Here is a 72,089-nt window from a genome sequence, read left to right on the forward strand (position 1 = left end):
GATAATTTTCTCTACCAAAACTTTTAAACACAAAATTTACACCCATGTTACCATCACCATGATGCCATATATGGGTGAGTTTTAGCCCGCTCCGCAGTTATTATTATTCGGCCTATATTTGAGACTTTCTAATTGAGTCCATATACACCCATCACAAAGTTACATATGAGCCAAATTAACCTAAATTGTAAAAATTAAAAAATACCAATAAAAAACCCATCACAAAGTTACATATGAGCCAAATTAACCTAAATTGTAAAAATTAAAAAATGCCAATAAAAACTCAAAAATGGATGTTTGGGTTTATTTTAATATGCATAATAAAATAAGAATAAATTACTATTTTGACCCCCGTGGTTTAGCGAGCTTAACCCTTTCAGTAGGGGTGTGCAAAAAACCGAATTAACCGACTCAAGTGCAAAGAATCCTCCACCCGGAGGAAACCTCAAAAGAATTAGCCGCTTATATCGGTGAATCGGTCTTCAGAAGCTTGATACACGGTTGATTGCATCTTCAAGGTCTTTGATTTGGTGAAAATGCTGATGAACAAGGTGGGAAATTGCCCAAAATATCACCCAAGTTCGTCCCAAAGCTTCCTCCTTGATTAGGGTTTCAAAAACAACCTTTTATACCCCAGAAAAGTCAATTACGAAATACCAGCCGCTCCCCGCCGTAACCTATGGTGCCCAGCCGTAAGTTACGGCAGACATATTATGCTCCTTTTGTGTTTGCATGGTCGTAAGCTACGGCACTCCCATAGTAGCTTACGGCGGGTCTCTTGCACTCCTTTCTTCACTTTTTTACTTTCACAAAATGAGCAAGAGGACCCCAAACTTCGTTCTTCAACATTTCCCGTGTTTCCAAACTATCTTTAAGCTATAATCATCTCGAAAATGTCTTTTTCCTTGCTTGTCCCAGCCGTAAGTTACGGCAGACATATTCTGCTCCTTTTGTGTTTGCATGGTCGTAAGCTACGGCACTCCCATAGTAGCTTACGGCGGGTCTCTTGCACTCCTTTCTTCACTATTTTACTTTCACAAAATGAGCAAGAGGACCCCAAACTTCGTTCTTCCACATTTCCCGTGTTTCCAAACTATCTTTAAGCTATAATCATCTCGAAAATGTCTTTTTCCTTGCTTGTCATCTTCGGGTGTTCCACTTCATCTCCGAGCAATTTAATTCCACAGATTTAAGCGATTAACCTGCAAAACTACAATTTCTCGTAACTATCATATTCAAACAAGATAATCACATAAAACACAATAAAAACCCATAATATAAACACATTAATGCTTAGGTTTTACCCTCTCAATCACCAACCTCTCTCCCTAGTCTAATGTAGTTCTTCCCCATTCTACCATTATCATTCTCATCCCACCTAAATTCCCATATCCAATCCACTATTCATTTAGAGTGTGATGACCACTCATCCTTCCCAACCTATACTACAAATTCACTTAATTACTGTCTTCCATCTCCACTACCTCAAAACTGCACCCCAACCAACACCTTATAACCACACGCTTTAAGACTGTCTGTTTAGACTAAAAATTCCCTCTTCGTCCATGTTTCCATCAACTATAGTGTCCTAACCACATATAAACAAGCTCTCAAAGATCTATTATGGTAGAACGTTATTTATGATGAATTTAATGTGCTTATTAGAAATAACACCATGTCTCTCATGCCTATCCCCCACGAGGTCAATATTTTTACAGGAAAATGCATGTGTAAGTAAAAGTTCTTGCACGATGGCAGTCTAGAGCGAAATAATGCTCGTTGGGCCATAAGGGGATGTTCTAAAAAATATGGCCAATACTATGAGGAAACATTCAACCCTGTTCTCAAACCTACAACTATTCACACAATCCTTAGCCTAATAAATTGTAATCCGGTCCCTATGTAGCGAATCCCACATGCTCGATCTTGGTTCTCTTCACTAATATTGGAATCTCTATTGACCGTTACTCCAAACTCACATATTTTTTCCCCTCACAACAAAAATAGGCCTAAGAAATCTTGGAAAAAAGATGTATGACCTCATTCACCCTTTGTGTGTACACATGTGGACACAAAATTCCAAATTAGTTGTAGCGTTTGGTCTATATGTTCCGAACCCAACCCTATATTGGGCTTTTGATGGGGCACTTCAGTATCTCACCTTTACCATGCCCAATATAAGCTACACTGTCCAACAAATTCTCATGTACATGCGTGACCCTGAATACAATGTACATCTCTAAGCTCTATATTGCATCCTCATGTATATCAAGTGGGTTGTATCTTATGTCCTTCAACTCTACAAGAACTCTACCTCTAGTCTCACAGTCTATACCGATGTTGACAGGGTGATTTAACCCTCCACCAAAAGCTCCACATCGGGTTTTTGCATCAACTTAGACAACAATATCGTTTCATGATCTTTAAGCATCAATCTACTGTTTCTTGTTCGAGTTTGAAAGCCAAATATAAGGCATTTACTAATGGTGTCTTTGAAGTATGTTGATTGTACTACATGCTTTCATAACTTTATTATCCTCTTCGTCAGGCCCTCATAGTGTATTGTTAACCCAATCCAACATCAACGCACTAAGCATGTAGAAATCGACATGCATTTTGCTAAGGAAAATGTCTCCCTTGTTCGCACTTATAGGTCCTTCTTGTTCCTTTGTCACAACAGTATGTGAACATCATCACCACAGAATTACAAAGACCACTTTTTCTTGGCTACAGATCCATCCATAGCGTGTGTGATACTAACGTTGTGATACCAGGGCATGTTTGAGTATATGCATTCGTAATACATTAACTTTAATATTCCACTATCTAAATAATATACTTAGCATGTACCCTTTCATCATACATGAGCATGATTTACTCTTGATAGATTCCCCATCCATGTATTTTATTAATCTATATAAATCCCAAGAGACCATGAATTCAACCCATCAATCAAGAACAAAATAACAATCAAACAAAGAACAAGAAGAGAGGGATAAACCCTAATATGCAATTGTATTGAAACTGAATAATTGAATCTGATTGATAGAAGATACAATATACAAATTGAAAAACCTAACTATTTATAGACTTCAATCGATGTGAGTGTAGAGACGTGTCCTTTCACGAATAGTCGCGTCTTTAGGATCTTGTGGTTGTAATTGAATATGAAGAGGTATGTTGATTCTTATCCACAAGTTCAAATCGATGTGTCTCTTCCTTTTTCCCTTGAAGCCGACGATCCAACAGGTGCGACCCAAGGGGTTTCGCAACCCTTGGGGTGGTGGTTATCATTTTCTGGTTTGCCACCTTTAGTCCCTGTATTTTGTAACCGCCATCTAAACTAACTTTAAACTATTTACACTTTCGACTCGTATCTTCTAATCAAACTTTGATCAAACAATTAAGGCCAACAATCACCCCCATATTTGTTGATCCAAGTTTGAGTCTTGAACATTGAATGCTTCTTCCTGGGCAAACTATAATCCTGGTGTCTTCAACCTTCGTCATACACTACACCAAAAACTTTGCGGCCTCATCCATGTCTACATATGACTGTGCAAACCATTATGTTCCCGTTATGATTCCATCAACAATCTTCAACCCTGCAAGTCCTTAGGCGATTCCGACGCGAACGCCGTCTCTTGTGATTGACCTTTGTGATGTTATCCTCCATTCCATCTCTGTATCTTTTTCTCCTTCTTGGGCAATCTCTGAACCCAGTGTCTTTAACTGTAGGAGAATCCGGGATCAACTTCTTGGGAGACTTGTTAACCGGTGATTTCCATGAACGAAGGATGGTTTCCCCTGCGCGTACTGTTTACCTTTTCTGTCGCCCGGCTGCTCTTTCCTCCATTCAGACCCGCACCAATATGATCGGTACGCCCGATGATTTCCTCCTTCCCTTAGATGATTCTTCCAAACCGCGAAACCCTTGCCTTGATTGAAGAATTGAACCCATGATCCTTTTTGTTTGAGCCTTGGCTCTAATACCAATATATATCCCATGAGACCATCAATTCAACCCATCAATCAAGAACAAAGTAACAATCGAACAAAGAACAAGAAGAGAGGGATAAACCCTAATATGCAATTGTATTGAAACTGAACAATTGAATCTGATTGATAGAAGATACAATATACAAATTGAAAAACCTAATTATTTATAAACTTCAATCGGTGTGAGTGTAGAGACGTGTCCTTTCACGAATAGTCGCGTCTATAGGATCTTGTGGTTGTAATTGAATATGAAGAGGTATGTTGATTCTTATCCACAAGTTCAAACCGATGTGTCTCTTCCTTTTTCCCTTGAAGCCGATGATCCAACAGGTGTGACCCAAGGGGTTTCGCAACCCTTGGGGTGGTGGTTATCATTTTCTGGTTTTCCACCTTTAGTCCCTGTCTTTTGTAACCGCCATCTAAACTAACTTTAAACTATTTACACTTTCGACCCGTATCTTCTAATCAAACTTTGATCAAACAATTAAGGCCAACAATCTATATTTGTACTCTTTATCAATATTAATATTAAGAAAAATCGTTACCAATTAACTTTAATATAAAGGATAATTTCACAACTTAAATTCAGATAGTAAAGCTGTTGGTGCACTTGTGTCTGTACTTTGTCTGTATTCGGTCACGATGTAAACGATGTCCTTGTCAGTCTTGTAAGTTGACCAAGTCAACCATCCTCCGGTTTGACTTGGACAACAGTTGGTAAATGTTGAAAGATGATGCTCTGTGTCGAAGGATAGCCAATCGAAGGATATTGTAGATCCTTCGATGGCATCGAAAGATAGGCTTCGATTGATAGACCTCGAAAGGTGATCTTTCGAGGTCCATGCTGATCCTTCGATTACGTTGTCATCGATAGATGATCCTTCGGACCATCTATCGGATCCTTCGGACCATCTATCGGATCCTTCGGACCAGACATCATGAGCTGGGTATAAATACCCATGCAGTGTATGTGTTAGTTCAGTTCTGATTGTGCACACCCGAGAGATAGAGAGATAAGTTGAGAGCTTTCTGTCTGGAACCACACACACACACTTTGAGAGTTTGCAAGTTAGATTTGTAAACATTGTGCTTGTAACCGAAACCTTCATTTGCATTAATACAAGTTGTGTTAATCGGTGAACCTTTGTGTGTTTGTGTTGATACTTGCTTCATCCCGGTTTGCTTGCTAGCTTGGATTCCGCACTCGCTAGTGGGTTAGTATAACAAGGTTTAGGTTTGTTCTCGATCCTCCGAGAGGGACCTACAAGTGGTATCAGAGCCATGGTGCCCGATTTAGTAAAACTAACCGTTTACTAAGTCACATGTGCTCTAGATCTGTGATTTTTGTGGGTTTTTGTTCAAGATGTAAAAATGGTGAAAATGAGAAAAACTCAGATCTGGACCCGAATATTCAGATCTGTTATAAAACGAGTGTTGGGTTTTATGTTTTTCTCCTAAAAGTTCAAGTTTTCTTCATCAAAATTCGTGTACAAGTGTTTTCATCGAATCTGCAGATTACCCAGGTTGCTATGTTCTTGATGTTCTTCACATCTTCATGTTTTGAAAGATGTGAAGAACTTCGAAAGATCAGGTTTCTGTTTCGAAAGGCCAGCCATTCAATTCGAAAGGTCAACTTCCACCCACAACAACTTCGAAAGGTCAAAACACCTTCTCGAAGGGTCATTTTTCATTTTCGAAGGGTCAGATCAAAAACTTCGAAAGGTCAAAGTAGCTTCTCGAAGGGTCAACCCAACTATTTTCGAAAGATCATCTTGATATTCGTGAAAGATTACCCCTGTTCATTGCTTTGGCTTCGAAGGGTTATCAAGAAAGATCTCGAAAGATCATCTCTATTCCTTAACAATCTCGAAGGGTCAAAACAATTTCGAAAGATCAAACGGTGGTTTAGAACGATCATCTATTCTTCGAAGGATCAATATGAGGCTTTATCTCGAAAGATCATCTGATATTCGAAGGATACACATGAAGTCAGACATGAAGATGATTTTTACCAGCTGTTTATGTATCGAAAGACCCATATGCTTCGAAGATATCACCTGCTGTGAATGGCGGCTGTGATGCTTTTAATGCTTAGGGTTGTTGACTTTTGAGGAGAGAGATTGTAAAATGGAATGTTGGATGTTGTTGTGTATCGAGGAAAGTGAAGAGTGGATAAGACAAAGTGGGATTGTCGGCTGCATCTTGGAGTTAGGGTTGTTGACTAGTGGGCCTTTTGTATAAAGAATTCAATTGGGCCTTGAATCGAAACAGTAGCACAAACAACAAACAACTTGGTCACATGGTGGTGCACATCAACAAACCATCAAATGTTATTGGCTTATTGGGGCGGTGCATTGGGCCATGAAAACAATATTTATTAGTCATTTGGGCGGCTTATTGAAGGTGCACTGTGCCGTGAAAACGATAAACAATAATTGAAGCACATGGGCCGACACTACTTATTGGGGCGATTTACAAGTGGGGTCGGGTGTTCGTGAAGTTGATTTGAACCGCGCTTCTAAATGTCAACGTCAAAATTCGTATGAATTTGGGAGCGCGCGGGGTGATGCAGCATGATGAAAACAAGAGATGATGAAAACTTGATGTGTGAAAATTGTGGGGTAGTCACGGTTACCGATGCAATGACAAAAATGGTAACGCGACTATTATGGGCCAAAAACAACACGGTATGTTCGCTTCCGCTCGTCATTCAATGAAGATTGACGACAGTTCCGCTCAGTGGAGGGAATTGGTGAACATTTGACGACAGTTTCTTTGAAGTGGAAAGAATCTGTTAAGGTTTAGGAATTTTACCAAAGAAATGGGGGGATAAAAATTTTTCATATGTTGAATTTCTTCGGTAAATTTCTAAACGCAATCATAGGTATGCTTAAAGATCAAGACTTGATGCAGTTGTTATAGAATGGAACCCTTATCAAATGCCGGTTGGAGTATTGGAAGATCAGCGGAAGATCGGTCAATTGAGCCTTTTGAGGAAATTGCACAACACTCGACTTGGATACGCGTACTTTGAGGGGGAAGTTTTATACAATGAACATCAAGATACTACTTACCTGGATCATTGGTCAAGGGGGAATTTGTTTTCACAGAGAAGATGATTACTTGACTGAAGATCGATGATTGCAGTTGCATTTTCAGCATTCGACAGCAACGGACAAGGGGGAATTTGTTGATGCAGATTTTGTGTCCGATGCTTGTCGAATAGATTAGTTATTATTTTACGCTGAATTTGTAATAGTTAGTGAAACGGTCTATCGAACGTGTATAGACCCGCTCGTTTGAAGTGGTCAAACGAGAGGGTTATTCGGTTGACCGTGTGTGTTTGCTAGACAAATTATGGTTGTATATGTTGGTGTCGAAGGATAAGGCATCGAAGGATTGTATATCCTTCGATGAGCTCGAAAGATATCCATCGAAGGTTGAAGATGGACCTCGAAGGATATGGCATCCTTCGAGGTATGTGTGTATCTTTCGAAAGCTGGATGGTCGACAGATGATCTATCGACCAGTCAGTTTAATCCTTCGACCGTGCAACCTGTGTTTGGTATAAATACCAACACCTTGTCATTTGCAACACAAGAGAGAGAGCACAAGTGTGTGCAAGAGAGTGATAGGAGGTTTGAGACCTCACCGGGAGAAATCACCACTTGGTTTCTCCCCGGATGTATACTTCTTTGGTATTAGTTCGGTTGTCATGTAACCGGGCCGACTTGTAATGTTTACTACCGGATTAATACAAAGTTTGTTTGTTTATCATCTCTCTTATCTCTTCCATCTTTGAACATAAACATAAAATCACGGTTTCGGTCCCGAAACCCGGACCTACAATCTTTTTTTTTAAATTCAAAAAATTCCCCGACCACTTTCAACAAATTCCCCCTTTTTTTTTTTTAAATTTATCTTAGTTTATTGATTTTAGGGGAAGTAAATTCAAAAAAATATGAAAATCCAAAAACATCGAAAAATTTCAAAAACACAAAAACAATAGAAAAGCAAAAATGAGTTTCCTGGCGAGCAAAAGAGAAAATGATAGTACATCAGTGGTCTATCCAAACCTCTTTAAACCTTAAATGAAAAACGATAAGCAGCTCTATATAAGATGTATCGGTAGGCTCACAATCATTTTAAAGTGTGCAGGGTGATATAAATCTTAATCGACTGAAGACCAGGTGGGAACCATTCATTGGCATATGGTCTTAGTACCGAAATTTCGTTTGATAGATTGCCGAGGTTCTGAGATATTCGGTCTTTATGCTGCTTATCATCTGGGTATCATGGTTGTATCTTTTACCGAAAAATAACGGGGACGCAAGTCTAGATCTTCCATGATACTATACATACGTGTACATATTACATACTGCATTCGACCTCAATAAGTGATAAACAATCACATGTCCATATCAAATAAGTGATAAAATATCACAACTATCCGGGTGTCAAGTTCGTCTCTCTGCTGTACGGAAGTACTGACCTGTTCACGGACTTGCACCTGTGCCCTCATGCATATGAAAATCAAGTTCCTCATCAATAAGTGATTATATCACATAGGGCTTGTTTTCAAATCAAAATAAGTGAGTATCTCACATCTTATACGGTCAAACAGATGATAATCGGTATACTCACCGGTAAGATGAATTCTCGTGCATACCTTGATACGGGAATGTGTCGTGATGTGGATGAACACCGATCGGTAAGTATAAATCATACCTTAACGTATCCCCTCGCCATGATTACATCTGATAAGTTGAGCTTAAGTGGACAACAATACCGATAATTGTTATAGGATGCTTATCTTAATGTTAACTAACTAAACAACAAGAGTGTTTTGGCATGACCGTACACTGATATGATTCTCTTACCCTCGAAACTCGCAAAAAGAATGTCTGTATATATTTATTTACTGCTTAACTTTTATTGTTTTTCTTTTAAACAGTTTCGTCGTTTGGTGCATATCAGTACGACATTAGCGGTGATGTCGTTTGATAACACTCAAAGGATTTTAAATTGTTGTCTTTTAATTTCAAAAATACCAAAAAGATTTTAGGTGTGTGTTTTAATATAAACTTTATAAAAGCCAAAAAGATTTTATTTCTGCTTTATTTTCGATCGTACGATGTTGGAGCTCTAGTCTTCGTTACCTGAAACCTGACTGAAAACCGAACTGACTAAATCTTCATAAACGGTCAAAAATTTGCATGTTTGAAAGTTAAAGACTAAAATTGGCAAATTTATTAAACTTTCAAACTGTCGGACGGTGTTTGATTGTGACATGGTCATACGTGTGTCATTTGTTTATGCTAACAATTCCAAGCAGTTGTTCTCATTATGCGTTTAGATTTCTTGCATGTGCAGATTCTAAAGGCTAGGAGAACATGGTCGATGACAAGCTTTGGAATGAAGACACGACGAGAAGGCGCTCAAAAGATGAAGATGATCGAGTTGCCGCTGGCCACCATCAACACCACAAGGATCTCACTTCATAAAGATCAAGTCATTCACGAGCATAGCTCAAGGGGGAGCTTATGTTAAGGGGGAGTTTGTCAACACACTTCCTACACGATACGGGTAGTTTGTTGATACACTCTCTGCTTTCAAGACGTGAAGACTTTGAAGATCCTCTGACTTTGAAGACTTGAAAGGACATCAGAGTTTTGAGAACTCGAAGACCAAAGACCATCGAAGTTCGAGACGAGTCTACAACTATAGAAGATAAAGACAAAGCTACAGCCAAGGGGGAGTTTGTTGGTGCACTTGTGTCTGTACTTTGTCTGTATTCGGTCACGATGTAAACGATGTCCTTGTCAGTCTTGTAAGTTGACCAAGTCAACCATCCTCCGGTTTGACTTGGACAACAGTTGGTAAATGTTGAAAGATGATGCTCTGTGTCGAAGGATAGCCAATCGAAGGATATTGTAGATCCTTCGATGGCATCGAAAGATAGGCTTCGATTGATAGACCTCGAAAGGTGATCTTTCGAGGTCCATGCTGATCCTTCGATTACGTTGTCATCGATAGATGATCCTTCGGACCATCTATCGGATCCTTCGGACCAGACATCATGAGCTGGGTATAAATACCCATGCAGTGTATGTGTTAGTTCAGTTCTGATTGTGCACACCCGAGAGATAGAGAGATAAGTTGAGAGCTTTCTGTCTGGAACCACACACACACACTTTGAGAGTTTGCAAGTTAGATTTGTAAACATTGTGCTTGTAACCGAAACCTTCATTTGCATTAATACAAGTTGTGTTAATCGGTGAACCTTTGTGTGTTTGTGTTGATACTTGCTTCATCCCGGTTTGCTTGCTAGCTTGGATTCCGCACTCGCTAGTGGGTTAGTATAACAAGGTTTAGGTTTGTTCTCGATCCTCCGAGAGGGACCTACAAAAGCTTATGTTCTGAGTTTCCTAAACCAGCTTAACTATGTGTTAAACCAGCTTAACTATGTGTAAAATGTACACTTAAAAATGTGTAACGTTTATAGATAAGTGCAAAATCTATAGTTAAAGATGTAACGTTTACACATGAAAATTTTCCAAGCCATCGTGATACGCCACCTTTTAGTGTTTTCTGGCATATACAGTGATTTTAAAAAGTGTGACGTTTACACTTAAATGTAACGTTTACTATTTACAAGTAAGTGTAACATCTACACTAAAACGTGTAACGTTTATACTTAAAGTTCGCCTAACCACCATGATACGCCACCGTTTAGTATTGGTATTGCACATATAATGATTTGCGCAAATATCACACAATCACAGAGATTAGAAAACCCTAGTTCCCGATGCCTCTTCAAGCACAAAAATCTCCAAGAGTATACTAGCTACAACATTCAAGTCTTGTGGATGGAGCGAACTAAACACCTACACAATTTCACTTTCTCTACAGGCTTGACGTGGGGGAAACAACATCTACTGAGGTGCATGAAAGTTGATGCAGTTCGCCCAATGCATGTGGTTGAAGATGAATCTTCAGATGCTGGTGAGGCTAACCAGAACCCTTCTGCAGGACAACCCTAGATCCACGGATGATCTGCAAAAGAAGTTAGATTTTGAGATGAATTCATCATCGTCTCCGATCAAGGCTTCTTCATCCCCAAATGAAGGTGAAGAGAACTCCCAACCTTTAAAATGCAAATTTTTGAAGAAGTTGACACCCAAAGCCTCATTGTTATCACCACCGCCAGTGATTCGCTCAAAAGATGGGGTTGACGGAGGAATCAATGCAGAAGCTGAGAGATCGAAGAAAATGAGGCCCAGAAGGAACCTTGATAAGAAGGAAGAAAGACCCAAATTTTCAATCCAGCTATCGCGTAAGGAAATTGAGGAGGATTTCATTGCGATGACATGAAAGAAACCACCAAGAAAACCTAATAAGCCGCTTAGAAGTCTTCAGTTGAAACTAAATGTATACAATCGCTTATCCGAATTCGAGAATTTTCAGTCCATACAAGATTCAATGTTTAACCTATTTTTGTTTGACTGATTTCACAGGCTCTATCTCCTGGTTTACACCTGTCTAAAGTTAATCAGGATCGATACAAAGTGAAAGAAAATGGAAAGATTTGAAGCTAGCTGCTGTGTGATCCATGTAATAACCCAATTTTCAAAATCCTAGAATATATGTTATTAAATGTTATTTAATTGACACATTTAAAACCTTTACAAAAAAAAAATCATTATGAACGAAATTAATTTTTTATTTTTATAAAAGTAAACTCACTTTGGTAATACCATCTAAAAGGAAAAAAAAAGGAGGGGGGGATTTTGTAAATTTTAAGTTAGGGATGAGTTTTGTAATTTCGTTTTTCAAAGTCCAGGGGCAAATTGGAACATTTTATAAAAACTCCTTTGACTGCCCATATCCCTCCCCTCTACGTTCACTTACTTTTCCGACGTAAAATCCGTCATCCGCTAATCACTGAATCAATTACGGATGACTTGCCAAACAAACTCCATCTCGAACCAAGAAAAATCGAGATTCGGTCACGCGTTTTCAAGCTGTCTTAGTTTCCTATTTTGAGTTCAATCATCGGCCTAAATTAGACGAGATTCCTAATCGATAAACTGCGTCTGGAGACCTATAAGTAGAGGTGGTGCTTACTCGTTACGAACACGCCTCTCACCTTTCTGTTCCTCACCCCAAATCGGCCCCTTTTGTCAAGTTCCGCCGCCGCCGCAAGTACTCCGACGAAACCAGTAACCATCGAACTGACTGATTGAGGTATGGATGCTATCCATCTATTCGTCATGTTTCCGAAACGAAAGTCATAATTACCGTCTGATTAAATCAAATATGTTTCTTTTTGAATGCACATCTTTTTTTTTTTTTTTTTGTATTAGAAGGGGTGTTCTGTATGGTCTTGTTGGAGAAGACAACAGTCCCTAAATTCACTTTGTCCATGTTTCTTTTTAGCTTCTGTTTGGCCTTGACTTTAAATCCATCATTCTTTTATTTAATATTTAGTAAAACTCATTTTTATTATATAAACCATTATTTGTTTTATTTATTTAAGCACTAAGTTATGAATAAATTTTCAAGATAGGCACTCTATTTTCTAAATACAAATACTAATTTTCAATGTATAAAGATAAAACAATTAGCTTATAGATTCTCGTTTGTATATTGAGTAAAATAAAAAGGAACTTATCCAAAATTTCAAAAACTAAAATGAATAATAAGTTGTAAACTGTTGTTCTTCAAAGGCCAAACATCACGTAATTTATTTATTAGAAATTAAGTTGTGAAAATAATTGTAGGATTTGCAACATTTATTCCTCTCGTGCGGGTTACTTACGGCCTTCCTATCGCAATTAAGGTACGGACTCTAAGCAACTTATGTGTACGAATTTAGATTTTCGCAACCTCGTTGTCGGAAACTTAAAGTCGTTTTTATATGCCTTTGGGATCTTTAAGATTATGTGATATGATATATGTATATGGATATAGTTATAATGTTTGTTATCGAATAGAAATACGAAGCACCGAAATACTGAATATGACTCACCGAATTACCGAATGTGATGCACCGAATATGATTATATGACTCACCGAATGCCATTATATGACGCACCGAATGTGACTATGTGACGCACCGAATGTGAACTAACTACGCACCGAACTACCGAATTGTGACTCACCGAATGTGGCTAACTGTATGTGCTATGTATATTGGTTGTTACATAGATATTGTTAAGAATTCATACGCTTTATAGTTGTTGTTCCACTGAGTAATTTTACTCAGGCGTGCATATGTCTTTTATGTACGTTAGGTTACAAGAAAATCAAGGAAGACTTAGAAAAGGGCTAGGGAGAATAAAAGACTCACAGGAATTTTCATAAAAATTTACCATGACTTGTGTTTTTTTATTGAAATAAAGTAATGCTTTTATTTTAATGAAATGATGCATTGAATTCTGTATACTGTATCAGTGACACGTTAGCCCTAGTCGGGACGGGGTGTTACAATTATGGTATCAGAGCCCAGGCTCTTTCCTGTCGATAAATCGTTTTCTAAAAAATTATAAATAAATAAAAACCTGTGAGGCAATGGGTAGGACCGGGTTTGGAATATGTCCTCTTAAATTTGTCATCACCATCGTACACTATTCTTGTAGATGCCTCCGATTAGAAGAACTAGTCGACGTAGTTCGAGCACATCGTCTAGGCGTCGCGACCTTAACAGCGCAGTCCAACGTGCTGTCGAAGGACTACTCCCTAATTTGACGCAAACCATCACCCAAAACATGTATGCCGAGTTACTTCCTAACCTCATGCAACAAATGCGTGAAGAAATAAACGGCAAGGCGCCTCCGACTCCTCCTCGTTCGCCAACACCTCCCCGTTCGCCAACACCACCTCGTTCGCCAACCCCACCCCGTTCGCCACCCAAAGCCAAGAAAGAGAAAGAGACTGTTTCACCGCCTATTGTTGACATTCACAAATGGCTCTCAAGATTTCTAAAGCAACATCCCCGATCCTTTAGCTCTAGTGCTACACCGATAGAAGCACAAAATTGGATTGATCACATGGAGAAAATTTTTGAAGCCTTGGGAGTGAGTGATGAGTTCAAGGCAAGATTGGCTGCTTACAAGCTGGAAGACAACTCCCAAACGTGGTGGCGAACTATTAAACGCTCAAGAGGTGGTGATACATTTGCTGCTACACTCACATGGGAGGGTTTCAAGACATTGTTCTACCAGCAATATTTTCCGGTTGCATTCAGGGAGGAATACATTCGGGAGTTTGCATCGATTAAGCAAAGAGAAGATGAACCAATGTCAGAATTCATGGAAAGGTTCACAAGGCTTGCTAGTTTCGCTGGATCTGAGGCTGGGACTGCACAGGCCCAAAAACTTAAATGGGCTCTATGTGAAAGGGTAAAATGGTTAATTGTGAATCAAGAATTTAAAGATGTCACTGAAGTAGCAAATGCAGTACAAAACCTTGAAATTGCAAATAAGTCAATGAAACTGCAATACGGTGGGAACCTCATGAATAATCCCACCCTGATCACTGGACAATCCTCTTCCCAAACCCCAACCACTGAACACCAAAAGTCAAATTCCAATCGGAACAATGGGACCCAACATGGGGGTTCTCAAAACAGTAAAACTACTCCTCCGCAAAACCAGCAGCAATCTCGCCCCTTATGCAACAAATGTGGGCGACCGCATGATGGCGTATGCCTCAAACTCACAGGAGGTTGTTTTAGATGTAAACAACCCGGACATTTATCCAGGGACTGCCCACATCCACCTAAGTACACTGGGAAGAATACTGATACACCTGCTACTGGGGCAAACACAGTACCACGCACTACCGGCGGAAGAGTGTTTGCTTTAACCGCTGATAATAAACCAACAGAGCTTGCTAAGAAACACCACGGATATGATGTGTTTGGTCGAGAACCTTAAAGGAAACCTTTCTTAATTTGAGTTCTTGTCTTTGCTTTTAGAGACTGTTTTTTTTTCTTATTTTGAATTTCTTTGATCGTGGAATAAAACATCGTTTGATTTCAATAAATAATTTCTTTTGATTATCGTTTTCTGATTATTGATTGATTTATGTCATTGTGAAATTTCGAGGACGAAATTATTTTTAAGGAGATAGTAATTGTAATAACCCAATTTTCAAAATCCTAGAATATATGTTATTAAATGTTATTTAATTGACACATTTAAAACCTTTACAAAAAAAATCATTATGAACGAAATTAATTTTTTTATTTTTATAAAAGTAAACTCACTTTGGTAATACCATCTAAAAGGAAAAAAAAGGAGGGGGGGGGATTTTGTAAATTTTAAGTTAGGGATGAGTTTTGTAATTTCGTTTTTCAAAGTCCAGGGGCAAATTGGAACATTTTATAGAAACTCCTTTGACTGCCCATATCCCTCCCCTCTACGTTCACTTACTTTTCCGACGTAAAATCCATCATCCGCTAATCACTGAATCAATTACGGATGACTTGCCAAACAAACTCCATCTCGAACCAAGAAAAATCGAGATTCGGTCACGCGTTTTCAAGCTGTCTTAGTTTCCTATTTTGAGTTCAATCATCGGCCTAAATTAGACGAGATTCCTAAGCGATAAACTGCGTCTGGAGACCTATAAGTAGAGGTGGTGCTTACTCGTTACGAACACGCCTCTCACCTTTCTGTTCCTCACCCCAAATCGGCCCCTTTTGTCAAGTTCCGCCGCCGCCGCAAGTACTCCGACGAAACCAGTAACCATCGAACTGATTGAGGTATGGATGCTATCCATCTATTCGTCATGTTTCCGAAACGAAAGTCATAATTACCGTCTGATTAAATCAAATATGTTTCTTTTTGAATGCACATCTTTTTTTTTTTTTTTTGTATTAGAAGGGGTGTTCTGTATGGTCTTGTTGGAGAAGACAACAGTCCCTAAATTCACTTTGTCCATGTTTCTTTTTAGCTTCTGTTTGGCCTTGACTTTAAATCCATCATTCTTTTATTTAATATTTAGTAAAACTCATTTTTATTATATAAACCATTATTTGTTTTATTTATTTAAGCACTAAGTTATGAATAAATTTTCAAGATAGGCACTCTATTTTCTAAATACAAATACTAATTTTCAATGTATAAAGATAAAACAATTAGCTTATAGATTCTCGTTTGTATATTGAGTAAAATAAAAAGGAACTTATCCAAAATTTCAAAAACTAAAATGAATAATAAGTTGTAAACTGTTGTTCTTCAAAGGCCAAACATCACGTAATTTATTTATTAGAAATTAAGTTGTGAAAATAATTGTAGGATTTGCAACATTTATTCCTCTCGTGCGGGTTACTTACGGCCTTCCTATCGCAATTAAGGTACGGACTCTAAGCAACTTATGTGTACGAATTTAGATTTTCGCAACCTCGTTGTCGGAAACTTAAAGTCGTTTTTATATGCCTTTGGGATCTTTAAGATTATGTGATATGATATATGTATATGGATATAGTTATAATGTTTGTTATCGAATAGAAATACGAAGCACCGAAATACTGAATATGACTCACCGAATTACCGAATGTGATGCACCGAATATGATTATATGACTCACCGAATGCCATTATATGACGCACCGAATGTGACTATGTGACGCACCGAATGTGAACTAACTACGCACCGAACTACCGAATTGTGACTCACCGAATGTGGCTAACTGTAAGTGCTATGTATATTGGTTGTTATATAGATATTGTTAAGAATTCATACGCTTTATAGTTGTTGTTCCACTGAGTAAGATTTTACTCAGGCGTGCATATGTCTTTTATGTACGTTAGGTTACAAGAAAATCAAGGAAGACTTGGAAAAGGGCTCGGGAGAATAAAAGACTCACAGGAATTTTCATAAAAATTTACCATGACTTGTATTTTTTTTATTGAAATAAAGTAATGCTTTTATTTTAATGAAATGATGCATTGAATTCTGTATACTGTATCAGTGACACGTTAGCCCTAGTCGGGACGGGGTGTTACAATTATGGTATCAGAGCCCAGGCTCTTTCCTGTCGATAAATCGTTTTCTAAAAAATTATAAATAAATAAAAACCTGTGAGGCAATGGGTAGGACCGGGTTTGGAATATGTCCTCTTAAATTTGTCATCACCATCGTACACTATTCTTGTAGATGCCTCCGATTAGAAGAACTAGTCGACGTAGTTCGAGCACATCGTCTAGGCGTCGCGACCTTAACAGCGCAGTCCAACGTGCTGTCGAAGGACTACTCCCTAATTTGACGCAAACCATCACCCAAAACATGTATGCCGAGTTACTTCCTAACCTCATGCAACAAATGCGTGAAGAAATAAACGGCAAGGCGCCTCCGACTCCTCCTCGTTCGCCAACACCTCCCCGTTCGCCAACACCACCTCGTTCGCCAACCCCACCCCGTTCGCCACCCAAAGCCAAGAAAGAGAAAGAGACTGTTTCACCGCCTATTGTTGACATTCACAAATGGCTCTCAAGATTTCTAAAGCAACATCCCCGATCCTTTAGCTCTAGTGCTACACCGATAGAAGCACAAAATTGGATTGATCACATGGAGAAAATTTTTGAAGCCTTGGGAGTGAGTGATGAGTTCAAGGCAAGATTGGCTGCTTACAAGCTGGAAGACAACTCCCAAACGTGGTGGCGAACTATTAAACGCTCAAGAGGTGGTGATACATTTGCTGCTACACTCACATGGGAGGGTTTCAAGACATTGTTCTACCAGCAATATTTTCCGGTTGCATTCAGGGAGGAATACATTCGGGAGTTTGCATCGATTAAGCAAAGAGAAGATGAACCAATGTCAGAATTCATGGAAAGGTTCACAAGGCTTGCTAGTTTCGCTGGATCTGAGGCTGGGACTGCACAGGCCCAAAAACTTAAATGGGCTCTATGTGAAAGGGTAAAATGGTTAATTGTGAATCAAGAATTTAAAGATGTCACTGAAGTAGCAAATGCAGTACAAAACCTTGAAATTGCAAATAAGTCAATGAAACTGCAATACGGTGGGAACCTCATGAATAATCCCACCCTGATCACTGGACAATCCTCTTCCCAAACCCCAACCACTGAACACCAAAAGTCAAATTCCAATCGGAACAATGGGACCCAACATGGGGGTTCTCAAAACAGTAAAACTACTCCTCCGCAAAACCAGCAGCAATCTCGCCCCTTATGCAACAAATGTGGGCGACCGCATGATGGCGTATGCCTCAAACTCACAGGAGGTTGTTTTAGATGTAAACAACCCGGACATTTATCCAGGGACTGCCCACATCCACCTAAGTACACTGGGAAGAATACTGATACACCTGCTACTGGGGCAAACACAGTACCACGCACTACCGGCGGAAGAGTGTTTGCTTTAACCGCTGATAATAAACCAACAGAGCTTGCTAAGAAACACCACAGATATGATGTGTTTGGTCGAGAACCTTAAAGGAAACCTTTCTTAATTTGAGTTCTTGTCTTTGCTTTTAGAGACTGTTTTTTTTCTTATTTTGAATTTCTTTGATCGTGGAATAAAACATCGTTTGATTTCAATAAATAATTTCTTTTGATTATCGTTTTCTGATTATTGATTGATTTATGTCATTGTGAAATTTCGAGGACGAAATTATTTTTAAGGAGATAGTAATTGTAATAACCCAATTTTCAAAATCCTAGAATATATGTTATTAAATGTTATTTAATTGACACATTTAAAACCTTTACAAAAAAATCATTATGAACGAAATTAATTTTTTTATTTTTATAAAAGTAAACTCACTTTGGTAATACCATCTAAAAGGAAAAAAAAGGAGGGGGGGGGGTTTTGTAAATTTTAAGTTAGGGATGAGTTTTGTAATTTCGTTTTTCAAAGTCCAGGGGCAAATTGGAACATTTTATAGAAACTCCTTTGACTGCCCATATCCCTCCCCTCTACGTTCACTTACTTTTCCGACGTAAAATCCGTCATCCGCTAATCACTGAATCAATTACGGATGACTTGCCAAACAAACTCCATCTCGAACCAAGAAAAATCGAGATTCGGTCACGCGTTTTCAAGCTGTCTTAGTTTCCTATTTTGAGTTCAATCATCGGCCTAAATTAGACGAGATTCCTAAGCGATAAACTGCGTCTGGAGACCTATAAGTAGAGGTGGTGCTTACTCGTTACGAACACGCCTCTCACCTTTCTGTTCCTCACCCCAAATCGGCCCCTTTTGTCAAGTTCCGCCGCCGCCGCAAGTACTCCGACGAAACCAGTAACCATCGAACTGATTGAGGTATGGATGCTATCCATCTATTCGTCATGTTTCCGAAACGAAAGTCATAATTACCGTCTGATTAAATCAAATATGTTTCTTTTTGAATGCACATCTTTTTTTTTTTTTTTTTTGTATTAGAAGGGGTGTTCTGTATGGTCTTGTTGGAGAAGACAACAGTCCCTAAATTCACTTTGTCCATGTTTCTTTTTAGCTTCTGTTTGGCCTTGACTTTAAATCCATCATTCTTTTATTTAATATTTAGTAAAACTCATTTTTATTATATAAACCATTATTTGTTTTATTTATTTAAGCACTAAGTTATGAATAAATTTTCAAGATAGGCACTCTATTTTCTAAATACAAATACTAATTTTCAATGTATAAAGATAAAACAATTAGCTTATAGATTCTCGTTTGTATATTGAGTAAAATAAAAAGGAACTTATCCAAAATTTCAAAAACTAAAATGAATAATAAGTTGTAAACTGTTGTTCTTCAAAGGCCAAACATCACGTAATTTATTTATTAGAAATTAAGTTGTGAAAATAATTGTAGGATTTGCAACATTTATTCCTCTCGTGCGGGTTACTTACGGCCTTCCTATCGCAATTAAGGTACGGACTCTAAGCAACTTATGTGTACGAATTTAGATTTTCGCAACCTCGTTGTCGGAAACTTAAAGTCGTTTTTATATGCCTTTGGGATCTTTAAGATTATGTGATATGATATATGTATATGGATATAGTTATAATGTTTGTTATCGAATAGAAATACGAAGCACCGAAATACTGAATATGACTCACCGAATTACCGAATGTGATGCACCGAATATGATTATATGACTCACCGAATGCCATTATATGACGCACCGAATGTGACTATGTGACGCACCGAATGTGAACTAACTACGCACCGAACTACCGAATTGTGACTCACCGAATGTGGCTAACTGTATGTGCTATGTATATTGGTTGTTACATAGATATTGTTAAGAATTCATACGCTTTATAGTTGTTGTTCCACTGAGTAATCTTTTATGTACGTTAGGTTACAAGAAAATCAAGGAAGACTTGGAAAAGGGCTAGGGAGAATAAAAGACTCACAGGAATTTTCATAAAAATTTACCATGACTTGTGTTTTTTTATTGAAATAAGAGTGAATTGCAAGTTTTGTCCTTTATCTTTAGGCCATTTTGCAAGTTTTGTCCTTTATGTTTAAATTTGATGAGTTTTGTCCTTTATGTTTGAAAATCAAGCACGTTTTACCCTTTGGGGGCAAAACGTGCTTGATTTTTAAGGACAAAACGTGCTTGATTTTTTAAACATAAAGGACAAAACGTGCTTGATTTTTAAACATAAAGGACAAAACGTGCTTGATTTTTAAGGCCCAAAGGGTAAAACGTGCTTGATTTTTAAACATAAAGGACAAAACTCGTCAAATTTAAACATAAAGGACAAAACTTGTAAAATGGCCCAAAGATAAAGGACAAAACTTGCAATTCACTCTTGAAATAAAGTAATGCTTTTATTTTAATGAAATGATGCATTGAATTCTGTATACTGTATCAGTGACACGTTAGCCCTAGTCGGGACGGGGTGTTACAATCCATCAAAGATTTGTTGGTGTTTTTGGATAGTAGATAGTAAGGTATAACAGGCTGTGCTAGACATTACTTTCTTGTCAAAGATTCTTAATCGTTAAAACATCTAACTTGAGATGGTGTTTCACTTGTTGTTTCTTGCATTTTTTACATGATCGATATTTGGGGGTGTTTTAATTTCATCTAATTGAAAAAAGTATACTGTTTAAGAATTGTGAGATTGCATTCCATATTGCATTCTTCACTCATTAGTATGTTCTTATCAAGTATATATAACCTGTGAAAATATGCTTGTCTGGAAGTATCTAGATTGTTTAATTGTGTGATACAGGGATAAAAGACATTTTGTCTTTCAATTATTTTTTGGGTTTTATTCATCTATTCTATATATAGGGATTGATCAATTGCAAACTAAAAAAACCAGCGGACTGAAATTATGTTCATTGTTATAAATAACTAGTTTTATGCCATGCGCGCGTTGCGGCGCGCTAAACCGAATAGTTCTCGGTTTGATAACATGTAACTAATAGTTTTGCTTCGGAAAACCATTCAAGCCAATTGAATTGCTAAATCATCATTGAAGATTGTTCTTGTAGTGGTGGTTTACATTATGTGATCTAATTAGAAACATCATTTGCTCTTATATTCTACACAATAAGCGTTGAACCGTATAAAATTTTGTGGTAGTTCGTTTTTGTATATTCCGTTATAGAATGCAACTGTAATCTGCTAGACAAATCGCCATTGTAAAAACATCTACCTGAAACATCTCCTTTTGAGCATCTATGTTCTCTACACAATCTGGGAAAAAAACAACCAACACTTGAATTATAATCACCACCTTATTACATATGCACATTTATGTATGTGTTGGTAGCTTACATACCTTCTAAATCCAGTTGCATTAATTTTATGTGGCCACCAGGTTCGAGACTCTAGCTTGCAATCCCAGGTCTCTTTGTATGACAAGTACTCATCCCCTTCCTATAACACTTTAACACTATTTATCATCTAATTATTTATGATTCATATAAATAGCTAATAATGCAATATGCAGATAATGCAACAAAAAATATCTTGGAGAGAACCTAAGAAAAGAAGCATCCCTTGCCAACATGGCCCAATAAAAAACGTATACTATTAAGCTCAAACCTTCACAAAAACACACACGAAAAAACTTGTTATTGATTCGGTTCAGTTAGACGTTAGTCACGTTACAGTACAACATGATACTGGCGTGGTACCTTCGTGTAGGACTTTCCAGGTACAGAACTTCGCCCTTTTTCAACCGAGCAGAGGTAAATAGAGGCTTCTTCAGACCTTTGTCTGCTATGGCACTTATGCTATACTTAATCCTTCAAACACACAAATATACATTAAAAAATCATACGTTAGTCGAATAATATGCAGTTGAGGAATGAGTAGTTGATGATATCGGTGTTGGCAGTGGTTTGGCCTAAAGATACACAAAAAACCCTGTTACGGACCCGACATGGAACCGGTTCCTACCCTACCCAACATGTGGGTACATACCAGTTCCAGACCCAGGTGTAACCAAAGAAACCGAACCGGCCAAACCCCCCCCCCCCCCCCCCAAAAAAAAAAACCCGGCCAAACCAGTCAAAAACCCAAACGTACCCGTAACCGGTTCCTACCCTACCCGGTTCTTGACTTTGTTGACTAAACCCGGACCCGGTTCCTACCCGGTTGTAGGTTCTAAAAAACGATTTGTGCACTCTACTTTGGCCTGTTTTGACGAAAAATCTGGGCCCAACCGCAAACTACGGTTTTTGAAAAAGGCAAAGGGCTTGGTTTTAGCGGTTTGAATGGGTTTTCCGTTTTTCCACGACCTTTAGCTTCTATTAAATTATTTTATAACGATAAAGAGTGTTCATAAATATTATACATATTACATATACATAACTCCATACTCCAAAAATGAAAAGGTAACAATAATATAGATTAAACGACTGGTTCCATGTTCCAAACCGTAGTTGAACCGTCAAAACTCAGTTCTTTAAATCGCCTGAACCAGCAGATTTACTGTGGTCAGGGCAATCCAGTTGGATTTAACGGTTTATGAGCACCCCTAGTTGACAAGATCGTGAGATACTGAAAGAATATAGATCTGTGAATATGTAACGGGTCAATAAAAGAATGAGAAAAGAAAAGGGTATACCAAGGTTCATTGCAAAGGTTGTACTGTAATGTAACTTCACGCACAAATCTTTGTTGACGAAGCGCATTCTATGAAGAAAAAAGACTATTAATATAAGCAGTATACTTTTCTATGAACATGTAACTGAGAATTGAGATAGATAAACAAAAAATAATACAATATTACAATGCATAAGTGGAAGAACAAGATGAGTTTTGAAATGACACTCTAATATTATATATTTGAAAATATACATGAATAATATCCTACAGTAAGTAATTAATTATCATTATAAATTATAGGTTCCTCATATTCAACTTGATGGCTATAATTGAAATATTATATTTTGTTGCACAATTACTATTATGTAGATAATAAAAATAACATACAAGTAGATGAGTTACTGATGAATACTTATGAATGAGATGCATAAAAAGATGAAAGATATAATACCGAAGCTACGGCTCTAGTAGTCATGGTGCGTTCCACAACCACAAGAGCAAGTTTAGGTTCCATAGTTGACGTATGTGTAAGACAAGGTTCAAGATCAATTGTCCCACCAGCCTTCTGAGAGTTAAAAAAAGCAGATGAAATAATTCACAGCCATCATCAACCGGTGCGTCAAGAAATCAAGGTGCAAAAGCATTAGTATAGTTGCATAACACATAAAAGATTTGATTAAATTTTAAACGTGCGAACACATCAAATGAAAAATAACCCGGCGTAGCCTATGCAAATGTCGAGATAGCCTACGCCGACACTTGAACCATTCTGCACTCTAGTTTCTTCCAACCTGTTACCTCGTTTATCTATGCCTTTGCTTATTGAAAACCATTTTAAACCTGTAAGGAAGTATAGAATTTTCTAAGCCATGTAGTCGTACTTTCCTTAAACAAAATATAAAATATAAGTTCCAAAGTTAATTTATTCTAAACATTCAACTTACCATAATGGTGGATAATACTTTGAATATGAAACCTGCAAATTTCAAAAAGACACAACTGTAGATGTAAGTTACAAAATATATCAAGGTAGCTCATAATGGGTAGATTGGGTGACAGCCATTTCAAAGTACTTTAAGGAATACAACCACATTTTATATATAATAAGATTCTATATGAAATCTCATGAAAGAGCTTACCTGAATTCTCGCCGGAACACTGGTTCAAGTCTCTGACGGTGCGGTTGTTCGAGATCGACTTCAAGTTTCCCATTCTGTCTCTAGATCGTCCGATGAGAGACACCGGTACCCTCGCCGGAACCCTAGAACCTACAGCGGTCACAGTCACCAGACCATCACCACAGGTTTAACCCGAGGGCCAAGAGGATTGCCGGCCGATCTGCAAGTCTTAAACCCAATCGGAACTGAAAACTTACCGTGGTCGGAATTGAACCCTAGCCGCCGCCGAAAACATCGCTACCTCCTTATTTGCCCACACAGAATGGCCTCCGCCGCGTCTGCCGTCTTCAACAACCATCTCCATCTCTCTTGATTCTCCGACTCGTCTTTTTCTCTCACGATTTGTTTCTTGAAATGGGTTGAACGGCTAGGGTTTCTAATCACCAACGCCATCGCTACGCGGAAACCATCACCAGGTCTCATCTCTCCATATGTGTGTCAGTGTGGGTGTAAGTTCAGAGTGCAGTAGTTTTTAGGGTTTTATGTTCTGAGATTACAAGATGCGTGTGACAAGCGCTTCTCAAACACGTTAAGAAGCAACCACGTGTTATGTGTTATGTGTTGAAATCCCCTTAATACCCTTAACAACTGTTCATTCAGTTTCTTTACTAACGTATATTAATTAATAATATTATGATTATCAATTCCTAATATAGTCCACCTTGTTCTTCAAGTCTTTTCCTCTTATAAATACTCAATGTATTCTGATGTAAAAGATGCACCATTAATACTAAACAACTCCTTCTCTCCCAATTATTCTTCTCATCTTCTTGCTATTAGGCTTGTTCATAACACGTTATCAGCACGATTGCTTTGGATCACACCAGGTAAGAATATTGTTTAATTAGTTTATTATTGTTCTTTAATCACTGGATCACACCAGGTAAGAATATTGTTTAATTAGTTTATTATTGTTCTTTAATCACGTTTGCTTTATTTTCATATCTCAAAATAACCCATCTTGTATTTCGGGTTAACAGAGATTTACATATTGCAAAACAATTATGAGTAATAATACAACAATGATTTTGACTTCTGATATTTAAACTATTAAAACAAAATCATAGCAATTTAGATAAATGGTACCTAATTAATCTGATATTGTTATAAATTAAGTTAAAAACTTATATTTTTATCAAAATAAAATTAAATAACTCTTGATTTGATACTTTGATCAGGAAAAGATTGGTAAGAAAATTGATAAAAATTCACATGAATATATATATATATATATATATATATATATATATATATATATATGTCACACCCTCAAAATACGACCTAAGGAATGTCCCTGTTAGGCGTGTGACGTACCAATAACGAGCCACTAATTACATTGAACGCATACAAGTTTCAAAATAAAATCCTTAATTATTAATGTAAAATACCATCAACGAGTTTAAATGAAAACCAACATGTTCAGCGGAAGCAAATAGTAAACCAATGTTAAACTGTTTCAAAAACCAATGTATGATATCAACAGTTCAATCACATGAATCCCTCCAGTTGACCCATGACCACTCCAGCTACTCCAGACAGCAAGTTCCCAAATCCAAGATATCTAACGACCTGCAAGCATGTAGACAAGTGTGTCAGACGACGCCGGTGAGTTTAAAGTTTTGTTAACGAGTTTAGTTACCAGGTATGTGTATAAAACAGTTCAACAGTTCAATAGTTCAATAATTTGATTTGATGTTGTTATTAACTCGATTACCGCAGATGGCTACAAGATGTATTTGCCCAACCCCAATGTCTCTATCAAAACATTGGTCATGCTTTAAGGAAATTAGTTCGCGCCCGTCCTCCCCGGTACGGTGTGAGGGTGCCAAACCTAATAGCGCTATCAACTAATAACCTCGTTGCCTCCCCGGCAACTATCGGTAGATGTAAGGGGTCTTATATGATAGAAATGAGTAATAAAAAACATCCCATTAACCTGATATTCCTCCCCGAAACGTTACCCGATATCCCTCCCCGGGATGCATGCTTGGAAAAAGAGCAGTGAACTCACCTTTGGTTTGCTCGGTAAGACTAGTTACTTGACCACACTCAGTTATTCAAAGCCTATGATGTTCATATATACAACAATCAGTTTGCATCCAAGTTGATCACGTTGTCACGCAAGAAAATTACTATAAAGCATGTACAATGTACCCTTGGTTCATCTACCACTCATCAGTTAGACATATCACGTAATCATACACACAATTAATACACGTATCCATAATGGGCTCGGTTCCGTACCACAGCCCAAGACTTACTATCCGAGAGGTGCGGCCCAACAAGTGTTCGGCCCAATTCTGAGTTCGCAGCCCTAAAACAATATGCCATCTACAAGTGCATGTGTGTATATGAGTGGCCCATTTAAGCCCAAATTCAGTTTATAACTATGACTTAATGTTGCTACTAATTTTGCACTTTGAGTTGCATCAGTCCACTAGGCTTCGGCCCACAACAGCCCAACACAAATCAGAAGGAGGTGCGGCCCACTCGATTCCTAACCCAAGTTTCATTATAGTTTTTAAGCAACAATAACTCCAACCTATTTTATACCTTAAAAGTATTATCTATCATTTTTTTCTTAACAATATCAATGTGCATGAATCATGGATTCCATATATACAATTAACGCATATTATTTATTAACCAGCAAAGCTAGTTTCAAAACAAATACCCGATTCTAATTAACACCACCCTTTTCAATAATCATTCAATACAAAACAATTGCCACAACCGTCCCACATGTACATCAATTCCAACTTCACAAACCAAGCACCATCTCTTTAATTAATTCACACACTATTACTACCATCACAACCTATCCAAGTTTCATGTATGTGTGCAGCCTTAAACTATTGGTATTATGATCGATTCACAAAAATCAGATCCATCACACACGTTTCATCACCCATAATCAGTCCTTGTATATTCACATGAATATTTATACTCAATTTCATGTCACCAATTTATCATAATTATCATCATTGAAACCCTTATTAATTTACAACATTAGTTACACTACATTAATCATCACCTCGGCTCAATTGATCACACCATGCACATAATATCACAACACCAAATATCAATCAAATCGGACAACACACATGTCACACCCCCAAAATCCACATGCGGAGTATCACCGCTTGGAGGCGTGACTGACCAGGATCAAGCCACCAATCATATTGAACATAACGAATAAGTAAATATAAAACCCCAACTACAATATAATTGGTGTCCAACAAAACATAGTTTAAGTAATCAGCGGAAGCATAATGTTTAAAACCAAATCATAAGTTCAAAAGTATGATAAATGTTTAACATGGCATAAGACTATCCATGTCCCACAACGTCCACGCCTCCTCGTGAAAGCTCCAAAAGTACCTAACGACTTGCAAGGCATGTAACAACGAGTCAACAACAAAGTTGAGCGAGTTCACAGTTGGTTGACCAGTTTTACTAGTTTGTTTTGAAATCATAAGTTGTTTCGTAAACCACGAGTTAACCAGTACCTTTGTTTCCCAAACCATAACCATAATCAGTGGGGGCTTCCTATGTGAATTACCAGTTTACCCTGTTTCCCAAACATAACCATAATCTGTGGGGGGCTTCCCCTGTGAACCACTAGACCATACCATATCGACTACTAACGAAATATAAGTTGTGCCCTACATCAGTGTCTATCATCACTGACAGTTTGCCATAGTCCATTAGTACACGCCTGTTCGAACGAAACAGTGTGAGGTTTGTTAAACCTAATAGCGCTATTAACTAATGACCCGCTCGCCATCGGCCTCGGCGATTAAGTCGATATAAAGAGGAGGGACTTCATGATAGAGTTTTGTCTAGTAAGTTAAGGTTGTTGTCCTACCCAAGGAGGACGAACGTACGTAGTTCTACCCAAGGAGAATACGCAGGAGTTATAGTGGCATCCTACCCAAGGAGGATGGCCGTACATATCATACCCAAGGAGGATATGTAGATTCCGTTTTAGTTTATTAACCCATTCCCAACCCTTGGGAATCCCATGCCTTGTAGAAAGTGTGAACTCACCTTGGTTTGCTCGGTATGCTAAACTATGTGCTCACAAGTAATCAGTCAAGTCTTGATCGAAAGGAAAAGCTTGAAAACTGGTAGTTATCGTCGCACAGAAAAAAGGACTCTAGGGTTTGGCAATTAAGCTTTTACGTAAAATGGGGAATAAGGTATTAAAACAGATTGCTACTGGGCCAAAGCCCATTTGTTGTTTTCGCCAGTTAGTAGTGGACGAAAACACTAAAGTGTTTTCGCCACTCATGGGTGTTTTCGTGGGGTAGGGGTTTTCGCCAAGGGGGGTGTCTTCGGGTGCGAGTGTTTTCGGCTGGGGTGATTTCATGAGGGTAGGGGTGTTCGGCCAGTGTTCCATATTAAATCATGAAATGCAAAATAACACAAAACACATTATTAATATACACTCGAATATAATTCACACCAAATATATATATAAAACACACTTTGCCAATAAGTACAAGGTTAAGCCGAATAGAGACCTTGAAAACTCGAGTTGTCACAACACACATGTAAGCAATCAGAGAGATTGGACCATCAAAATAAAAGTGTACTAACCAGGTTATGGGATGTTAGAAAGGGTGCTAGAACCGACGAGGGCTTGTAAAGAGATGGGGGGGGGGGCTGCCATCGAAGGGAGTAGATAGCGAAGAAGAGTTTAGAACTAGGGTTTGAGTCTTATATGCGTATGTTAATGCAAACATGAAAGGAACCGCATGCAATATGTATGGAATTTCGTTTGGGATTGCATTGCGTTTCGGAGAGTTGGGCGGCCTAACTTTGTTACGAGACTTAAGGGATGCGACTTGGGCAGCCCACCCAATTACTAGACATAAGGGATGCGGCCCAATGTAATTAAAGCACCAGTGTTTTGTGTAGCGGCCCAACCTAGGCAACCGTTTATTTGAAATAACTTATACACCCTAACATGTAACTTAACCAAGTACCACTAGTAAACGTACAAGCATATAAAACTACAGTGCAACTCAAGCGTAACAGAAAGTGATTCGGAATTAAATACACACCTAAGGACTGTGGGGAATTACTGGTTGTTGGAATATATATATATATATATTACGAAAACAAGATATTGTGAGGTAATGATTTGATCTCTTTTACAATCAGCAATTGAATGACTAATATGTTGCTAAAATTTTAATGCGATGGATGATGCATTATAACATCTTTATCAAATATTTGAAGTAAATAGGGATTTAAGAATACTAACACTTAAGTAATTAAGTATTTAAAACACAGAAGAATGTTCGTTGATATGATTCAAATTTATAGATAAATAGCTTAAGTCAACTCAAGAACTATTTTTTTTTTATTTTCTAGTCGGAGTAAAACCTGTTTTGTTTTATCATTATTATAATTGAGTTACCATACGTTAGGGCTGGCATATCGTGTATACCCATACACGATAAGACACGACACGATAAGACACGATACACGAAATCCCATACACGAAGAAGACACGATAACTTATCGTGTCCTTTTTTTCAAACACGAACACGAACACGACACGATATACACGAAAATTACCTGTTAATACCTGTTAACACGACTATTCGATTGATATACACGAAAATTACTTGTTAATACATGTTAACACGAACAAAAACACGAACACGACATGCTATCTGAGAGTTACAGAGGGAGTTTAGGGTTTTATTTTTTTTAATTGAATGAGGAATGAAAATAGAAATGAATTAAAGAACCCGCACGCATATGGCTGATGAGTTTTATTTAATTTAATTTCTTATCGTGTACTAATGGGTATTAACAGGTAAACATGTATTTAACCTGTTTATTCACGAAAATTAACAGGTAATCTCGTGTCTACCTGTTTGGTACACGATACCTGTTAAGGCCATACACGATACCTGTTAACTTCGTATAGGTTCGTGTCGTGTATTCGTGTAAAATTGCCAGCCCTACTATACGTAAACAAGAAAGATATTGTTGTAATATAGTTTAATAATTATCACAATCAATTGTTAGAGGAGATATATATTAATTTATAAATCATAGACATATATTAACTCATATGTTTTTTTTATAATATAGTTCATCATGACAAATCTTGCAAAGCTTGAGTTCATGGCCCTAGACATTACTGGGAAAAACTATTTGTCATGGGTATTGGATGCTGAAATACATTTGAATGCCAATAATCTGGGTGAAACAATTAAAGAAGGAAATAAAGCAACTACCCAAGATAAGGCAAAAGCCATGATCTTTTTACGCCATCATATTCATGAGGGTTTGAAAAGTGAGTACCTCACTATCAAGGATCCACTTGTCCTTTGGACCAACCTGAAAGAAAGGTATGACCACCAGAAAATGGTATTATTACCGAGAGCTCATTACGAGTGGATCAATTTAAGGTTGCAAGACTTTAAGTCTATAAGTGAGTACAACTCGGCAATGTTTAGAATCACATCACAATTGATTCTATGTGGTGAAAATATTACTGATAAAGAAATGTTGGAAAAAAACATTCTTAACATTTCACCCCTCGAATGTGATACTGCAACAACAATATCATGAAAGGGGTTTCACCAAATACAGTGAGTTAATATCATGTTTGCTTGTGGCCGAGCAAAACAATGAGCTCTTAATGAAAAATCATGAGACTCGTCCGGTTGGAGCAACCCCAAACCCTGAAGCTAATGTGGCAACATATAATGGCCAAAGTGAAAGTTACGGACGTGGTCGAGGTTATCATCGTGGTCGTGGTCGTGGTTATGGCCGTGGACGTAGCCGAGGAAATTATCATAGTGTTCAGTTTAAAAACAAAGGGACCCACCAAAAGTGGCATAATAATGAAAATAAATCCAGTGATGAAGGGATCGATTTACGTCTAATGGATCGACATATTCTCCAGTGGTGGATGCGACAACTTTCCGTTATCTTATTAGTATGGTAATACAAGAAGGGATCGATTTACGTCTAATGGATGTTGTGACAGACTACCTCTATGGCTCACTTGATACAGATATTTAGATATTTACATGAAACTTCCTGAAGGATTCAAATTGCCAAACTCGTGTAAATCTAGTTCTCGAGAACATCTTTCAATCAAACTAAACAAATCATTATATGGGCTAAAACATTCTGGGCGTATGTGGTATAATCGCCTTAGTGAGTATTTGTCGAAAGAAGGCTATAAATATGATTCTGTATGCCCGTGTATTTTTATAAAAAAGTCAGATCTGAATACATTATAATTGCCGTATATGTTGATGACATGAATATAATTGGAACTCCAGGGGAGCTTCAAAAGGCAGTTGAATACTTGAAAAGAGAATTTGAAATGAAAGACCTTGGAAAGACAAAGTTTTGTCTTGGATTACAAATTGAACACCTTAAGGGTGGAATCCTTGTGCATAAAAAAACTTACATAGAGAAACTCCTAAAAAGATTTTATATGGAAAAATCACATCCATTGAGTACTCCAATGGTTGTAAGGTCGCTTGATGTAGAAAAAGACCCATTCCGACCTCCCAAAGATGAAGAGGAAATCCTTGGTCCAGAAGTACAATATTTAAGTGCAATTGGTGCACTAATGTTTCTTGCTAGTCATACACGACCTGATATATCATTTTCTTAAAATTTATTGGCAAGATATTGATGTGCGTGCGGTGTAATATATTTTTATGTATATTTTTAGCCCTTTTTACACTTTGGTCAAGTTTTAAATTTATAAAACACGATATTTTACTAACACCAAACACACATATGGGCAAGTGCACCCATCGTGTTCGTAGTATAGTGTTGGTAGGATACCGAGGTCGTCCAAGGACACAAGAGCTTTTAGTACCGGTTTATCCTCAACGTCTAATCAAATCAAAAATTTAGAAAAACGTTTTAAACTAGAAAATAAAAACTAAAAATGCTGAAAAATAAAAATAAAAACAAAAACAAAAACAGATAGACAAAATGAATCACTTGGATCCGACTCGCCTTTAGTGTAACCTTTGATTATTTCCGCACTTTTGCACTTTTTAAGAGATTATCTTAGTTATAGTAGTAGGCCCCTCTTTTGATGGTGACGTTACCCTCAACCCAGTAGTTTGAGTCAGCAAGGATACAATCCTAAAGGGTTGGATTATTGAAAGATAATTAATTAAGTTATTAATGCGTAATGTGGTAGGCCCCTATTTTGAAGATGACGTTACCCTCGGCTAAGTAGTTTGAGTCAGTAGGGATACAATCCTAAGTAGCCGGGTTAATCTTTTAATAGTAGTTTACATATGAGGTGGTCAAGGAGTTCAGACCCCGCCATCCAATACCAGTGGGTATTGAAGGAGGTCCTACTAAACTTGACCCAGATCCTTCCAGGATCTATACACTAAACAAGGCAAGACTCTTACCAAACCAGTCCCTTAACCTCCGACCAGGTAGCCAACATATCTCCATATAGACCGTGGAGATATGAATGGTGTAAATCTTTTATTTTATATAGACAGTAAAATAACGCCAAGACACCATAGACAAATAATAAGGAAGATTCACCTTCAACATAAGAAACTAGTTATTAAAGTCATTATTACATAACCAAATACAAAGTGTGAAAAGATTAAAAATAATAAGTATTACACTAAACACTTGTCTTCACCAAGTGATGTAAGAGACTTAGGCAAACATAACCTTTGATTGTCAAGAACTCTTATGATCAATCTTGGATCCCGAGACTACTACACACACTCTATGATGGATGATGGATGATGGTGGTGGATGTGGGTTGTGATGGTGGTCGTGGGTGGGTGTAGTGTGAGAGAGGTAGTTTGCCAAGGGATGGTTTGCAAGTGAGCCAAGCACCCCTATTTATAGCCTGCACAGAAGCCCGGACATGACCCCGTGTCCATTGGGCACGGCCCCGTGTCCACCCATCTTCTCTTTCTTCATTAATTGCAGTTTGTCTGCATTAGTTGACCATGCCCCCGTGTCCGCTGGGCACGACCCCGTGTGCAAAAGCGTATCTGTGCAATCAAGAATTGCCTAGATTCTGCGAATCTTCGCGTTGACCACGGCCCCGTGTCCGCTGGGCACGCCCCCGTGGTGAGTGAAAAAACTTCTACAACTTTGTCTTTTCTGCAGACACTTGGGCACGCCCCCATGCTCAGTGAGCACAAGGCGTGTTCAGCCTTCTGTTCTCTTGTTCTTGCTTGGGGTGATGCTGTTGAGGGGTCGGGCATGCCACGTTTATTCCTTCTCTTGTATTATTGTTAAATTTAGCTGCATTTTTGTTTCTTTTGTCCATTTAAGCTCTTTTAATCCTGAAAATACAAAAGGAAGACAAAAACACACTTTTCCAACATTAGTACTAAAAAAAGGGTTAGTTTTATGCCACATTTGATGTAATTTATATGTTGCATTTTGTACATATCAAATACCCCCACACTTGAATCTTTGCTTGTCCTCAAGCAAAACTCTTTATTATGTGGCTTACACTCCCAAATGGAATGGGTAGAAGAGAAGGTTTTTGGGCTTGTCATAGAGTGTCGGGATTCCGAGATTTTTATTAGGTTTTATTTTTATTTTATTTACAATCTTATTCGTCATGATTTATTTAGAACATTACATAAGATAAATTACTTATTTGGGCATAACATGCCTCTTTAAAATTACATTTATATACAAGTTCACATACCTCATGGGGGATCACTCAACACTCGGCCGAATATGTATTTTTGTGAAACACTCGAGAGCGGCATGGAACTTACTTCAACAATAAGCTTGCCAAGCAATCAATCCTCCTCCTTTTTAACTGGATTTGTCATGCCGTTTCATAATTTTCTTATGTTGGTTCTTTTTATCACGACGCTATCAGTTGTAAAATTGTAAAAATATCACCTTTTTAGAACTTGTAATTCCCGAATTAAACCAAGACAAGTAAAAAAAATGAAAAGATTTTGAAAAAAATTGGGGTGTTTAGCGGTTCCAATAGAGTTTTGTGTAAGGCTTGTAATTAAGACTTGCAAAATTCAAGGTATTAGTATCCCCCATACTTAAATTACACATTGTCCTCAATGTGTCCCAAAAATAAGTTTTTAGGTTGATTGAATGTGTAAAAGTGTGTTTAAAAACAATTTTTATGTTACTGGGCATCTAGACACGGGCCCGTGGTGTCCTGGGCACGAGGGCGTGTTCAGTGAGCACGCCCCGTGTCCAGTTACTTGAACTGGGCGATTTTCTACATATGATTCAGCACGGGGCTGTGTTGGCTGGACACGGCCTGTGCCGAACTTGCTGTAATGAAGAAATTTTTTGCGGAAGGCTCTGTTTCTGTGCATGGGGAGCTGGTTCAAGTTTCCCTTGGTATCCTTCACCATCCCGAGTGTGTTTTATTCCTGAAAATTAAAACTAAACTAGAAAACATAAAAATTAATCTAAACTAAACTAAGGATAGTTCCGCAGAATGCCTCCGTGGTGCGCCACGTTTATAAGGGTCCTTGGCTAGACCCAAAGCCAGTCATATGTTACCCAAGTGGGATTTTTTGCATCCCATGTTGCACCGTCGGAGAGCATCATCCAAACTTGAGTCTATGACCTTCATGTAATTGACCGGGTCATTATCTTCTACTCTCTTTCCAACTCAGAACTTCATTTCCTTGTCCCCAACCCTCAATGTTAATGTTCCACCATTCATGTCTACCACTGCGTGGGCCGTAGCTAGGAATGGCCTCCCTAAGATGAGTGGTACGGTATCTTCCTCCATATCTAGTATGACAAAGTCGGCTAGGCAGACAAATTCGCCGACTTTGACAAATAGATTTTCAGCGACACCTTGTGGATATTTGATGGACCTATTGGCGAGTTATATGCTCATCTTTGTGGGGCATGTTTTCCCTAGGCCTAGTCGGTCGAACATTGATGCGGGCATGAGGTTGATGCTAGCCCCGAGGTCGGCTAGTGCATTGAGAATGGGAGATTCCCCAATCGAACAAGGGATTGTGAAGCTTCCAGGATCAATCTTCTTTTGTGGGAGTTTGTTGAGTAGCAAGGTGGAGCATTCTTCGCTTAAATTAACTAATTGCAATGATTCAATTTTCCTTTTGTGAGTGAGGAAGTCCCTCATAAATTTTGAATATTCAGGCATTTGGGTTAGGACTTCAACAAATGGAATATTAACGTGCAATTGTTTTAGCAAATTTATGGACTTTGTGAATTGCTCATCGGTCTTTTGGCGAATTAACCGACCGGGGTACGGAACCGGAGGATTCTTGATGGCCTCTTGATTTGGTGGAGTAGCCATCTCTTGTTGGGGTGTTGGTGGAGTTATCGTTTGGCTAGATCGGCTCTTTTCAGCTGGAGGTAATGGAGCCTACTCGGGGCCTACAGTACGGTTTCTCAAAGTGATGAGATGTACTTACGCCTTTGGGTTGGTTTCGGTATTACTTGGTAACGCGCCTTGTGGTCTCTCGGAGATATTCTGAGCTAGTTGATTTATTTGTTTTTCAATGTTTTGACTACTAGCTTGTTGATTTCTAAAATTCGATTCCAGTTGTTGAAATCGATCCGAGTTTTTCTTTTCGGTGTCGGGGATGAGGTGAGATACAGTATCTTCAAGCCATTCTCGTCCCGCTTGTTGTTGAGAGAAATTTTGTGACTCGTTTCTTGGTTGTTGAAAGTTTGTTTGTTGGTTTAGATTTTGTTGGTTACTACTATTGTCGGGTTCTCTCCAACCAAGATTAGGGTGGTTACGCCATCCTTGGTTGTAAGTACCTGTTGGGGGACCCGACGGCCTAGGTCTATTATCAATGTAGTTTACTGATTCTGTTTGATTATCCATTTCTTTCATACAACTCCAATTTTCATGTAGCCCACCACACCCCTTGCAAGCCATAACCGAAGCCGTTTTTGCTATTTAAAACTTTTTGATTTTTGAAGAAAGGGCTTCGATTTGGGCTTGCAAGGAAGTGCTCTCATCAACCTTATGCGCACCCGGGGCAATAGATTTCGTGCCTCGGGGGGTATGCCATTGAAAATTGGTTTGAGCAATTTCCTCAATTTGGTTATAAATTTCATTTGGGCGGCGATTACCTAAAAGTCCCCCGGAGCTAGAGTTGAGTGTTTGTCTTGTGTGTGGCAACAACCCATTATAGAAAGTGGATACTTGTTTCCATACCGCAAGACCATGATGAGGACACTTTCTTAGTAGCTCCTTGAACCTTTCCCAAGTTTCATATAAGGATTCCCCATCCTCTTGTGAATATGTGTTAATTTCAGTCATTAATTTAGCCGTTTTAGTAGGAGGGAAATACTTATATAGAAACTTTTGGGCTAGTTCATCCCAGGTGTTTACCCAGCCAACTGGGAGGGTATTAAGCCAAGCCTTAGCTCGGTCCTTTAGTGAAAATGGAAACATTCGAAGGCGGATGGCGTCATAGAAGGTTGCGGAGTTTTGGAGCATTTGTATCAAATGCGGCCGAAGTTCGAAGTTGTTGGCCTCGACATTCGGTGCATTGATAGCGGTGCTGAGATTACCTACGGCGGGCCGTAGGTAATCCATGAAGGTACGTTGATCCGCCATTGGAAGTGGGTCCCCCGAAACTTTCTCTTGGTTTTTAGCTTTAAGTCTTTTTCTTAGAAAGCGTTCGGGTTCGTCTAGAGGTTCTTTTATGTCTATACTAGAACTGGAGCTCATACACTATGTAGAAAGTTTAGATGTGGCGCCTGGGTTCCAAGTCCTGCAATAAAAACAAAAAAGAACGTTGGTCAGAAGTTTCACCACAGCCCCGTGCTCAGCTGAACACGGCCCGTGGTCAGAGACACGGTAGTTGTTTTCCGGATCCCTGTTACTGTGTAACGCCCTAACACATTTTAACCTAATATTCGCAGCGGAAAACGCATATGTAAAATTTCTTTCATGATACTCTTCAATTCACTTAAATACATTAATCTCTTTTTATAAATTAATCCAAAAACTAGCATACATGTCTCAATTACGTGACTACGTACACACCCACATACAATCCGTGTCTTGACTCGATCTCCAACCGCGTACACCTCAAGATGAAACATCCCAACATGTATAGCCTGCAGTCACCACATTCAAACACATTATTAGCAACCGGTGACATAATACAAAAATCTTAACACGAGCATAATAGCGCGTCAACATATCATGCTTTTTCTTATACTAGCCCCTTTTATCCATCCATTCGATTACTCGCATCGGATTGTGGAGTCAACTTTCACTTCCTTTGTTAACATGCCTACACTTCATATTAATTCTCAATAGAAAAACGATTAGTACATTAGCTTCCGTTTATATGAATATGTCCTAAAATACACATAACTCATCTTATTCATTCAAACATAAATTTCATTATGTAGGTTCCCTTTCTTACCCAAACCTAATCGAATCTCTTTCTTAACCACTTCCAACCCATTCCATTAACACTTAACTTAGTAATAGCATAACTTCCAACCCGTTCCATTAACACTTAACTTAGTAATAGCATAACTTCCAACCCATTCCATTAACACTTAACTTAGTAATAGCATAGATCCATATCTTCTTACATGGCATTCAACAATTAACGTATAATATAAATACATTACCAAACTAAAGGGTAAGTTCGGAGTTCACTTACCTTGCGCGTCCGTATTCTCGTTCGCTTACTTGATTGAGTCCTCTTAGCCCGTTAGCCTTCAAAGCTCCCAACCATCTTGACATGATTCCTATATACTCGTGTCATTACATTCACATTCTTATTAGCATATATGCTCATACATATGAACAACCATATCAAATTCACATCTAACATACGACCCACTTGAAGCATACTCCACATCATTAATTCATTTAAACAAGCATAAGGTATACTCGACATCATCCCAAGATAATCTTCACATGAATTATATCTATTTACCCATTACTTGCATACAATTTCACTTGTTATTGTCTTTTAGACATTTCATCAAACACTTGGTGTGCGTACTACTTCCTAAGCATAATGTACAAGTATTTCATATTTTTCTTCCTAGTTATCACTTCCATTCATCAATACAAGTAAACATCATACAAATTATATACCATACTCAATCTATATACATGTACACATCACATACTACACATTTTCACAATCAATTTCATACCCTTTCATGAATTAGACATAAACCCACTTAGCTAGGGGTAGTAAATCATCAAAATACTCAATTTATAGCAATTTACTCAAAATCTTCACTTAGGGTTCGTTCCTAAGCAAGCATACATTGTCAATTTGGCCATAACCTAAACAATTCATACATAAATCACTACTTGTGATGTTCATCAAGATTTCTCCACTTCATTAAACATCAAAATTCAACATACCTTATGATCCCCTAGCTTGGGTGATCATTAATCCATGTTCCTTCTTGAATTTGAGCCTCGATTCATGCTTCAATTGGTTGATATATGATGAACTAGGGTTTAGCTCTCTAGAGCCTTCCCTGATCACGTACAGAACACACACGAAAATGTGTGTGTGTGTGTGTGTGTTATTTTCATTTAACATAACAACTTTCAAGTTATCCCACTTTGGTCCTTCATGTTTCGTTTAAATCAAATAAGGCTACAATTATTCACTTGCTACTAACGAGGCCAATAATCGACTAGGTTAATTATTCCTAGTTAATCCTCATTTTTCAGGTTAACTTTTCTCATTAACGGTACCTTACCCATTTCTTAATAGTAACCGGGTCTAAATTACCAAACCCGTTTTTGGGGTGTTACATACTGGGGAGCTCGACACGGCCCCGTGTTGCACCGACACGGCCCCGTGTCTAATTCTCTGTAACTCGGAAAATAAAAACTGCCAGTAACAATGCTGGGCATGGCCCGTGTCCGACCGGCATGGCCCATGTTGAGCTCTGCAGAAACTGAAAATTTATAAAAATTCTAAAAAAATAGAAAAATAAGAAAAAAAACGATTAGGCCGTTGATTCCTAACTTTCTTAAAATCCTTGTGTCCCCGGCAACGGCGCCAAAAACTTGATGTGCGTGCGGTGTAATATATTTTTATGTATATTTTTAGCCCTTTTTACACTTTAGTCAAGTTTAAAATTTGTGAAACACGATATTTTACTAACACCAAATACACATATGGGCAAGTGCACCCATCGTATGCGTAGTATAGTGTTGGTAAGATACCGAGGCCATCCAAGGACACAAGAGCTTTTAGTACCGGTTTATCCTCAACGTCTAATCAAATCAAAAATTTAGAAAAAGGTTTTAAACTAGAAAATAAAAACTAAAAATGCTGAAAAATAAAAATAAAAATAGATAGACAAGATGAATCACTTGGATCCGACTCGCCTTTAGTGTAACCTTTGATTATTTCCGCACTTTTGCACTTTTTAAGAGATTATCTTAGTTATGGTAGTAGACCCATCTTTTGAAGGTGACGTTACCCTCAACCCAGTAGTTTGAGTCAGCAAGGATACAATCCTAAATGGTTGGATTATTGAAAGATAATTAATTAAGTTATTAATGCGTAATGTGGTAGGCCCCTATTTTGAAGGTGACGTTACCCTCAGCTAAGTAGTTTGAGTCAGCAGGGATACAATCCTAAGTAGCCGGGTTAATGTTTTAATAGTAGTTTACATATGAGGGGGTCAAGGAGGTCCTACTAAACTTGACCTAGGTCCTTTGCAGGATCTATACACTAAACAAGGCAAGACTCTTACCAAACCATTCCCTTAACCCCCGACCAGGTAGCCAACATATCTCCATATAGACCGTGGAGATATGAATGGTGTAAATCTTTTATTTTATATAGAAAGTAAAATAACGCCAAGACACCACGGACAAATGATAAAGAAGATTCACCTTCAACATAAGAAACTAGTTATTAAAGTCATTAATACATAACCAAATAGAAAGTGCGAAAAGATTAAAAATAAAAAGTATTACAGTAAACACTTGTCTTCACCAAGTGATGTAAGAGACTTAGGTAAACATGACCTTTGATTGTTAAGAACTCTTACGATCAATCTTGGATCCCGAGACTACTACACACACTCTATGATGGATGATGGATGATGGTGGTGGATGTGGGTTGTGATGGTGGTGGTGGGTGGGTGTAGTGTGAGAGAGGTGGTTTGCCAAGGGATGGTTTGCAAGTGAGCCAAGCACCCCTATTTATAGCCTGCACAGAAGCCCGGACACGACCCCGTGTCCATTGGGCACGGCCCCGTGTCCACCCATCTTCTCTTTCTTTATTAATTGCAGTTTGTCTGCATTAGTTGACCACGCCCCCGTGTCCACTAGGCATGACTCCGTGTGCAGAAGCGTATCTGTACTATCAAGGTTTGCCTAGATTCTGCGAATCTTTGCGTTGACCACGACCCCGTGTCCGTTGGGCACGCCCCCGTGGTGGGTGATAGAAGCTTCTATAACTTTGTCTTTTCTGCAGACACTTGGGCACGCCCCCGTGCTCACTGAGCACGGGGCGTGTTCAGCCTTCTGTTCTCTTGTTCTTGCTTGGGGAGATGTTGTCGAGGGGTCAGGCATGCCAAGTTTATTCCTTTTCTTGTATTGTTGTTAGATTTAGCTGCATTTTTGTTTCTTTTGTCCATTTAAGCTCTTTTAATCCTGAAAATACAAAAGGAAGACAAAAACACACTTTTTCCAACATTAGTACTAAAAAATGGGTTATTTTTATGCCACATTTGATGTCATTTATATGTTGCATTTTGTACACATCAATATAGTTCATGCCCAACAAAGAGGCATTGGAATTGGGTAAAACAAATATTTAGATACCTTCAAGGTACAAAAGATATGGGTTTGTATTTTACAAATCAATCAAAAACAGGCTTGGTTGGTTTTGCAGATGCATGGTATTTGTCTGACCCTCACACTGGGCGATCTCAAACTGGATATTTATTTACAAGTGGAGGTACTGCAATTTCATGGCGTTCGGTAAAGCAAACAATCACAGCCACATCATCTAATCATGCAGAAATATTGGCGATACATGAAGCTAGTCGAGAATGCATTTAGTTAAGGACTGTAATACAACACATTCGTGGATCTTGTGGTATTTCTTCGGGAGATGAGGGACCGACAATCTTACATGAAGACAACGCAGCATGCATTGCTCAACTAAAGGAAGGATACATCAAAGGTGATAGAACAAAGCACATTTTGCCAAAGTTCTTTTTTTACACACGATCTACAAAAGAATGGAGATATTATTGTCCAACAAATTCGTTCCAGCGAAAATTTAGCAGACTTGTTCATAAAATCATTTCCGACCTCAACGTTCAAGAAGTTAGTTCATGGGATCGGGATGTGTCGACTCAAGGAGCTTAAGTGATCATCATAGGGGGAGATAATACGCGCTGCACTCTTTTTCCCTTAGTCAAGGTTTTGTCCCATTGGGTTTTCATGACAAGGTTTCTAATGAGGCAGCATTAAGCGTATGGAATTGATAATCAAGGAGGAGTGTTATAAATAATTAATGATATTATGATTATCAATTCCTAATATAGTCCAACTTGTTCTCCAAATCTTTTCCCCTTATAAATACTCAATGTATTTTAATGTAAAAGATGCACCATTAATACTAAACATCTCCTTCTCTCCCAATTATTCTTTTCATCTTCTTACTATTAGGCTTGTTCATAACAGTCATACATTTGTTTTAAAGATTATTACCCCAAAAGTCAATATGTAATTTTATCAACTAACTAAATATATGTGTCCCGAAATTCAGTTTATTATTGGTTTTATGTTTGTTGGAAACTATGGTTCTTCTCATTGTTAGAGATTTCATTTCGATATTCCGGGATTGAAGTTTATGTAAACATAAGTCCCCGACTCCAAGAACACCAATAATTAGACATTTGACTCCAAAAATCTAACAGTTTCACTGCTAATCATTGTATTGATAATTATTCCGTCTTTTTTATCCAACAAATCACATAATTAATTGTAATCATATGGAGACAGTTTCAATTAGAATTTCTTATTTGTTATAACAAATAAAATATTTGCGTTATGTTGTTCTTGATGATTAATTCGTTTAAAGGATTGAGGACTTCAAGTAGAGCCATATGTTTTTATTTTTTTTAACGGCCAACAAAAAAAATTCATTATAAAACACCAGGGCAAGCAAGTAGCTAGCCAAATTACACCAAAACAAAGCAGACATACACCAAGCTACATATAACAAAACAAGGTAAGAACATTAATTGAAACAAGGAAGGCTGACTTTTGATCCAAAAAAACCCAACGTCTTCACCTCACTACCCAGGTGAGTGAACTAACCAGTAACCTATACCTCAAACTTTTCTCCGAGAAGATACCCGACCCATCAAGCACTCCCAAGACCAAACATCTGCCTCAAGGCTTGTTTATCTCCATAGCAGTTCACCCAAAACTCTTATAACCCCCAAAATTGGGACACCCTAAATTTAAATATGAACATATAATATATTCTAGTGCGGAAAATAGGTCCCATTATATATATATATATATATATATATATATATATATATATATATATATATTGGAGAGTTCAAATGAGAAGAAATTACAAATTAAGAATAAAAAGAATAAAGGGTACAAAGGTAATTTGAACAAATCATTATTTAATGAGTCTATCCTTTATTTTTGTTATTCAAATTAATGAATGTCTAGTCTTTTGATGAGTCTATCCTATTAAAAAAATGTGCATCTTACACAATAAAAACAATCATGCACATGATCCTACATATTCAACTTTTCTTACACCATAAACACAACATTTCCTACACCATAAAAAATGTTTGGGTGTACGCAACAGAATGTGTAGGACCACAACATTTTTAATAAATTTGCGACACATAATAAAATATGTGTAGGACATTAACACTTTTAAATACTTTTGTCACTCATAATAAAATTGGTGTATGACCTAACAAATTAATGGTGGTGAAGAAGAAATTATTGTATCATTAATGAGACTTGAGTAACTCTTGATAATATTTATTAGTATTCTATATCAAATTGTCTATCATAACCTTATTAATTAAAGCATTAATTAAAAGAGGACAAAAATGATATCTTGATTCACAACCATTGATCACAAAAATGTAGGGCTTAGATTAATTTATTTTTCTTCTTGCAAGAACATTCTTCTCAAATGAACCTCCCCTATATATATATATATATATATATATATATATATATATATATATATATATATATATATATATATATATATATATATATATATATATAATTTTTGTTTGGAGTCAAACACACCTATCATTATATGTATATTGTGTGTCAAGTTTGACCGAGTTATTCATAACCAAAGAAAAAGTTACATGAAACAACTTAACAAATTGTTGACGCATTTTCAAAATGTCGACCAACATCACGATGTGTGTTCTTGAACCACTTTGAGAACTCGATCACCAATCGTCAACCAAGTAGAGAGCATTTCACAAGCCTTAAACGAAGGCTTCATTAATTTCAACTCGGGATATTTAGCTCCTGCTTCACTAAATGGGGGCTCCACTTTGAACCAAAACTTTACTATTTTGGAGCTTTACCTACACGTGATCATACGAGTAAGCATTAGTATAAATCACATAAACACACAAGATTAAAATAAGTAAAAAAATGTGAAATTATCATGAGGAAAAACTCGAGAACGTAATCGGCGTCGAACCAGGCGTCAAAGGTGGTGTACATGGCACAGTAACACAAAAGACTAATGGTGTAGCAACTTCGCCGGTGTAAGCTACGTTGTCTCGGCGTAGCTTACGTTGAGTTCTGCACTTACCTGTACATACATTCTTTAGACAATCATTTTGACCCATTACCTCATTTTGCGATGCGTTTACTTGTACAAGCATATTTAAAACTTGTACGGGATATATATATGTATATATATATATACATATATATATATAACCTTCCCTAAGCATGTCATCTTGATATTTCCGATCTATCATGATTTTCACTCTTCAATTGAATCTTCTTTTGTTGAATCCAAAATTTTCACAATAAATTAACATAGTTGGATAGTCAAACAGGCGAATGCATTTTTAATTACACGTTTATATTTAAAAGTCTATCGGATAGACACTTACATGATCATCCTTACAACCATGAGACTTTTGTCTCTTAACAACATTATAATTCCATAATCTTTATAAATCTTATCAATGCATCACATTCGACACATAAACATCTACATCTTAAGTTTTGAAATACGTACCTTGATAACTATATAAAAATATGTGATTCGGTATAATTTACCAAAATAAAGTGTCTTGCCTAGTAACAAGAATAATATTTCATAGTACCTGAGAACTCATTTGAAACTTTCCTTTATAATATCATAAAAACGAACAAACTTCATCATTGGCATAATGCTCAAACCGTTCATTTAATTTATCTGAATACTAGCATCACTCTTGACATATCAGTCCTAACATAAATACAACTCAATATATTCATAACAAAGAGTCTAATTATTTGATCAATACACAATCTGATGTAACTAATCAATGTAAATTATTTATTTTCAAGTTAAATTAAGAATTAACTTACCTTTGCCCATAGGGTTCTTGTTAGTTTATCTTCGACTTTGAATCATTGATTTCCAAGCTTTAACATGCCTAGCTTGTTCAACATCAACATAAAAACCTTAGGATACATAATGTACAACATTAAAATCCATTCATTAATTACTTATCACATACATTCTTGTATCCGCAAAATCAAACATAACCAATATACATATGTATATTTACCCGTTGACCCATTTGTACAAAACTTAGAATAATATCACGTTTGAATAGTTTCAATACTTCGAACACACTTTAATGGGTACAATAAACCATTGGGAACCAATATTCTAAGCTTGACTTAAAGGTATACCAACATTTGTCATTGATTAATATTTTATAAAATTTAATTTTGTGCAGCCATATAACACGCAGCTGTGTTCACTGACTGTTTTGACCTGCTTAATGACCAAATTTTCTTTTGTTCTAAAGTTCTGTAGAACTAGACTTAATAAAGTATCCAACCCAAAAAGAATCAGCTTAATCAGGCAAAGGCAAACGGTTGATTTTATATAATATTTTGAAGATGGTCAAAATTCTGGATTGAAGCTGAAAATTCAGCTTATTAAAATTTCGGCCCAGATCTGTATTCAGCCCTTTTAATCTACCTAGTACCTCTTTTGAACATCCAATTATCATCTTGATTGTCCACGTTATTTACTAGTTATGAGCTCTAAAAATAACATGAGTATTTAGCATGGTTAATACTTCCAACGACTTTAATAATTCCATATAAACCAATTCTCTACACATAGATGTCCATATACTTTCAGGTTCACTAATTCTACTTGGTTGAAGCATTTCAAAAAACAACTCATGTGCATATTTTCTAAATCATTCAATCATCTTGGTATATGATCTTTAGTCTTTCCTTTATATATGCTAATGATGTATTTAAATAGTATAATTTACCAAATACAACTATCATTATCATATTTTGATCATCAATCACCATATTAGCCACATATATGATCATCTATTTCTAAAATTATCATATCATAATCTAAACTCATACAAACACATAAAAATTCTTGACATGCATCAACATGAGGGAATCATCTATGTACTTTAGAAAATCCAGCAACAATAATATTCCAAACTACCTCATTTGCAATGTAAATCTCCAAGTATTATCCCTACTTTCATTACCAAACATGAATACCCAAAATCTCCAAGTATTATCCCTACTAAAATTTCTTGATTAAGCACCACAATTTCGATTTTTTGAGCCTCCCCATCGACCCCTTTTCCTTTCGTCGCCATTCTCGCAAACACACACATACGTTCTTTTTTTCCAGAAGATTTGTGGTCTCTTTGACCATAATCTGAGTTCTTTATACTTGATTAAAGATTACAACTTTGACCATTCAATTATTCAAGAGTTTGAGTTTAAACCCCTAGTTTATGTGTTTTAGCCACCAACCTTTACCTTGATAAACTTTAAGTTTCCATCCCTAATAAACCATAACTTTACTAGTGGGGAACCCGTGCGTTGCAGCGGAGTCGATGTTATGGGCCAAGAATACAATATGGAAACCCACACGTTGCAACGTTGTCGACAATATGCATCGGAGTCGACAATATGTGTGTCCGTATAAATGCACTTGCGCTTTGCGGTTGCAATGTGTGGGAAACCCTTATGATAAACATTATATAGTATATTGCAACATGTTTAATCTAGTGGGAAACACGCGCGTTACGGCTTAGTCGACAATCATTATACTTTTTTTTGTTAATTTCTCTTTGTTTTGTTTTATGTTAGGTTATGAACGACTTAATAGGGTTAGTAATACCCTCAGTAAAATTATTTCTTACACCATCATAATACACAAGAAATACAATCTTGTGAGTTGAAACAATATGGATACAAAGATTAGATACTCTACTCCACAAAGAGTTTTTTTATTCGAAGTTGTATAATTCTAAAAAATCCAAAATTTATAATAAACCATAAGAGATTCGAACTTAATTGTTAACTTAAAACATCACCTTTCTTTAAACGACAAAGACTAAAAAGACAAGCAAGCAACCAAACGAAACTAACCTTTACTTTCATAGATGGTTCAACCCTTATGCAAATCTTTCATTCCAAACTTTTTTTTTTTTTTTTTTGGAGTAGATTGTTTTCTTTTCTTTTATTTAGAAAATGCATGACATACTACACATTGTTTTATAAATAAATAGTTCTTTCAATAGCGTATATAGATCATATAGTCGAACAAAACCAAGGTAAACCCATACCTATGTACATATATAACGCCATCAGTTTATGCCACAGATTTATATGCATTATATATATATATATATATATATATATAGGGGAAGGTTCAAATGAAAACCACTAGTTATTGTGAAAACTCGAAAACTAACTAAAAAAAGCCAAAAAAACATACAATTTTTTTTTTTTTTGCAAACCAAATTTCGCAGGTTTTTTTATATAAAAAAAAATTTTCAAAAAAAAAAAAAAATTGTGTAGTGCACATGTGTAATACTACACATGTGTAGTACACATACACATGTGTATTATTACACATGTGCACTACACAAATTTTTTTTTTTTGAAAAAAAAGTTTTTTTATATATAAAAACCAGCGATTTTTATAAAAAAAATTGAAAAAAAAAATTTGTGTGTTTTTTAGGCTTTTTTAATTAGTTTTCGAGTTTTGACAATAAAAGTGGTTTTCATTTGAACCATCCCCTATATATATATATATATATATATATATATATATATATATATATATATATAGGGGACCGCTAAAATGAAAACCATCTCCAGTTGTAAGAACCGCGAGAACCACTTTCTAGCCACTAGATCTACAAGATGGATTGATGAGATTAAAAGTAGTTAAAATTAATTTTAAATAATTTTTGTCTTATTATGTTTTTAATATTTTAATGCAAAAGGGCAGTTTAGTAAAATTACTTTTTTTGTCTTTTTGTCATTATTATTTTTTATTATTTTTTTGTATTATTATAATAGTTGGTTTTTTTTAAACAAAATTTTTTTTATTTAAACCCATTTTAATTTTAGATTTTTTAACAAAACAAATTTTTTTTTTCGCGCCGATTTTTTGCGCGCCGTTTTTGCACGCCGTTTTTACGCCCCGTCTACGCCCAATTTTTTTACGCCCCGTTTAGCCCCGTTTTTTACGCGCCGTTTTTTACGTTCCGTATTTTACGACCCTTTTTTCAAAAAAATTTACGGTTTACGGGATAAAATTTTTACGTTTTAAATTTTACGTTTTACGTTTTACGTTTTACATTTTTACGTTTTACGTTTTTACCTTTTACGTTTCTACATTTTACGTTTTTACGTTTTACGTTTTACCTTTTACGTTTTACGTTAAAAAGTTTACGTTTTACGTTTTCACATTTTACGGTAAACTTTTTACGTTTTACATTAAAAAATTTACGTTTTACGTTAAAATCTTTACATTTTTACATTAAAAAGTTTACGTTTACGTTAAAAAGTTTATGGTTTTAACCTTTACGTTAAAAGTTTACGTTTTAACGTTTATGTTATCTTATAACCTCAACGAACCGAACATCATTCAAATCAATTTGCAGCACACTTTATACTTTATTCCAAAAATCAACAAACATATACAAACATCAAAAATCGCAAAGTATAAAGCAGTTCCAGGTAGTCATCTATTGACCCAGATTTGTGATCTATTGGCCGAGAGTTGTTCAAAAAAAAATAATAAAGCAGTTCCAGGTAGTCATCTATTGACCGAGCATCGTCGTCGCCGTCGCTGATGGCGGCACTGCTGTTCCCGTTGACTGACCAACTCCATTGTCTCTCTCTCTCTCCCCCTCTCTCTCTCTCTCTCTATATATATATATATATGTACTTCCCTGCCTTAAAATAAGGTAAAAAAACAAGAGTGAATATAACTTCCTGTTTTTTTTTTAATTGCGGCAGGTAAGAAATGGATACAAAAAAGCTTATAGTTTATCCAAACAGTAAAACCGACTAATACGACTTCAACAATATTCAGATAATCAATTTCATATCACAAATCCAAGCACCCCTAACCCAGAATAGAAATATCACTAGTAATAACCATACCACAAACAACAATAAAAGACAGTGACAACGATAATGATTCTAAAAGAACATGTTACCGTAAAGTTGCTAACCCGATAAACTCTCTGTATTTTCTCATGCTCAAAACAATCCGACGCCGTCACTGCCGCCGTGAACCTCCATTTCTGATCTGTGAGTAGAGGGTTTCAAGGGAGGTGGTTGTGGGTGAGGTGTTATGAGAAAGATACAAGGAGAAGGGAGGTGGGGGTCGGTCTGCTGGGAGATTTAGGTGTCAGAAGGTTTTCGGAGAGGAAGGAGAGGGATGAGGTTGTTGTGCGACTGGTGTGTTTGTAGGTAGGGTTTTAAGTGAAAGGGTGGGGTTTGCAGGTGGAGGTGTGTGACCGGAGTCACTATGCGGTCGCCGGAGCAGTCGCCAGAATCTCTGCTCGGTCTCGAGAGGGGTGTGCGGCTGTAGATGAGAGGATTTAGAGTTTTAAATATTGATTAAAGGAAGTGAAGGTTTAGAAAGGAGGTTTTGGAAGAGATGAGATAAAGAAGGTGAAAGTCTGATTTTGGAAGAAATTAGGAGAGAGAAAGATAAAAGGAAATAAAAAGAAGGAGAGAGAAAAAGCATTAAATGTAGAGAGAGGGGATTTGACATTTGGAGTAAAAGACCAAAATACACTTTTATTTGGCATAATCTGATTGGTTGATAGTGGTTCTCGCGGTTCTTACAACTGGAGGTGGTTTTCATTTTAGCGGTCCTATATATATATATATATATATATATATATATATATATATATATATATATATATATATATATATATATATATATATAGGGGAGGTTCATTTGAGAAGAAAATTAAATTGAGAAGAAAAAAAATAAAGGATACAATTGTAAAACATTAAATAGTTTTTTCTCTCATATAATTTATTATTATTTTTTACTAATGAATTAGTCATAAAGAATATCATCCTTCACACAAATTTTTGCCTAGACACATCAAAATTTATCCTACATGTTTTTGAAATTTATTCTACACATACTGAAATTTATCCTACACAACTCGTAATTCATCCTACACACCTTATAATTTATCCTACACTTTAAAATATTTTTTTTTCTTCTTTGAGAAAATATAATTTTTTGAAAATAAGTTACAAATTTAATTTAGTTAGCTATTAAAAAGGAAGACTAACAATTAATGATGTATCTAATTTTACCAATATACCCTTACACCCATATTAAATACAAAAATTAAATGAAGTAAAAGGAAACATTCTTATTGGTTGAAGATTGTTTTTTTTTATTCTTACAAAAAATTTCTTCTCATTTGAACCCTCCACTATATATATATATATATATATAAACCTTTTTAACAAAACAGTTTATGTTGTTTTATGGACCGAAAAAACGTTATTTTGAGCCCGTTTTCTTATAGGTATATATCTTTTTTCGTGACCCAGGTGCCTCATTAACCAAAATCAACCATGGATAGGTAAATGGGCTGAAACTGGCACCTCTGTGTAAAACCAAATATTGTTATTCACGGAACCACAGAAGCTTACTGTTCTTTGTTTTGAATAACTCTTATATTTTTATACTTCCTTGAAGAAACTAATGAGATTACTTACCTCAAACAACACAATATTTTTAGCAAGCTTCTATAGTTCAGCAAGTACAACACAATCGGTAGTACATGGAGCTCCTTCAGTGTAAAAAAGAGAATTGATTAAAAAGCTTGTATTATGACATGAAGTGCCTTTAAAAAATGCATTAAGATTTAGTTATTATTCATTTAGCCAATTTAACAAACACTTGGGGTGTTGTTTGGATTTTTGTAGATATCCACTACCAATGATTCGAGGCCGTGAACACCAATGAACATAAGTCTATTCAAGATTTCCAGACTCTGTTTTCTGAGTAAAGTCGGCGATGTTGTGGCATAATTGAACCCGTTATTTTAGATGAGCACACAAGTTTATTAGAGGCTCTAATCTCAAATTTTCTGCATCTGATGAATAGTCTCCATTCAATTTGCGATTTTACCCTAAAAACTAAGAAACAGGAATGATAACTTTAAAAACCGTAATAAGAAATTCAAAGAGCAATAGACAATCCATATGCATGATCTTAACCGAGTATCACTTTACATTTGATCAAAAGGTTTCAGAACCAACAAATAACCTAAATGAGATTGGATGGAGAAGTAAGGTTTTGTAACAAAAAACAAAAACCAAGATAGATTTTCATTCTTGTACCTTTATTCCACCCAAAACAATAGAATATGCAGTGAAGGAGGGGTTGGTTATATTCACCTTGTTCCTCCATGGCCATTAGCAACCGCCGCCTGCCCGTTTCAACACTACCAAAAAAAAGTTTATGAAGAACGGTATTTGCTTAGGTCACAGTTAGGTTTAGAAATTGGCTGTGACCATTGTGCACCTAATCAGAATCGAGCTTCCATCTCTTTGATAACATCAAAATGATTCAGTTACCAACAATTATTAATTAATTAAAGTCATGTCGGTTACAAAAATGGAGTGGCCTTCGATTTTGTCTTCATCAGTGATGAAACAAAGGTTAAACGGGCAGGGTTAACACACTGGTCTCGTCAAGAAGGGTTAATCCCTTCCTCCCGAGGATCGCTGGCTAGATCGTCCGCTGGTCGATCTCCTGCACAAGGAAACAAACCGTGACTAGTAACAAGGAGGATGGGGTGAAGGTGCTCCTTGTTACCACTCTCCGGTGTGAGAATCAGTAATTTGCTTGGGAAGCAATGTGTGATAGTAGTATTAGTGAGAGAGTTGTGAAGAGATACCTCAAACCTGGTTTGGGGTTGGTATTTATAGCCGAGGAGTGAAAGAGGAGTTGAAGAGACGGACTGACGACGTACAGCCCTTATGCAGGTGTGTCAGGCTTGTCGGTTGCGGAGATGGTGCCACGTCCTACTGCAGTGCCAGTCCGTTGCTTACGTGTGGTCTAACAGGCGACTGTCATTAGTGTCACTTGCTCTGTGTTGTCAGTCCCACTTGCTGAGTGCATAGGATGCGGTGCGGGCCGCATCCTGCTTGCGGTAACTCTAGATGTTCCCGCGTCTCATTCTTTGATCAAGAAATACGCGAGATGCGGTGCCAAGCCGCATCGTCGTCCGTGGTGACTGTTGCTATTATCCAGCTCCCTTGTATTGATAGAAGTGTTCACTGGATGCGGTGCTAGGACGCATCGCTGTGAGTACTTCCGTTTTCACACACTAGATGCGGTTCCATGCCGCATTACTATACCGTTCTCATATTCCAGGTAAGTCCTCCTCCATCATTGGGCAGATTGGATTCGACTACTGTGTCCGCGCGTTCCCGCATGGACACAGGTAAGTTGTCAGCTAGTGGGGGTTTTGATAAGGGTAATGGTCACTCGCGGTCGTGCTGACGCGAGATCTGGGACCATACCCCTTCAAGTCTCCCCAGTCTAGTGTTGTTGCCACATGCAAGTTGCGTGTGGGAGGAGTACTGGACTATGGTGTCTAGAAGGAAGTTTGGAGTCTGGAGAAGATTCTAGGCCATGTAGATGGTCTTTGCTCTTCGTAAATCAAGCTGGAGATCTGGAAGAGTCATGTGATGCCTCTTCCATATCGGTGAAAACGTTTCGTCTGATGCGAAATTCTCAGCCTAGGGTTTTTTTGTTTCTGATGTCATCAGGGTTGGGTGCCACCTGTTGGTGTGTCGAACCAACCTTTGAGATCTTGCTGGAGGTGTCTACAACTTCGAACCAACCTCTGAGATGGTGGTTTAAGATGTTCACAAACTTCGAACCAACCTTTGAGGTGGTGAATTTAAGAAGAGAGTGGTCTTCAGCAGTAATTGGACATGTAATGATGATCCCTTTTGTGGGGTGTTCATGTTCTTCCAATTAGCTCTCAAGTAACCGCACATCCTTTGCGGTTACCTCGTTGCTTGGCACTGTTGGCCATGTTTGGCTAAAAAATGTTGGATACTTGCGTCATTGTTGGCCGTGTTTGGTCGAACAATTTGAATCTGGATAATGGTCAAATAAACATGGTTATAGGCATGGTGATGCCCACCATTGTTTATTCTATCTGTCTCACAAGTGGGGCAGCAAAGTCATAAGCAGACTTGTTACCGCTGTTCGGCCGCTTGTTGTTCAACGAGATTTCTTATGATTATTGGAAATCTCGTCTGCATTTCTTCTTTAGCCACTTTCCTTCACGGTCCAATACCGAGGAGCTTTCCTTAAAGTAGCTTTGTTCATCTCTGTGATGACTTAGTTGTGGCTCTACCGTAGCAACCATTTGCGGAGCTATAGGTGCGTCCGCAGCAACTCATGAGTGTCTGCGGTTTTGTAACCCCAGACTCACTTGAAAAGAGTGTGTTGCTTGGATGTGGCTCTTAAAGGATCATGAGTCAGGGTTGCTGATGTGCGGTCGCGTACATTCCCATCCTTTTTCTCTAAGGAGAAGCTGTTTGCGCACCCTCTGTGGTTGTGAACCGGACACGAGGGATTTGAAGCTTGAAGAGAATGAAGCCAGTGCGGGTTACCTATTTCTGAGATGCGGTTCAGTCCAAAGAACAACGCTGGTTCTGAGCATCAGACACACCTGTACGGGCTCATGTGTGTCACTTTCGCATATTCCACGTGTGCTCGTGGGCATGTGCGGATATAATTTATATCCCCCTATAATATAGATATATATATATTTTGCCTTTTTTGAGGGGGTGTAAAAAAACGACATGCGGTATGGGTTATGGTGCGGTATACTAGAGAAACCGCATGCCGCTTGTGTTTGGATAATGTTGTCGCTTTTTGTTGCATACGTGGCTGAGCGCACGTGTGAGTTGGTGGAAGTTGGTGAGATTTCCTGGCATGTGCTGAAATGAAAGGACATTTGCACTGCCCGAGGTCATAAATGCACTGTAGCAGGAGTGTAAACGTCTCTTATATCAGGCGCGTGTGCGGCCACGCGCGCGTGGTAACCGTCAGCGGAAACGTCGCTTGACACGTGGTGCCGCATAATTCGTTCTTTTTGGACGTGATAATTTAGTTTCCTTCCGCATTTATTGTGATGAGTATATAAGGGGAAACAGTTCGGGGTTTCCCCTCACTTGTTCAAAATTTTAAAATTTCCGATGAGAGAAAAAAGATTCCTCCGTCTTCTCCGATAAGGTTTTCTGAAATTCCGGTGAGATTGCTTGAGTTTTAGTACTCATTTTCTTTTCTTCTACATCTCTATGGCCGAACCATCTAATCCACACAATGTGGAGGGTGAAAACCCTGAACAACAGTCGTCGGCGGCGGCTGATGTAGATGAAGATGATGATGGTGGTGCAACCGGTGGTGGTCTACCGGTACTGAAGTGGTCAAAGGGTCAATTTAATACCCTAATGACCAGTGTACAAATGGACGATGAGTGGGCTGCAACCTACCCACAAGAGGGTGACACTGGTGCCGATGCTCTGGCAGGATTTATCACTTTGTGGGCTGAGTTTTTTAATGATGGCAACCTCCGACTGCTTGTGACGGTGTTCGTTGCCGAGGTGTTGGAATATTATCACCTTCATATTTCCCAACTGAGTCCATTTGGGATGTTCTGGATCGGGAACTTCGAGTACACTTTCCGCGCTCTTGGTCTGGACGTTACCGTTGACAATTTCCGGCGGTTCTACCAGTTAACGGTAAACACCAGGTTTTTCTCTTTCAACCAACGGTATGGGAGTCCGAAGTTGATGACCCCTCCGAAGGGTCTTACGAAGTGGAAAAGGAGGTTTTTCTACGTTAAAGCTTGTGCGGTGTATGCCAACATGACCTTTCGGAACGTGAATGTGGGCGTTACTAGGGAAGATATTGCTCTTCCCACCGCAAAGACTGTAGATTGGTTCTCTAGGCTGAAGCCTATTGAACTTAAGAAACTGGACAACAATGAACTTTGGGTGTTGCGGATGATGCTAACTCGACCCGATAGGAAGGCAAGGCCTGTTGTGCGGGAAAAAAGTGGTGGTAAGCATCATCACCCTTGTGCGATTTCCTTGTTTCCTTTTCTTGTTTTGCTAATTTTGCGTGTGTTTTATCAGAGGACGCTCCTTTGTGGAGGATGTTTGAGTCAGGTTTCGGGGGCAAGGTTGAGTTGCTTCCGTGTGGGGAACGGGAAGGTTTTAACTTGGAGATCGTTGGCAATTTCCGCGTTCCCCCGCGTAAGGTGTTGAATGCACCCATGCTAGAAGGCAAAGGTATTTTCTAAGATTTCCTTGTTTGTTTAAAGTTCACCCTTGTAATCTGCTTGCTTGATTGTGTCGAATGCAGGTAATCTTGGGGACTTGGGGAAGTTTGAAGTGAAAACTGGCCCTAAGAAACATGTGGAGAGGAAGCAGGTGAAGAAACCCGTGCAGGGTCGCGGTAAGGGAAAACCTGAGGGTTCTGTTGCCCCTCCTTTGGTGTGTCTGACACCCTTGAGGGTTTGGGTGTTCCAGGTGGTGATGCAGCTGCAGGTGGGACCTCTGCGGGTTCGCAGCCTGCTGTTGAAAAGAAGAGAAAGCCAAAGGAGAAAACTACTGGTGCTGGTGAAGTAAAGCGTCGGAAGATGCAGACCAAAAGGTCAACTGGTGCGACGTACAAGAAACCTTCGGTTACTGCTGGTAAGTGATTTATAACTTTTGTAAGTGTTTGCATGCACAACCTGTTTTCTGATAGTTATTGCTTTCTTGTTTTGTAGAACCGCAACGAAAGGACTTCTCCCCCTTGTTTGAGATGCCTTCGTCTCCCCCGCATGACACAGCTGCGGATGTGGGGGTTACTAAAGATTTCACCGATCATTCTGCCAAGGTGGTGCCTGATCCTTCAGTGCAGGCATAGGAGACTGTGGGGAAAGCTGCGTCCTAGATTTTTGATACTGTTGACTCATCCAACAACCTGATCTCTCCGAATGATGCTGATGATTTGGACTTGAGGTTCTCTGATGATGGGAAACAAAAATCTGGTGCTGAATAGCAGAAGTTTCCTGCTGCTGAGAAGGTTTCTGGGTCCGCTTCTGGTGGTGCGGGTTACGAAGGGCCTCCAATTCAGCCTGGAGAGTCTGAGCTGGAGTACTATTACCGCACCTACACCCCGGACCGGAGTACCAGCTATCACCGACCCCTAGAGCGTTATGCAGGGGGATGACATTTCCAACGATCCTTCTGCTTGCAAGGAGATTTTAGGTGGTCTGGGCACTCCGTTTGAAGTTGATCGTGCTCGTGCCGCCTCGCGTGAACTTCGTATCAACCAACTCTCTACCATGCTTGTGGGGAGTTCATAGTGGCGAATGCCATTATGGAAGATTACAAGGTGTTAGGCCGCAGGGAGGAGGAAGCTGCGCGCTTGCGGGCTGAGACAGAAAAGATGGTGAAAGCTGCTCGCGAGGGTGCGGAGCAGCTTGAAAAGGATAAGGCTACTTTTGAGAAGCACAAGCAGACCGAGGAGTGGGCTGCAACTGCTGAGCTTAAACAGGTTCGTACTCTTGCCAACCTACTTTCTGATGAACGCAAAAGTTGGAACGAAAAACTTTCTGATGAGCGCAAGAGCTGGAAAGCATCTTGGGCCAAACAGAATGAAACATTGTTTCGTGTGCGTCAGGAGTTGATAAATGTCAAGGCAGCAAATGCTGCTTTGGGCAAGGAGAAAGCTGCGGCCGAAGCGGTTGTTGTTAAGGCCCGGGAGGCAGAGGCCCGATTAGCAAAGGCGCTTGAAGAGGCCAAAGAGGTAGGGGCCCGTGCTGCAAAGGCTCTTGAAGAGGCCAAGGAGAGGGAGGGCCACGCTTCTAAGGCTCTTGAAGAAGCGAATGCTGATTGAGGCCACTTGAACCAGATTGTTGGGAGCCTTCAGGTATGAGTTGCCTTTTCAGTTGAACTTTCCTTTTACTTTCTGAGTATGTTTAATGATTTTGTACATACTGTGTGTCTTTCTTTTCGAAAGGCTGAGGTGCAGACTCGCGAGGCCAAGCTTGCGGAGATTACTGCCTGCGTGGCTGTAGCTGAAATCGAGCTAACGAGGCTGTCGAGGTTAGAGATGGCCTTACCTCTTCGTTTAACCAGCTTGAGACTGACCGTGAGTGGATGCGGTGTCACGGTATTGCACATGTAAGTATCTGGTGCCTTTGTATTTATTTGGATTAGCACTTGATAATCTAATCTTATTGCTCTTTTGTTGCAGATTGTTAAAGCTATCCTGGATGCGCCTGAGACTGTAACTGGTATAGACTTGATTAAGCAGCGTGCCCGGGATGCTGGTTTTAAAGCTGGTTATAACCGATGCATCGACTATATAAACATCTTGTCTAAAAGCGGCTACACTGATGAACGGTCCGGGTTTCGTGATGTGGACACCGAAGCGCTTCTTGAGGCGGCTTGTGCATCATTTTACGACACGTCTATCGCTGCGGTTGAGGAGCTTGACAAGTGCTTGGATGCGCCTGACTATGTAGACCGTTTACGGTGGTTATATGCGAATGCCGATGACTCGGAAGAGGAAGAATTTGCTGGTGACGCCAAAGGTGGCGCGAGTACCAGCGGTATAAAGTAGGACTAGGTTGGCCTGCGTGCCCTTTTTTGTTTTCCTCATGTAAATGTTAGAACTTTATGTAAATCCTTTATACACCGTGCGGGTGTATGACTTTTTTGAATATAAAGTTTAACTATTTTTGCTCAATTTGTACAAGGGTTTTTACTCCTTGCATGTTTGAACGTTTGTATGTAGAACTCTACCCGTTGTAAACGCGGTTGAGTATACTCTATATCTTTGTCGTACGAGTATTAGTCAACTTCTGTGTTCGTCCCGTTAGGGTTTAGGAATCGTGTAGGTTTTATAAAAACCGTATGTGTGTATCCGGTCGGATAGACACTTAATGTTTTGCCTTTACTGGCCTATTACAATATTTGTGTGTGGTCACCACTTTGTGTGGGTATCGCGAATGAAGATCTTGCCAATCTATTTTTGTAGATACCGCAAAGTGGAACACGCATTTGTAATAGTAGTAACAAACAATATTGCATTAAATTGCTTGTTTATTTATTTGCATATGGCCTGCGGCCCGATAGGTTACATGGAAATGTAAAGGACATGGCTTACATGTAACAGCGTCGAAGCTGTTGTGCATTCCATGTGCGTGCGATAGTTTCGCCTTCTAACGTTTGTAGATTATACGCGCCTTTGCCCAGGACCTCTTTGATGAGGTAGGGTCCTTCCCACTTGGGGGCAAGTTTTCCCGGGCGTTCCGCGTTAGAAGCTTTATTATCGCGAAGGACATAGTCTCCCGGGTTAAAGGTACAAACCCGTACGCGTGAATTGTAGTCCTTTTCAAGCTTGGTTTTGTACTTGGCCTCGTTGATGGCAGCGTTTTCGCGCCTTTCTTCTAGGAGGTCCAAGTCAAGCTTGCGTGCTTCATTGTTGGCTATTTTGTTGATAGCCAACAATCGAGGTGAGGGAAGACCTACTTCCGCGGGGATTACCGCTTCTGAGCCATAGACCAGGCTGAAGGGTTTTTGGGCTTGTTCGGTGAGCCCATAAGATGCTTGGCAGTTCATCGACCCAGCCACGCCTGGCTATTCCCAACCTTGCTTTGATGCCTTCGACTAGACTTTTATTGATACTCTCAACTTGGCCATTTCCTTGCGGGTGTGCCACGGAGGAGAATATGTGTTCAATATGTAGTTCTTCTAGCCATTTATGAAATTCGTCAGCAGCAAAGTTGGTGCCGTTATCGGTAACGATGCACATTGGTAGGCCGAAACGGCAGATGATGTGTTCCCAGATGAATTTCCTCGTTATCATAGCAGTGGTTGAGGCGAGTGGTTTTGCCTCTACCCATTTTGTGAAGTAATCGACAGCTACTATGATAAATTTGACCGCACCTGGTGAGTCCGGGAAAGGTCCGACCACGTCAATTGCCCATTTCTGAAAAGGCCATGCGGTGGTGACCGGGATCAAGTTGTTCTTGGGGCGCAAAGTCTTGGGAGCATGTCACTGATAATTAAAACATTTGCGTAATTCTTTGACTGCATCCAGGTGCATGCCGGGCCAGTAATACCCAGCATTCATAATTTTAGCCACTACCATGCGTGGTCCTGCGTGTATGCCACATTCCTTCGTGTATTTCTCTGATAAGGTATGCGACATCTTGAGGGTTGACACAGCGTAGGAGTGGGCCCAGGTATGATTTACGATACAAGATACCGTCTCCCATTTGATAATGGCACGCTTTGTATTGCAACTTACGTGCCTCTGACTTGCTTTCGGGAGTAACACCTGATTGCAAGTATGCAATGATTGGTGTCATCCATGATGTTGTACCGTACTGGATGACATTGACTTGGCGCAGGGGTACTGAGGGATTCTGCAGAATCTCTATACGTATCTCCTTCGCCAGGTGCTGGAAGCTGGTGGATGCGAGTTTTGACAGTGCATCCGCGGATTTGTTTTCACTTCTGTTGATGTGACGGATATTGAAGGAAGTGAATTTTGATTTTAGTTGCAAGGCTTGCTCGAGGTAGAGGATCATGATATCCCCTTTCGCAGCATAGTCACCGCGCACCTGCCCTGCAACTAAAAGTGAGTCGACGTGTGCTTCCAGATGTTGTACGCCGAGCTTGACTGCCAGACGCAGTCCTCCCAATAGAGCCACATACTCTACCTCGTTATTTGTGCTTTAGAAATCGAGGCAGATTGCATAGGTAACTCTTGGCCATCGGGGCTGACGAGTCGCAGACCCGCGCCTGCACCTTCCTCGTTGGAGGCACCATCGGTAAAAAGTGCCCAGGTTTCTGAAGAAGATGGTGGTGGTGCAGGGTTTTGTTCTTCTTCGCATTCTTGGATGCGATTTGCCGGTACTTCGGCCACGAAATCTGCCAGAACTTGGCCTTTAATCGCGGGGCGCGGTTTATAGTTCAGCGTTTGCGCGCCCAGTTCGATTGCCCATTTTGCTAATCTCCCAAAGATATCAGGCTTGGATAGGATCGGGCCGATCCTGTAGTTGGTTAACACCGTGATGACATGGTTCACGAAGTAGCGTCGCAACCGTCTTGACGCGTGTACCAGTGCTAGTACCAACTTCTCCATTATTGAATATCTTGTCTCTGGGTCATTGAGCATCTTGCTGATGTAGTAGATGGGTGTTTGAACTCCTTCGCGCTCCACTATTAGTACCGAGCCTACCGCGTTGTCCGCGGCGGATAAGTATAATATAAGTGGTTCACCTTTGCGTGGTGCGGTAAAAGTTGGGAGTTGTATCAAACATTCTTTCATTTCCCGGAAAGCGTTTTCAGCCTCTGTGGTCCATTGGAATTGTTCTTTCTTTAGATAGTTCCGCAGGGTCTTGATGAAAGGATAAGATTTAGCTGCATGGTTGGCTAAGAATCTGTTTAGTGCGGCTAGCCTGCCGGCTAGTTGTTGCATCTCTTTCATCGTTGAAGGCGATGGCATGCGCTCGATCGCCTGAACTTTTTCCGGGTTTACCTTGAATCCATCTTTGGTTACGATGAATCTAAGGAATTTGCCTTCTTCCATTCCAAACGAGCATTTCCCTGGATTGAGCTTCATATTGACGCTTCGCAGAGTTTGAATGTTCTTTCGATATCGGTGAGCATGGTATCCTCTTCCATGCTCATGACGACTAGGTCGTCCATGTAGATTTCGACACTTTTGCTGATTTGCCCGCGAAAAGTGTCGTTCATCAGTTTTTGGTAGGTTGCGCCCGCGTTGCGCAACCCAAACGACATTTTTGTATAGCAGTAATTTCCGGTAGATGTGCGGAATGCCGTTTTGTCTTCGTTCTCGATTGCCATCTGTACTTGGTGGTAACCTTTGTAACAATCGAGGAAACACTTCCATCGAAATCGTGCGAGATTATCGACCTTTTCGTTGATCTCTGGAAGTGCGTAACAATCCTTGGGACAGGCTTTGTTGAGGTCTTTATAAGCGACGCACATGCGCCAGCCCCTGGATGGTTTCTCTACCATGACTGGGTTGGACAACCAAGTCTGGTACTTGACTTCTCGCAGGATACCTGCGGAGAGCAGCTCTTCGACTTGCTCCTGCATCGCCTGGTTCTTTGCGGATCCAAGGTGGCGTTGGCCTTAGATCACTGTCTTGATACCTGGTAAGGTATTCAAGAAATGTTGCGCAACTTCGCGTGGGACCCCCATCATGTCTGCGGGTGTCCATGCAAAAATGTCTTGGTTCCTGAAGAGAAGCTGCTTCAGGTGCGCTTTGATGTTGGGGGACAAGGCGTGGCCCAACGTGATCTTTTGTTCTGGGTACCTCGTGTTGAGGAGCCATTTTTCAGGTTGGTTGTTGGGGGTAGGCCTTGCTACCTTGGTCGGACGCACTTCGTCCGACAGCATGACGTCTCTTCGTGCGTAGATTATCGCGACCCCTGTTTCGGTTGGGAAACCGACAGCAGAGTGGGGTACTGACGTAATCATGTTGAAATCGCCTTGGGATTCTCTCCCGAGGAGCACGTCATATTTGGAGGTGTGAGGCAAAACCATGAAGTTCACCTCCTCGGTTCTTGTGTGCCTTCCGTTGGTGAGGCGCACAGGAAAAGTAATTTGGCCAAGGGGAAAAAACAGTTTCCCCTGCGAACCCGGCCAACGGGTAATCCACCGCTTGCAACCGATCTTTGTCCTCCTGGTCGAACTGGTTGAAGCACTGCTCGTATATGATATCAGAAGTACTGCCTAGGTCGATGAATAATCGCTCAGTGCAGTAATGAGCTAAGTGGCCTGTAATAACGACAGCGCGCATGTCGCGCGGGCCGCCTCAGACTTTTGGGAAGACGACTTGCTCATCTTTCCAGTCATTGTCCGGTCTTCTCGCCGCCTTGCGTGGCCTTCCTTTGCCTCTATGGATCATATGGGTCAAGGCCACATACATGGTCCTCTTCCCGGAGGAGGTGCCCTCGCCATGGGGGGTCATGCGCTTGGTGGCTTTTTGCCCACCTGGCAACAAGCGTTGCAGCTTCCCCTCCTTTAGGGCTCGCTCAATCTCCAGTCGGAGATTGATGCAGTTGTTTGTTGTATGGCCCTGGTCCTTGTGATACTCACAATAGAGAGTGAGATCTTGATTTTTCTTGGACTTCATTGGTTGGGCCGGTCGCAGGTACTGCGCGTCCGTAAGAAGGACTTCGCTTGGTGACTTGGCGATCTCGGTCCAGTTGCGGTCCCGATATTCTTTCTTTGACACCCGGTTATCCCATTGGGCGTTGATTGTTGCCCTTGCGTCGAACTGGTTGGTTCGCGGGAAATATGGTTTGGGATCGCTATTGCGATTCCCTGTGTCCCAGTTGCGCTTATTGTTGCGCTTGGGCTCGTAGCGGGAGGTTTGACCTTCCGCTTGGGGCTGTGCCTTTGCGAGATGCGGTTTAAGGGACCACTGAGTCTGGGCGTATGTCTTGACCGCAGCCATGACATCTTCCCATTTCTTTGGCAAGCCATCCTTGCTGGAGATGGTCATCACCATGTGTTCGTCTCTGACGGTTTTGATGAAGTGATTCCGTGCCATTTGGTCTGCCACGTGACCTATCTCCAGGCATTCCTTGTTGTATCGGACGACGAACGCTTCAAGAGATTCGTCGTCCCTGCGTCAGATATTCATGACGTCCATCGAATCACGTTCGTGACATCGCTGCTGGCTGAATTGTGCGAGGATCTTTGCATGTAAGTCCTCGAATGAGGCCAGTGATCCTACTAGCAAAGAATCGAGCCAAGCCCTGGCCAGACCCGTGAGGGTCTGGGGGAAAAAATGACACCAAGTGGGCTCGTCCCACCTGCCGTTGCACCCTGCGCCCATTAAAATGTTCATGTGATCATCCGGGTCGGACGAACCGTTGTATTTCCCAATATTAAATGGGAATTCTGTGGTGGTGACATGGGTGTTGGCGATTGCTGGGGTGAATTTGGAGTTTTCGGCCGCAGCTTTTGGCCTGTAGGGTTGGCTTTCGGGGCGCTTTGGAGCGCGGAGGTATGTGTTTCGGGGGTGAGTGGGAGGAAAATAGTTGCGTCCTCCGGGTCTGCTGCTAGTGGCATGAGATTCCCCGCAATATGTATGGTCGTCCAAGTCGGTACGGCCATACCCTTCGTGATGGGACTGCGGTCCCAGTCGGCTTTGAATGCCGAAGCCGTGATGGGCTGTGGATTGCCGCCTGTTACCGCCTTGAGGGCCTAGGCGGCTTTGTATTGGGCCTCTGGACCCATATGAGGAATCATCCTCATCAATTGTGCGGACCTCACAGTAAGAGGATCCGCGGTCTTCCCGCCTACTTCGGGAGGCTGGGCGTGAAGGAGTCCTGCTGTCGTATTGTAAAATACGATCCGCAGGGGTATGTGGTGCCGGGGTAGGGCCGGCAGATACCTGCGCAGGCTCTGTTGTATGTTGCTGCCAGCAGGGCTGTTTGCTGGTCATACCAGGTATGAAGGTTCATGCCCGTAGGGATCACAGCTGCGTACTGTGACAGGTCGTGTTCAAACGTAAGGGATGCGCCCCCTTGCGTTGATGTGCCAATGTGGCCAGGATTTGGGACTGGGGGAATGGTCCCCGCAGGCCCCGTGTTGGTGGGGTTTAGGTTATCCCCATTAGTGTTGTTTAGACGATCAGACATGATCTTTTGAGAGGGAGAGGGATGGTTAAAAAGTGCTAAGAGTAGCGGTGGGCGCCAATGATGAAACAATGGTTAACCGGGCAGGGTTAACACACTGGTCTCGTCAAGAAGGGTTAATCCCTTCCTCGCGAGGATCGCTGGCTAGATCGTCCGCTGGTTGATCTCCTGCACAAGGAAACAAACCGTGACTCGTAACAAGGAGGATGGGGTGGGGGGTGCTCCTTGTTACCACTCTCCGGCGTGAGAATCAGTTTTGCTTGGGAAGCAAAGTGTGATAGTAGTAGTAGTGAGAGAGTTATGAAGAGATACCGCAAACCTGGTTTGGGGTTGGTATTTATAGCCGAGGAGTGAAAGAGGAGTTGAAGAGACAGACTGACGACGTGCAGCCCTTATGCAGGTGTGTCAGGCTTGTCGGTTGCGGAGATGGTGCCACGTCCTACTGCAGTGCCAGTCTGTTGCTTACGTGTGGTCTGATAGGGGACTGTCGTTGGTGCCACTTGCTCTGTGTTGTCAGTCCCACTTGCTGAGTGCACAAGTTGCGGTGCGGGCCGCATCCTGCTTGCGGTAACTCTAGATGTTCCCGCGTCTCATTCTTTGATCAAGAAATACGCGAGATGCGGTGCCAAGCCGCATCGTCGTCCGTGGTGACTGTTGCTGTTATCCAACTCCCTTGTATTGATAGAAGTGTTCACTGGATGCGGTGCTAGGCCGCATCGCTGTGAGTACTTCCGTTTTCATACACCAGATGCGGTTCCATGCCGCATTACTATACCGTTCTCATATTCCAGGTAAGTCCTCCTCCATCATTGGGCAGATTGGATTCGACTACTGTGTCCGCGCGTTCCCGGATGGACACAGGTAAGTTGTCAGCTAGTGGGGGTTTTGATAAGGGTAATGGTCACTCGCGGTCGTGCTGACGCGAGATCTGGGACCATACCCCTTCAATCTTGAAGTTGAAGGGTTTATTTTGTTTTAATGGTGCAAGTAACCAAAGTTATAATTCAGATGCTATTCAATGATTTTAACTTTTTTCATTTAATTTAATTTAATTATATGTTTTTTAATATTAATGTAGAAAGACTATTTTGCCATTTTATCAACTTCATTAAGTTGTTGTATCAAAAGCATAAAACATTGTAATTACTTAAATTTTGTTGGTATCCTTGGGAAATTCTTTATAATATAGTATAGATATATGACAGTGTTTATACGAACCACACACCATCAAATAAAACATACATACACACATAGTTGTGTGTAAATTTCATTACTTTGGGATGTTACACGTTGTCGAAGCCTCTGTAAATTTATATAAGTGTAAATCCTAAAAATTTAGGATGTTACAAAAATCATCAAATTCAACCAAAACTCACCTAATCTACAATTCAAATACGGTACAGACGTAAAATTATTGAATGAGGATGAATATGTACGTGAGGGGTGCAAAATATACGCTCTAAATACGTTCCAAAATATGAAATCACAGTATATTAGTGTGTATCGTTTGTGGTGTATACTAGGGACGTCTAGCCCTGGCCCTGGTATATATGCTGACTTGTATGCCACGTACAACTCTTTGTATGCTATGTACGAAGTCATAGGCTAATTAGCATTATAGCCCTGGAATGGGTTGTCTACACACCCTTTTCCAGGGCTGTAATGGTAATTTAGCCTGGTCAAAGATGCTTTAACAAGGAAAATTACCATTATTCCTGGAAAAAGGGTCTCTACAATAATATTAAGTTTTTTAAGTTAAGTTTTGTCACACCCTCAAATTCCACATGCGGAGTATTACCACGAGGCGTATGACTGCCCAGGATCCAGCCACCAATCACTTTGAACATTTATCATAAGTAAAATAAAACCATCATCAATATGACTAGTGATGTGACATATAAGTCTAAAACTTAGTAGGCTTGAAATAAAGTTCCAAAACATAGCAAGTTTTAACAAAATAAAGTTCGAATGTTTAGCGGAAGCATTGAGTTCAGAAATAGATTAAAACATAAGTTTAAATGTAGGAATCCGATAACGGATTCTAGACGACCACCACAACGCTCCAAGCATACTCCAGCGCAGCATCTACGGACCTGCAAGCATGTAGTAGTGTGTCAACATAAAGTTGGCGAGTTCACGGTTTTCGAAAAGGTTTTTCTCGTTTTGTCCAAAAACATCATTTTATGAAGTTACCACGAGATTAACACATGCAGTGGGGTGCTACCCTATTTAAATGTATAAATGAACCAACCACTAAACTGTGCAATACCGAAACTTTGACGTAATTGTTATTTCGCCCTTTTGATCAATGTCTACCGTCATTGACCAGAATTCCTAGATAATAGTTCACGCCCGTCCTCCTCCAGAGGCATGGTGTGAGGTTGTCAAACCTAATAACGCTATCAACTAGTATCCCGTCCGCCTCGCACGGCGATTAATTGGTATAAGTGAAAAAAAAGGGCTTTTATGGTAAAATTTCGTTTAATGTATGAAGTTCCCAACCACCGGGAATATGTGAAGTTCCCAAACCACCGGGAATATATGAAGTTCCCGTCCTAACGGGAATATATATTGAGTTCCCAACCCACCGGGATTGCATGCTTTTATTTGTAGTGTGAACTCACCTTAGGTTGCTCGGTAGATAATACGTTTATCCTAAACTTGGTCAACCACGTCCTATAACGGTTACCAATCGTTAGGACCGTATGCAAGTAGTTCACACATAACACGTATTTCACAAGTAGTGTACAAACAATACACAACATGTATTTCGTACCATAAGTATGTTTATACAAATAAGTTTGCACAAGTATTATAACAATAGTAGTGAAAACAGTGTCGAATGTGCGGCCTCATGGGTCCAATATAAGCAGCCCAAGTGTGCGGTCTATATACAACATGGGTTTTTTTTACAAATAGTGCAGCCCAGATGGATTGTAGCCCAACAGTTGAAGTCTAATAGTAGACTTGTACGCCAACAGTTTAAGTGTGCGACTTGAAACAATTTGTGCTACAATGATCCAAAGAGTACGATCCATTTAATAAGTGTGCGACTTATTCTAAAAACATGGATTTCACCACTGTGCGGCCCAATAGTGCACATGTGGCCCAAATAAATGGAGCCCATTAGGTGCGTGCATGTTCAAGACTTAGTGTGCGGTTGCAAACGGTTTGTGCGACCAGAACAAAAAGTGTATGATACAATCAGTGGGACCAGACAGGGAGTGTGCGGTCATACTACATCTTGTCGTACAAGGTTTTGAAGTGTGCGATATTCATATACCAACATATAATATTCATGCTTCAATCATATATCATTCCAATAAGTTATACTATATGCTTATGAAATTGTACATTCCTTAACCATCTAAGATCACACATACTAGGATCAAATAGATAGGATAAAAACATTTAGCATAAAATTTTCAAATCGTGTAATACTCAAGTGGGTTGTACCTCATGCATACTATTAGATAAACATTTTGCATTTAGATGTACCTATTTGTAATTCCATTATTCTTGTACACCTTTTTTGTAAGTTTTGTTATTATTTATACACATCTCCTGTTATGAGGAGATCATTCACAATCAAATTCATTCATGGTATCAGCCTAGTAGTTGAGCTCCCCATCTTTTCTCCTTCTTTTTCACTATCTTTCCCTCTCCCTCTCGTTCTCTATTCCCTTCTCTTTTGTTGCTGCCATGGCTTCATCATCTACAGACCTTCATCTTCCCCTATCTTCTGTCTTTCATATGATCACAATCAAATTATCATCTTCAAATTACTTGTATTGGAAAACACAAAATGAGACAATACTTTTATATCAAAAGCTTCTGAATTATGTTGATGGGTCTCAATCTGCCCCATCTCCTACTATTGTTCAAGGTGATAAAACTATTGACAATCCTGAATTTAAGAACTGGGTCGCGAATGATCAGCAAACTATCATCATCCTTCATGCTTCTTTAACTGAAGAGGTAGTTTCCGTTATTGTCGGATTAACATCTGCGAGACAAATATGGGTCGCATTGGAAGCCGCTTATGCAAACTCCTCTATTGAATGCATTCAGAATTTGCGCGACCAACTCCGTCAAACCCCAAAAGGCAACAAACGGTTGCAGAATTTGGTCGTTTCTTCAAGTCTCTTTGCGATCAACTTGCGGCCATTGGTCACCCTGTCGAGACAACCGACCAAATTCATTGGTTTCTTTGTGGGTTAGGTCCTTCATTTGAAATGTTTTCAACATCGGTACGTTCCCCTACTCCACTTCCATCTTTTACAAACTTATCAGCCAAGGTCGAGAGCCATGAGTTTTTTTATCAAATCTTTACATGGACCACCTACCGTTGCTTTTTCTACTCAGTCCTCTAAACCCGCTGGAAATTTTGTTCCGACTCGTGGTCAATTTAGACCACCAAATCGGGGTCGTGGGTCTTATCCACGTCCTTCGGGACAGCCCAATTTCCGTCCCCGTAGGCCTCCTCATTGCCAACTTTGCAGGACCCAAGGGCATTATGCTAATGCTTGTCCCAGTCTTGCTTCATATGCTGCGAATGCTCCTACTACTACTCCATCAGAAGACACTCTGGCCCGTGCGTTTCATGCACAGTGTCATGTCAATACTACTGGACCAGATTGGTTTGTTTCTGACACTGGTGCAACGGAACATATGGTTCCAAACCCGGCTACGGTAGCAAACCCCTCCCTAACAAAAGGTAATGAACATGTTTTCTTTGGTAATGGTCAAGCTCTTCCGGTCTCTCACACGGGTAATATGCGTCTTTTCGGATCCCTTAATTTAAATAATGTGTTAGTGGTTCCTAAACTTACTCACAGTCTTCTATCTGTGAGCAAACTTACCAAAGACAATCAAGTTGATGTTATATTCTCATATCCTCATTTTTTGATTCAGGATCGCCAAACGAAACAGGTTCTAGCCAAAGGCTACCATGAAGATGGATTGTATGTTCATCACACCAAGCATGAAGCTTTTGTTGCCTCCTCCTTTTGTCCTAAAGCCTCTTTTGATGTTTGGCACTCTCGCTTAGGACATGCTTCTTTGGATATTTTACTTATGTTAAATAAACTTGGTCGTTTAAGTTTGACATCTATTTTGCCAAAACCCGACCTTTGCTCTCCTTGTCAAATCGCAAAGGCGAAACGACTACCTTTTAATAATAATGTTAAGCGTGCTTTGCATCCATTGGAGTTGGCTCATTGCGATTTATGGGGACCATCACCGGTAAAGTCCGTTGACAATTATTTATATTAGGCCATTTTTATCGATGATTTCTCATGATTCTCATGGCTTTATCCTTTACGTGCAAAATCAGAATTTTATGATGCTTTATCCGTTTTCATGACCTTTGTGCAAACACAATTTTCCACCAAAATTAAAACTTTCCAAAGTGACGGGGGAACCGAGTTTGTTAATCATCGTGTACGCCAATTATTTATTTGAATCAAACGGAACCTTACATCGTTTGTCATGTCCATATACTCCCGAACAAAATGGACGCGCCGAACGAAAGCATCGACATGTTGTTGAGACAGGTCTTGCCATGTTATTTCATGCAAAATTACCATCGAAATTTTGGATGGATGCCTTTACTTCAGCAATATATATTATAAATCGGCTTCCGACTTCCTTACTTAAAGGAAAATCATTGTTCGAAGTTTTGTACACCAAACCACCTAAATATGCATCTCTTCGTGCTTTTGGTTGTCGAGTGTATCCTCTTCTACGTGACTATGCTCCGAACAAACTATCTCCTCAGAGTCTCCCATGTATCTTCATTGGGTATAGCTCAAAGTATAAGGGATATTGTTGTCTTGATCCATCCACATCCCGTGTCTATGTTACCAGACATGCACGCTTTGATGAAACCTTGTTTCCGTTTACAGGGTCCTCTCAAGAAACACCAATTTCACAACTTCAAGTGACCACTTTTTTTAGACTTTGGTTATGTAACCTCACATAACAACCTTATTGAAACACCAAATCCACCCCCACCTATAATGTCTCAACCACCAAACGAAATTCCTTCTCCTTGCACTTTATGCATAGACACTAAATCAACACCTACTCCGTTTTTTGCCTCGCTACCCATTGTCCCAACTCCTCAACCACCTGTACCGAACCCCACTCCCTCAACAGACTCATCTCCCACTTCCTCATGAAACTCATCTCCACCCTCCTCTCCTCCTACTGCCTCCTCAGCCTCACCCCCACCACCGCCCCCACCACCACCTCCTATACCCACTCACCCAATGATTACTCGTGCCAAGTCTGGTATTTTTAAACCCCGTCATCATGCCGAATTATCGCACGTTGTATTGCTTCCTCTACATAAAACTCTTTTTGCTTCTTCTGATCCAACAACTTTCCGCACTGCCTCAAAGCATGAAAAATGGAACATTGCCCTGCAACATGAGCTTGATGCTCTTCATAAAAGCAACACCTGGACGTTGGTTCCGAGACCTACAAATAGAAATATTGTTGGCTCCAAATCGATTTATCAGACCAAGTTTCATTCGGACGGTTCTATTGACCGTTACAAGGCACGTCTTGTTGCTCAAGGTTATAGTCAAATTCCGGGTTTGGATTACTCTCATACTTTTAGCCCCGTCGTGAAGGCTACTATGGTGAGAGTTGTTATTTCCTTGGCCGTTATTAACAACTGGAAATTGCATCAATTAGATGTTAATAACGCCTTTTTGCATGGCCATCTAACCAAAAGTGTTTACATGGAACAACCTCCGGGATTTGTATATACCAAATTTCCGAATCATGTTTGCAAGCTAAATAAGGCTTTATATGGCCTCAAACAAGCACCCATAATCTTAGTTCCTTTCTCACTCGCCACGGTTTTTCGTGCAGTCGTGCGGATCCATCTGTCTTTGTTTATAAAAACGAATCTTGTATCATGTACTTGTTAGTGTATGTTGATGAATAGATAGGACAAAAACATTTAGCATAAAATTTTCAAATCGTGCAATACCCAAGTGGGTTGTACCTCATGCATACATATTTGTACACACCATGGAATTACAAGATCAAGTATTCAAAAGAAACCCTGGTTTTATCATATGAACTTCATATTCATGTTTTCAAATTAAACCAACAAATAAACCCATCATTTAAGAGAAAGAAACCCATATCTATGCTCATGCCAAAAACCATATCGCCAATCCTCGAAGCACTTCCGATTCACCGGATATCAGACTCGCACACATAACAATACTATCATCCTTAACCACTTAGTCGAAGTCATCATTTCCATTTGCTTTTCACATAACACAACAGACAATCATTCCCTATTTTCTAATCATACAGACAAGCATAACCAGGTTGTGCCCTGGGCATGTGCAGTTGTACATTCAAAGAAAAACCGGGCATCACACTTTCAATCATGAACAGAGCAAACATCAACGTGAACAAAACATTATTGGCATACAGAAGCATTAACATGAATCATTATCGTTATCATTTGTAATTACCCTATCGACTCAGCCTTATATATTTCTATCAAATATCAAGCTTTACATGAAATCATCATTCATCAGTAGATTTATTTCGAGCATAAAAGTGTTTAGTTCATTGTTTAACATTTAATCATGTATACATTCATCGTGTTAGAATTATTAAACTTTATTATGTTTTATATGTATATAATCGAACTTATAAGTATATATGATATGCACTTGAATATTAGATATAAGCTTATGTAATTTCCGGTATGATAAGCGGGTGAATATTTCGAATAACTGCCAACTGCCGGAGGCAGTTACTCGCCAAAATTCAACCGCCAAAACATTATGTATTTATTCATGAATACCGACAACATTGTCGGATATCAAGACATTCAAGTTTTGCTAGAATTGTCCATCATTCTTTCGATATTCATTGTTTTTCATTCTTCATTTTGCACTATGGAAATCCAATTCAGATCACTCACAAATAAGAACCCAATCACTTCACATGAATCCGCTGCAGATGTGACTTTTGATCCCCAACATAGTGGTATTAGAGCATCATTGGGGAAGAAGAAGACTGAAATCAAATCCACTTCCACTTTATTGCCATGCCAACACTGCACAGATGAGATGAACGGCAAGAACAAGCGAATTCCTCGAGAGAAACATGTTATTACTGTCACCAACCGGGGCACCAAATTTATTCATGTCAGAAGAATGAAACTGACGAGGCAACCCAATTGATCCGACAGGCAATGAATACGGGAATACAGAAACAAGAAGAAGAAATATGTAATCATCAGGAGATGATTGTTGTCGGTACCGAAGGAGGGCTATGGAGCGATATTTGGTACGTTAGTTCTGTATTTACACATCACATTACCGGAAATCTAAATGTGTTTAAACGCATTAAACATATTGTTGGGGTTGATACACGGTCTGGGGGAAACAACTTCTTGTTCACACGAGGGGTTAGATCGGTTGAAATTAAAACATGCAATGAAACAATGAGAATACAAAGCGTTTTTTTTATTCTCTGGAGTTAGATCGGAACGTTTTAAGCATGGATCAATTGACCTTGCAAGGCTACACCGTCAATAAGGCCGGTGATACTTGC

General features: G+C 39.3%; 2 protein-coding genes, 4 long non-coding RNA genes and 1 other non-coding gene across 12 annotated transcripts; 4 read left to right on the plus strand and 3 right to left on the minus strand.

The window, feature by feature from the left end:
- Window positions 1-11,883: 11,883 nt before the first annotated feature.
- On the plus strand, window positions 11,884-15,011 carry LOC118488956. The gene is made up of 3 exons (XM_035986403.1): window positions 11,884-12,246; window positions 12,783-12,841; window positions 13,296-15,011. Exon 3 carries the CDS (start codon window positions 13,641-13,643, stop codon window positions 14,937-14,939), a length of 1,299 nt encoding a protein of 432 aa, XP_035842296.1. The 5' UTR covers window positions 11,884-12,246; window positions 12,783-12,841; window positions 13,296-13,640; the 3' UTR covers window positions 14,940-15,011.
- Window positions 15,012-15,421: 410 nt separating this feature from the next.
- On the plus strand, window positions 15,422-18,464 carry LOC118488934. Its single transcript, XM_035986374.1, has 3 exons — window positions 15,422-15,769; window positions 16,305-16,363; window positions 16,820-18,464. Exon 3 carries the CDS (start codon window positions 17,166-17,168, stop codon window positions 18,462-18,464), a length of 1,299 nt encoding a protein of 432 aa, XP_035842267.1. The 5' UTR covers window positions 15,422-15,769; window positions 16,305-16,363; window positions 16,820-17,165.
- Window positions 18,465-18,933: 469 nt separating this feature from the next.
- Window positions 18,934-20,522, plus strand: LOC110923289. Its single transcript, XR_002583928.2, has 3 exons — window positions 18,934-19,292; window positions 19,830-19,888; window positions 20,322-20,522. It is a non-coding gene; the product is annotated as an uncharacterized LOC110923289 (long non-coding RNA).
- Window positions 20,523-21,370: 848 nt separating this feature from the next.
- Window positions 21,371-24,695, minus strand: LOC110923485. 5 transcript variants are annotated; one of them, XR_004885418.1, is made up of 9 exons: window positions 24,174-24,695; window positions 23,979-24,010; window positions 23,833-23,874; window positions 23,486-23,599; window positions 23,054-23,121; window positions 22,119-22,229; window positions 21,963-22,026; window positions 21,761-21,866; window positions 21,371-21,675 (listed from the first exon to the last, which is right to left on the minus strand). It is a non-coding gene; the product is annotated as an uncharacterized LOC110923485 (long non-coding RNA). The 5 variants fall into 5 exon arrangements; XR_004885416.1 differs by having other exon boundaries at window positions 21,375-21,675; window positions 21,761-22,026; window positions 24,174-24,302; window positions 24,410-24,695; XR_004885415.1 differs by having other exon boundaries at window positions 21,377-21,675; window positions 23,486-23,874; window positions 24,174-24,302; window positions 24,410-24,695.
- Window positions 24,696-36,397: 11,702 nt separating this feature from the next.
- LOC118489360 lies at window positions 36,398-36,504 on the plus strand. The gene has a single exon (XR_004887379.1). It is a non-coding gene; the product is annotated as a small nucleolar RNA R71 (small nucleolar RNA).
- A 631-nt stretch (window positions 36,505-37,135) lies between these two features.
- Window positions 37,136-38,721, minus strand: LOC110867518. The gene is made up of 3 exons (XR_002551656.2): window positions 38,587-38,721; window positions 37,865-37,952; window positions 37,136-37,304 (listed from the first exon to the last, which is right to left on the minus strand). It is a non-coding gene; the product is annotated as an uncharacterized LOC110867518 (long non-coding RNA).
- Window positions 38,722-43,489: 4,768 nt separating this feature from the next.
- On the minus strand, window positions 43,490-49,381 carry LOC110869301. Of its 2 annotated transcripts, XR_004885419.1 has the most exons (4): window positions 48,954-49,381; window positions 44,806-44,873; window positions 43,919-44,032; window positions 43,490-43,799 (listed from the first exon to the last, which is right to left on the minus strand). It is a non-coding gene; the product is annotated as an uncharacterized LOC110869301 (long non-coding RNA). The 2 variants fall into 2 exon arrangements; XR_004885420.1 differs by lacking the exon at window positions 43,919-44,032.
- Between the last annotated feature and the right edge of the window lie 22,708 nt (window positions 49,382-72,089).

Source organism: Helianthus annuus, chromosome 17 (assembly GCF_002127325.2).
Source record: "Helianthus annuus cultivar XRQ/B chromosome 17, HanXRQr2.0-SUNRISE, whole genome shotgun sequence".
NCBI classification, from domain to species: Eukaryota; Viridiplantae; Streptophyta; class Magnoliopsida; order Asterales; family Asteraceae; genus Helianthus; species Helianthus annuus.

Excerpts from the sequence above, each read along its gene's own strand:
- LOC118488934 (XM_035986374.1), top strand. The coding sequence starts at position 17,166 with ATGCCTCCGATTAGAAGAACTAGTCGACGTAGTTCGAGCACATCGTCT.
- LOC118488956 (XM_035986403.1), top strand. The coding sequence starts at position 13,641 with ATGCCTCCGATTAGAAGAACTAGTCGACGTAGTTCGAGCACATCGTCT.